We start from the raw sequence: 72,089 nt of genomic DNA, 5'->3' as shown, positions 1-72,089 counted from the left end.
GTGTATTAATCATATTTTCAATGGTTTGGTTGAGAAAATGGTAAATGACTTAGGGTCAATTTTTCTCCCCAAATATCATAATTGGGGAAAATATTGGAATTTTCATGAGAATTAAAGAAAATGCATAACATAAGTGTATAATCTTTGGGTGACAAGGGAAATAAAAAAGTGGTTTAGAATCAATTGAAATCATTCACAAAGGATAATCTTGTACACATTTGTACAATTAGTACATTTTCCTTGTACAGTTAGTGTAATACTCTTGTATAATGACACAAATTTCATATCTCTTCTAAGTTATGTGTCCACGTAGAAGTGTTTAACCATATTTCCAATGGTTTAGTTGAGAAGATGGTGGATGACTGAAGGTCAAATTTTTTTTCCCCATATATCATTATTAGGGAAAGTATTGGAATTTCCATGCGGAAATTAAATAAAGTACATGACATATGTGTACAATTCGTGAGTGATAAGAAAAATAAAAGAATGATTCATAATGGATTGTAATATTTCTCAAAGGATAATCTTGTACACCTATGTACACTTAGTACATTTCCCTTGTACAATTAGTGTAATACAATTGTATAGTGGTGCAATAAATGAATAAATGTTTTTTTTTATATTTTCATATAAAAAAATAATACTAAACAAGGTTTTCAATTTTCATTTTTAAAAATAGTTTTCATTTTTTAATTAAACATATTTTCAAAAAGAGAAAATATAGAAAATAAAAATTATTTTTAAAAATAAAAATAAAAACTAGACAAATATTTTAAAACCAAACTCAAATATAATCTATAAAATTTTTAACTACTTGTTTTCATTTAAAATAAGTAAATATATCTTTCAACCCTTTTATATAAGAAAAATTCAATCTCTACTATGTATTGATTTAATCCACTTCTAAAATTAGGTCATATGAAAACATTTTAATTGAGTACTTAAAATAAAAACTCTTCATCCATCCTCTTTCTTTCTTTCTTTCTTTTTATTTTAATAAATTTTTAATTAATTCAAATCATTAGTAAACAAATTTGTAACATTTTATATAACTTATTACTAAAAGTCATGTTCAAAAAGTTATTAAAATAAATAAGGAAGAAGGTTAAAAAAAATTAAACTTTTTATTTTATAATAGTAAAAAAAAACTTTACAAATACTTTTTAATATAAAAGAAATTAAAATAGTGAATATATTTATTTTAAACAGTGTTTTAATCATTAAATTATTTACTTCTAAAATGTAAAAGATAAAAATAAATGTAAAAGAAATTTTTTATTTATTTAAATTAATAATTTTTAGAAAGTATTTTCCAAAATAGTCTTTGGATCATTAATATAATTTTTGTTTATTTATAATTTAAAAATAAAAAATAATGTTGATTTTTCAATTATTTATAAAAGAGTTTAAACAAATAATGAAAAATCTAAAAATGGTTAAATAAGAAAGAATAGTGGCATGTAAAGAATAGTAGAATGAAGACAAAAATAAGTCAAATGGGTATTTTTGTCAATTACTATCTCATATCCTTGTAATCAATTATTGGTGGTTGGAAGACTTTACCTTAATTATCAAGCCTATATGGATTAAAAATACATTTTTTCCTAATATATTTGAGACAAATAAATCTTCATAATATTTTAATATGAATTTAGTATTCATGGTATAAAAATAAATTTAATCACAATATTAATTTTGGTAAATAGTTTTTATAAAACCTTGTCACAAATTTTTATTCATGACAAATAATTTTTAATAGATTATTAAGCATTTAAAGTATACTTTTTTAAATGAACTTATATCTCATAATTTTAAATTCAATAGTATAAAAAATAAATAATTTTATATTTATAAATTTAAATTCAATATGGTAAAAAATAAACGATTTTACTATCAATAGATAAATTTTCACTCACCTACATTAAATTTAAACACTACACTTAACAATAAAAATCTTTCAACAGATAGAAACAAGTAATAATAAACAAAACATCAAATAATAATTTTAAAAAAATTAAAATTAAATTAAATTAAATTAAAAATTAAAAAAACATTGGTGTTGAGCTCTTTCAAGTGACCTTACCCATTCACCCTTTTCTTGTATTTCACTAACAAACAAACACGAGCTGTGAGATCTTCTGCAAAATCCTAATTGCAATCTTGCTTCCTCCAGTTGGTGTTTGCTTCCGACATGGTTGTTACAACCTCACACCTCTCTCTAGCTCTCTATGTGATCGTCATGTTCATCAATGGCGATCTCGATGACTACTATTGGCGCTCTCTCGATGCCTAGTTCCTCTTTCAACTCTTTCAGTTGGAATGTTTAATTTACGACGGTTAATTATCTATTGAATCCATTTCTGGTGTTTGAATATTCATGATTGGTTGGGGATTTTCCTTTTTTGCCTTTGACTCACAGTATTTTCTTCAAATTGATAAATTGTAGTTTTTTCATTGATACTTTTATTCGTTCATGTACAAAGTATATATAGAGGGTAATCACTACTCTAAGAATGGGAAAGAATGATACAAGGAAATAATGATATAAGGAAATAACAACTAATATCCTAATATCTCAACTTTCCTAATATCTCAATATTCCTAGTATCTCAATATTCCTAATATATCAATATTCATAATATCTCAACTTTCCTAATATCTAAACATTCCTAATATCTCAACACTAAATGATATAAGGAAATAATGATATAAGGAAAGCATTCCTAATATCTCAACACTCCCCCTCAAGTTGGTGCATAGATATCACACATGCCCAACTTGTCTAAAAATTTTGAGAACACTTGACTTGATACAACTTTGGTAAGGATATCGGCCAATTGATCTTCTGATCGAATCTTAGGCAATTCCACAATCTTATCATCCAACTTTTCCTTAATGAAGAATCTATCCACCTCGACATGCTTTGTACAATCATGTTGTACTGGATTATGAGCAATATCACATGCGGCTTTATTGTCACAAAACAATCGGATTGGTTGCCTAGATAGGTAACCTAAATCCTGTAAGAGGAGTCTTAGCCATAATGTCTCACAAAGTCCTAGAGCCATACCTCTAAATTCCGCTTCTGCACTTGAACGAGCGACGACATTCTGTTTCTTACTTTTCCATGTCACAAGATTACCACCTACAAAGGTAAAGTAACTAGATGTAGATCGCCTATCATCCACTGCACCGGCCCAATCAGCATCAGTATATACTTCTATACTCTGATGATCAACATTTTTAGCGAACAAAATTCCCTTCCCAGGAGCTTTCTTCAAATACCTCAAAATACGCATGACTGCATTCATATGTTGTTCTCCAGGATTATGCATGTATTGACTCACTACACTCAATGCATAAGCAAGATTTGGTCTTGTATGAGCTAAGTACATTAATCTCCCCACAAGTCTCTGGTATCTTCCCTTATCGGTTGATACTTGATTAGGCTCAACACACAATTTCAAACCTTCTTCTATTGGTGTATTAACAGGTTGACATCCCGACATTCCAGTCTCCTGTAAAAGATCTAAGGCATACTTTCTTTGAGACAGAAAAATTCCTTCACTTGATCGAGAAACTTCAATCCCAAGAAAGTATTTCAGAGGACCTAGATCTTTCATTTCGAATTCTCTAGATAAATAATTTTGTAGAGCTTTTCTTTCTTCAGGATCATTTCCTGTAACTACCATGTCATCCACATATACGATGAGTGTCGTAATCTTACCATGTTGCTTTTTTAGGAACAAAGTGTGATCTGAATTACTTTGACGATAGCCAAAAGCTCTCATTGACTTTGTGAACCTTCCAAACCATGCTCTCGGGGATTGCTTCAACCCATACAATGACTTCTTCAATTTGCACACCTTCTGACATTGTTTTTCTGACACCATGCATCCTGGTGGAAGATCCATATATACTTCTTCAGATAACTCGCCATGCAAAAAGGCATTTTTCACATCAAATTGTTGTAATGGCCAATCTAGGTTTGCAGCTAAAGACAGTAATACTCGAATTGTGTTGATCTTAGCTACAGGTGCAAATGTCTCTGTGTAGTCAATTCCATAAGTTTGAGTGTACCCTTTTGCTACCAGTCTTGCTTTAAATCGTTCAATACTACCATCTGCCTTGTACTTCACAGTATAGATCCAACGACACCCAACTGGCTTCTTTCCTGGTGGACATTCTACGAGTTCCCATGTTTCATTCTTCTGCAATGATTTCATCTCTTCATTCATGGCTGCTTTCCACCTTGGATCAGCTAAGGCTTCCTGCACACTGTTAGGAATAGATACAGTAGATAATTGATTTACAAATGACTTATTTGATTCAGACAAACGATGGGTAGACACATAGTTGCTCATGGATATTTGACTTTAGTAGACAATTCAGGTTCATATATGGGTTTAGGAATACCTCTATTATGACGATGTGGTAATCGTTTCATGAATGGATCAGGTTCCAAACTAAGAACACCCTCAACAGACGACGATTGGTTTGGTATTTCAGTGAAGACATCTTCGGACCCAAATTGTTGACCACTCATATCCAACTCACCCACTTCTTGGTTCACTAGTTCAGATTGTCCAGATTCATCTTCCTCAGAGATATGATAATCATAATCGAGAGTCTGAATTTCCTTATGGTACTCCCCCTGAAGTTCAGACTCAGATGAAAAATACATTGAATCTTCATGAAACACTACATCCATTGTAATGTACATTTGTCGAGTTGGAGGATGGTAACATCGATATCCCTTTTTGTGCAATGCATATCCAACAAACACACATTGCAATGCATGAGAAGTTAACTTGGTGCGTTGGTGCTTGTGTAGATGCACAAATGCCACACAACCAAAAACACGAGGAGGTAGATTTGGGACGGTTGGGGCAACTACGGCATTAGTAAGAGTTTGGAGAGGTGTTTGAAAGTTAATTGAGCTAGAAGGTACCCGATTGATCAAGTATGCGACAGATGTGATTGCTTCTCCCCAATAAGATATTGGTGTTTTTGCTGCTATCAAGGAAGCACGAACAACCTCTAACAAGTGTCGATTCTTTCGTTCAGCGACTCCAATTTGCTGGGGTGTATTGGAACAAGTAGTTTGATGAATGATGCCATGTCCTTCCAAATACTTTTGAAGATCAGAACTTTGATATTCTCCACCATTATCACTACGCAGAACCCGAACCTTTGCATTGTATTGAGTTTCAATCATTTTATGAAATTTTTGAAACAACAAGTTCACTTCATCTTTGGTCTTCATTAAGCATAACCATGTCATTCTGGTACAATCATCAATAAAAGTAACAAACCAACGTGAGCCACTCAAAGTTGGGACTTTGGACGGGCTCCAAACATCAGAATGTATAACCATAAAAGGAAACGGACTTTTATTCAAAATTAACGGAAACGAAGCACGATGGCTTTTAGCTAATTCACAAATATCACAACGGAAACCAGAAATATCACTCTTTGCAAACAAACTAGGAAACAATTTTTTTAAATAACCAAAGGAAGCATGTCCCAAACGTCGATGCCACAACCAAATTTCAGACTTTTTCTTCTCCCCCTCAGATCCATCTGCCATCAAGGCTTGTTGCAACTTATTTGAATCATTTGACTGCAAGTCCAAGTAATAGAGTTTTCCCCGTTTAATACCACAACCAATCGTCTGTCTTGTTTGAATGTCCTTAATCACACAAAATTCAGGCCAAAAAATGACAATACAAGATAAGGCTGCAGTGATTTGAGAAACTGACAAAAGATTGTAATCTAAAGATGGAACAACTAAAACAGAATCCAAATTCAAAGTATCAGTAAGAGTTAAGGATCCTTCCCCAATGACTGGGGTTGTGTTACCATTGGCTGTGGAAACAATTTTTTGTGAGGAAAGTCTAAGGGGTGAAACCTGTCTAGAATCAAAAGTCATATGGTCTGTAGCACCAGAATCAATTATCCATGCACTATTAATAACAGGTGTAAAAGTATTTAAAAACTTACCACCATGATCAGTAGCGGCTACCAATGCAGAGGCTTTCTCAACAACATTAGCCTCTGTTTTTATTTCGGCAACAGTTGCAGTCGAGGTTTTCTTGGAATCCTTCTTCCGTTGATCACGATTATTATAATTAATAACAAAGTGTTGATAGCCTAAACATGATCTAAAGGTCCATGGTTCAAACCCTCGGTTCCTTATTGTTTTCCTGGTCATACCAAGAGTAGTTGCTTTGAAATTGTGGGATATCCAGACTGGTGGGACCAGTCTTATTGTAGTGAGTGCATTTGAAGGTTGACTTATCAATATTAGGGCTTGTTTTAGGATGGTTGATCGCTGTCGGACTACCATAGCGACAAAATATCCAGGATTTCAGTTCCATGGCTCTGATACCATCTTCAAATTGATAAATTGTAGTTTTTTCATTGATACTTTTATTCGTTCATGTACAAAGTATATATAGAGGGTAATCACCACTCTAAGAATGGGAAAGAATGATACAAGGAAATAATGATATAAGGAAATAACAACTAATATCCTAATATCTCAACTTTCCTAATATCTCAATATTCCTAGTATCTCAATATTCCTAATATATCAATATTCATAATATCTCAACTTTCCTAATATCTAAACATTCCTAATATCTCAACACTAAATGATATAAGGAAATAATGATATAAGGAAAGCATTCCTAATATCTCAACATATTTAACAATTAACTTTGAATTTGTGGCTTGCTTGATGTGTTGTGGAGGTATATCCTTCATCTGTACAGTTTGGAGAAGTAAAAAATTGCAATTATGATTACATCTAAAAGATAATTGATGATTTAATAGATGAATTTGAAGGTTAATTTTTACCTGCTACCAGGTTCTATTTCCTTTGGAATTATGACTTTATGGTTATAGGCCCCTGCCTATTGATTTTGGAATTACGAATTAAGACCATTAAGATCTAAGTTAGTTAAGAACCTAAGATTGCCTATTGATTTTGATATTTTCTCATGAAATTTTCACCTTGCATGCTTGTCGTTTAGATACTTCCTAGGTGTGCAATTTTGATTATCTTATTGCTGTATTTTGTGTGCTTATGAAATATTGAATTTTGAATTGCTAATTGTTACCTTTTCTAATGAATTTTCAAGGAACAGTGAATTTTGCATGATTATTCTAATCAACTGATTCAATAACTAACAATTGTTTGTCATTGAGTTTTAATGTCCAGTAACCAAGGATAAAAATATCGGTAATTACGGATATATTAGTACTTCAATTTTATAGATAAATCGATGAACCTAAAATTGATCAAAACTTATAGAAATGTAAAAAAAAAAAAAATCTTAAAATTGAAATTAGAAGTATAATAGATATTTTAAAGTTATTTTGTTCAATAAATTGATATACGTTTAATATAATTTATCATATTTTATAATAATATTGTATACGTTGATAAAAAATATAAAAATCTCATAAATATATATTTATTATTAAATTATATCAAATATTATTCGATAATAATATTGTGATATTTGATTATACTTTGTCTAATTTAAAAATATATTTAATGTTAAAATTATAATTTATTTAATATGTGTATAATTTTTAATATTTAATTAATATATTAATGATATTAAAAACATTATGAAGAAAATAAACATGATAATTTTTATATTTTTGGTAATCAATTAAATAAAAATTTTCAATTAATTATAAAATAATCATAATTAATTTGTTCATTAAAATATTATTTTAATATTATGTTTACATGATGAGTTTTAGGTTATATATGTTTGGTGCAAAGTATATTACAAGAAGCAAGTTTGGCTCAATGGTTGGCCTAGCTACCAAGTGAATGTTTTGGTTGGGGTTTGACCCCCCCTTAGCAAGTGAGTTTTAACTTTGACCGCAGTTCCCACATTGATCGATGATATTTTCCTCCCATATATCGTGTCAAGGCCCATCGAAACACGATATTTCGGTGATATATAACCAAAATTTCGTGATATTTTAATCATGCATTAAGCTTTGTAAATTGAGGTGGAAATTTGTTATCTTATATTTGAAAATTCTCATCTTCCTTAGACTACTTATAACTCATTATCTAAATTTCAAAGAATGATTCTCAAATTGTGAATTAAGACCATTAAGATCTAAGTTAGTTAAGAACCCAAGATTGCCTATTGATTTTGATATTTTCCCATGAAATTTTCATTTTGCATGCTTATCATTTAGGTACTTCGTTGTGAAGTTTTTATTATCTTATTGGTCTATTTTATGAGCTCGTGAAATATTGAATTTTGAATTGTTGATTGTTACCTTTTCTAATGAATTTTCAAGGAATAGTGATTTTGTAGGCATATTCTAATCAACTCATTCAATAACTAACATTTGTTTGCCATTGAGTTTTAATGTCCTATAACTATAGATCTCTTACAGTGAACCACTTTGATTGTCCTTGAATATGCATTAAGCTTTTAAAATTAAGGTGGAAATTTGTTGTCTCATATTTGGAAATTTTATTATCTTCTTTGGACATGTACTTATAACTCATTATCTAAATTTCAGATGTATCAAAAGTTTTAAATCCAATAAAGATTTTGAAAACAGAGGAATTGGCCCTCTCTTATTACAATCCCTCCAAAACCTCTCCCAACCCAAAATGGGGGAAAATATCATCTTGAAGATGGTGGACATCTGGTTTCCCTTTCCATTGTTGGAAGCTAGGACAATTTTGAACAATTGAAAGGCTCATCCGGTCCTTTCAAGTGTATGAGACTTGTCTTAGGTGGTGTTTGTTTTTTTGGCTTTTTACTGAAAACCATTTAGTTTTAGAATTTAGGTTGTTTGTTTTTTTTACTTTTTCATGACTTATTATAAACTTTTTACTAAATAGAAAAAGCCAAAATATGTGGCTTTTTCTAAATAGAAAAAATAACACAATGGTTTTTTTTTTTACTTTTTAATACTTAATAGAAATAAAATAATACAAAAACAAACAACCTAATATTTAATACTATTAAGTATTAAGGTTCTATTTAGAATTAAGTAAAAAAACAAACACCACCTTAGTCTCTTTCCCCATCCCTTCAGACTTCAGGTTTATTTTTCTTGAAAATTGCCTATAGAAAAAGGGAATGAACCTAAATGGAAAGTTTCTTTTCATCCACTTGAGCCTTTTGCATATCAGCAGCCTATTTGGATTAAGGTAAAAAAGGCTTCTAGCTATTTGGCATTGAAAATAGACTACAAGCAAGTTACTTCAAGTTTTCAAAATTAAAAAAGATAGGGTCTTTGCAGGAAAAAACCAATGGTACATTAGTTGAGATTGATGTCATGAGATCATTAACCTCTTCATCCCCTACTTCAACCAATCTCAACATGGTTTGTATCTATACTACATGGACCTATCTAGTCTAGGTGCCAAGAAGAAAGGGAAAGTCTCATGGCAATGATCAACATCAATCAAACCTTCATCAAGGAGCTAGCCTTGTGGACAGGTAGTAATACTTCTCATTCCACTTGCTCATTAATCTAATTGATGCTTAATTTCTTATATATTTCTTTACATTTTAGTTTAAACCATCACCTTAATAAAGCTTATTACTCACATGAATGTATACTTCTTTCCAAGTGCATGATAGCTTATTGAAACCTCCATACTATCTACCCTCCATATACTTCAACCATTTGCATCATTAAACCTACGTCTACCTGAGGCATCCATATCATCTTACTCCCCACCATATGAGACCCCCAAACCTTTGCCCTTCTCTCACTTGAGCCACTTGCATCATTGGTACTACCTCTTCTCCCCATTGATGCATCCTTATTAACTCATTCATCCTCACTTGAGACTTCCATACAATTTGCCCTCCCACCAATTGAGCCATCTACATCATTAGACCTAAAATTCCTCCTCCCTATTCATCCATACCAAGATCTTCACCCCCACCTAAAGACTACTATATCATCTACCAAGTTCATAGTACCTATATTTCTCGTTGAAGGGGCATCCCGTGCTACACAACTAGATGTATGGTTACCTAGGGGACAATGTGTTCCATGCCCACATTAAATTCTACCTCTTCCCAATTCCATCCTTACTTGACAACACATAGATTTAACATCACAATGTAGACGATTAGAGACCTTTTAGATAACATAGATGGAGCTAATAAATATGGCCATGGACTCATAGATGTTCCAAGAAAAGAGGGATACCCCATCATGTGCCATGTATCCATAAATGTTCCAAGAAAAGAGGGATATCCCATCATGTGCCATTGTAGACCCCCATTCAGGGGATTTTAGTTTTTAATATGGCATTAGAAGAGCCAAGCAACACCCTAGGCAAGTGGGGGGACCCCTTCCCGACACAGAAGAGGAGCTGCATGGGCCAGCATGGAGATGGCAGGGGGCCATGCTGGTGGAAGTCAAAGACGCCATGCTGGCTGATGGAGGGAATAGTGGAGTTGGTAGTGGCTTATAGAGGAAGATAGAAACAGGGGGAAGGAGGTTTTTCGGGCAGAAGACACAAAAACAGAGAGATAACCAGAGAGAGGAAGACGTGGGTAAGAGAAAAGGAAAAGAGGGTATAGCAGAAGGGGAGATGGGTCTGCTTGCTCATTTTTTCTGCTAGAAAGGAGCTCTCCCAAGTGCGGGCATGGTGGATTTTCAGTTCATACTTTCCTATTACATCGTTTTTCATGGTTTTTTTCTATGTGCTTAACATTGTTTTCCATGGTTTTTTTCTATGTGCTTAACATTGTTTTTCATGGTTTTCCTGTGTGTTTAATCCACATTCACTGTTTAGATTTACTTGCCCTCGTTGTCTTGGGTTTCATTTGAAGCTACCACGTACATGGATTATATGAATTGATTTAATCTTCTCTTCCATCCTACCTGTTTTGAGCCCATAGATTGATCTTGAGATGAGACTACATGAGTTCTCTATCTTTCGTGATTATGATTTTCTTCTATTTTTTTCTTTCTTCCTTCTCCTTCATTATTTGTTGTTGCTCAAAGAGATGCTCTGTTTCTTCGTAACTGTTTCATCAATACCTTGCATGAGGTGAGATTTATGAAAGGGGATACCACCTAATGCTTGGCTCATTTTGTTTGCTTTATCACGGGTACACTGTATCTCGTTGCTCTTCCTCCTCCATTTCTGGTATTTTAATATATATCTTGGCTTTTGGTTCACATTTCTGGATTTATTTTGGACTTTTGGTTTTGTAATCTGATTTGTGCTTGAGGGAAGAAGCCCTTGGGGGCATGAATGACAATGAGTGGAACATTCAAGTCCTGTAAGTTGTCGGATTCAACAATAACCCCTGGCTTCATAAAAATGGAGTTTCGAGACGCGTCTGCCATTGCTTGCCTGCTGAGAAACTACTTGAGCCAGTTTGTAGCTGCACCAGATTTTGATGAGCGTGATGTGGAGCACCTTGCTTTTCCTAGCTAAAAACACGGTGGAAAATTATATGGCTGGTGAACGGTGCACATATCCTTGCAAAGCAGAAGAATTATGATGTTTTCAATGCATTGGAGGCCATGCGAAATGAAACTTTTCTCAAGGAATTGATATTTGGACCGAAGAAAGTGACGGATATCTTCATCATTGGCTCCTATTGATGCTGGAGAGGAGATTGACGTGAGAAGTGCTCAAGCTCAGATTGATCTTGCAAGTGGAAGACTATGGTCTCAGTTGTTGCGTTTCAAACAAGAGGGATTTCTACTCGGTGTCGGGAGTCCTTCAGGCTCAGATGTGCATGTTTCTGCCAGTGGCATTGTGCGAGGGCATGCACACTCATTATTGCAGGTAAGAGAGGTAGATGGCCACAAGCCTGTTTAGGTTCGAAACCCATAGGCAAATGAAGTTGAGTGGAATAGCCCTTGGGCGGACTCATCACCTGAGTGGACTAAAAGGATGAAGCACAAGCTCAAGCATGTTCCACAGTCAAAAGACGGCATATTCTGGATGTCTTGGCAAGACTTTCAGATTCACTTCCGGTCAATATATGTTTGTTGTATCTACCCTCCAAATACCCCACTTACCCATATTCTCACATCACCACCTTTTCTCTCTCTATGGCATCACCACATACTCGTCTTTTTCTTCAAGTGCCCACTTCCATACCCATCATTCATCCCATGCAAACCTGGCCGCCCTTCCACAACCATTCTTTCACCTCCATACCCATCTTCCATGCATCCATGCAAACCCTCCACGTCCCTAAATTCAGCCCCACATGCATGGTCATCCCCCATAGTGCCTTTGTAAACACTCATTCTCCATGCCCATATGTACTATCACATCCCCATACCCATCAATCTTTTTCTTACTCGTTCTATCAATGGCATCCATATTCTCCATACCCCTTTTTTTTTAATATCTATCATACTCATTTCATCCACTCATTCATCATACCTAAAGCTATAGCTGGCTCCATAACTGAACCCACTTTTCCTTCATACCCTCCATCATGCATGTATCCCTTTAACCATACCCGTAAACCCATTTCTCTCTCTATATCATCTTACCATACTCACCACATACCAATATTCCCATTTATCTTTTCAATCTCTCTTCCATTCATATTCATTTTCTTAATCCCGTGCACGCAATCTCATAATACCCGAGGTGGTTTCCCACTTTGTGGCTTGGTCTAAAGCATGCCTGGGTGCAGAGATGAATGTTTTCACGTGATGAATAGCAACAACACTCCAGGGAAGGATGCAAGCTTTGTCACCAGGGCGCCTTTTTTTTACCACTCAAACGTCTTCTTATTCTCTCTCATGCGTAATACCCATATTTTTTTTCTTGACTTTCCCCAACTCAAATATCCTTCCATCCTCTCTCTTATGCATGCAACCATGTTTTGCTCCCAAACCTATTTAATATGTGGGGACCACATGTTTTGCTCTCAAATATCTTAGATATATGGTGGTCCCGGGTGATTTTCTTTTCCTTGCCATCTAACCACTCCTAATAACAAAGCCACAACTTATATTTTAATATTATTACTTATGTCTCCATATTTTAATATCCAACCGAAAATCTCAATTCTAAATCTAATTTTCAAAATCTCAATTTTCATTTAATTCCCAAAATTCAACTTCCACATTTATTTGTTTAATTACCATTATTATTGTAATTATTACTATTGTTACCGTTATTATCATTATTTTATCCATTTATTTATTTATTTATTATTTTTTTTTTTTAAATTCCATTCTCAAATTTTATTAATTTATTTATTTTTAAATTCCATCTTTTAAACAATTTTCATAATTGAAGTTTCAATCCCAATATTCGCATTCATTATTTAATTATTATTTTCGTTTTTATTATTATTCTTTTTATTTATTCATTTATTTATTCTTAAAAATTTTACCTTTAAACAATTCTTCAAAATTCCGATTTTTAAATTTAATTCCAATTTTCGAAATTCCAATTTTTATATCAATTTATTCAATCATTATCACTTTATTCATTTATTTATTTGTTTATTTTTAAAATTTCATCTTTAAACAATTCTTCAAAATTCCAATTTTCGAACTTAATTTCTAATTTTCAAAATTCTAATTTCTTTCAAATTTAATTTCCAAAATTCTAATTTCTTTTAAATTTAATTCCCAAAATTCCAATTTTCAAATTTAATTCCCAAAGTTCCAATTTTCAAATAAATCCCAAAAAGTCCAATTTTCACTTGAACAATTTTAATTCTACTCCGATTCTCAAACCTTATGTTTTTCTCGGTTTTACATAAGTAAGAATAATGAATTTTTGTAATTCCAATTAATGGAATTTACGAAATTAATTCATGTTAAAATAAATGGGCTTTGGTGGGGGCCCGACATATGGGATTTTATGATCGATTGATTGGTTGATTTGATTGTTATTCATGATTGATTTATCCTGTTCTATGACATGCTCGAAATTATTCCTTAATTGTGCACTAACCTCACTTCTTGATAGCGCTTCATGGATCACTGCCCAGGTACGCATCCACATCCGCTCTAGTCATTTTCGGTATGCATGTTTAGATTCTCACGTGTGCATGATCACTCTGGGTATTCATTGATTTCCTCATCAATTGTCATGATTGCTTCATTTTATTAGTAGAGACCCGACTTTAGGGACTTAAAGGGGTGCTACGGTCTATACCGTACCTTCCCGATAAGTAACCTGACCCCCGAACCCGATCCGGTTTCTCGCAGACCGCCTTTTCTAAAATAAGGAGTCACACTTAGGGTTTTTCTTTCTTATTTTGTTTACCCTCTTAAAAATGAAACAAAAATAAGTGGCGACTCCAAGTCATTTTTCCTAATCGATAAAATCAATTTTTCAAATTAAAAATCGAGCTCGCCATCGAGTGGGAAACGCATTAAGCCAAAATACGGGGTCCATAGCTATACATTAAGAATTTGTCATTTTTATAGTAATATAATAATTTATTAATTAAATGTTTGGGGTACATATAAGTTTATATAATTAATCTAGCAATTCAAATTACTAATGTTATGATGTTCACCGCATGGCAATTCAAATTAGTAAGCATGATAACATGAGACACAAGATGAGAATAGACTTAAGTAATTTATGACCACACATTGAACATGTAAACTATTAAGAAATGAAATATCCTCATATAAGACAAATGATACATTAAAATAATAATAATAATAATACATTAAACAGTTTATGGTTTAAATTTAAAAATCAAGATTTTGTTTACAGATTTAAAGTAAAAGGTTTACATTAATCGAGGATTTTGTAGGCTATTGCTAATAAATAATTATTTATTTTGTCACATCTTGTTACATGTCCATAAAATAAAATATTATAAAAAATGACAATTGTATCTACAAATACAATTAAGAGATAATTGGCATAAAATATTAAATAAAAACTTTTAAAAAACCATAATTTCCTTTTTATTTTATATAAAAAATAAATTAAATTTTGTAACTAACCAACAAATATAAACATGATAAAATAACAATCACCAACTATGGTTTATTTTAAGCAAAAACCTAAGCAGTCATTAAATGTAGTTTTGACACAAAAATACAAAAAACACATGAACACTTACATGACCCAAAAAAAACTACTTTCATGAATATTTTGGAAAAAATTCTACATATAGTAAATTATTTTCTTTAACAGAAAATATTGTTTTTGTGAGGAACTCGTAATGCAAGCCTGCACGTTCCAGCAGAACCACTTTCCTCATGAATGGAACATATCATTGAGAAGGAACCTAATGAAATTAATTATTTTTAGTATCTAATTTCCCAAAAAAAAATAAAAATTATCCAGTATTAGTGAAGTTCTAATGTAGCACAACTTTTCGTAACCCTTGATTTTTTTTTTATGGATTTGCTATATCCCTCGTTGGAAAGTTGGTTGAAAGCCCAATCAAGAAAAAGTCAAGGCATGAATACTAATGGAATAGGAACGTTAGCTGCGTCTGTACAAGAAAACGAACTTTCTCGGGTGAAGTCGTCTTGGTCCGAACTTGAAAGGAGGCTAACAAACAATCTTTCTGGGTGGAAACCACAATTCAGAGACCAATAGTCTTTTTGGTACATTCGTGGATATAATCCATCGGAGCTCGAAACTTACGGGTCCTTCAATTGACATGTGCCCAATATCGAAAACACCATACCTAACTTTATAGAAGTATAAAACCCACTCATACTACCCAACTTCTCGCATTCTACGGTCGATTTTCAACCCCAGACATGGCACCACCTGCAGCTCATGAAATGCAGCAGCTAAAGAATACGCTTAGGCCTAGCAAAAGGCTTTGTTACGTATGGCTGCATGTTCTTCTTCTCTTTGCCCTCTTTGGCCTGTCTAAGTCACAGTCAATTGTCGATACGCTTCCGGGGTTTTCCGGTGAACTTCCATTCAAACTTGAAACTGGGTGAGTAGTCTCCACATTGTTTTCACTCTTTGTCCTAGTAGTCTTAGAATCAAAATGAGGACAGAGGTGATAGTAATGGTAATATTGTTTGTTCACTCAGGTATGTGAGTGTAGGAGAATTGAATGATGTGGAGCTATTCTACTACTTCATCGAGTCGGAGCGCGACCCTGCTAGAGACCCTCTTATTCTCTGGCTCACCGGAGGCCCTGGTTGTTCTGGTTTCTCAGGACTAGTATACGAAATTGGTATTTTTCTTGTACATTCTTTAATATGCAAATTGTTCTTATTATGCCATTCCACATATGTCTATGAAATATGTAACTCTTTGGTGTTGTACCAAACAAGAATCTCTAAAACGTACAACTTGTATATTGAAAGTTAGCTAGGCAAAAGTTCAAAAAATATTATAAAGCATACTGTTGGGTATTGACAAGAATATGCAGCACAACTTTCAAAACTGACATCATAGTCAAATTAAAATATCATTTGAAGCTTAATTATGAAGGTAGGCAAAATATTTATATATTAATGCCCTTTTATATTTATTTGGGAAATATACGTCATGGGATTAATATATGGTTGACTATTGGGTTTTTATAATATATATATATATATATATATATATATATATATATATATATATATTAAGAAAGAAAATAATTTTTCTTTTATTTTTTTAATTACGTTATGAGAATCTAACATAACCTAAAAATCTAACATACATAATTTAGACTAGTGGTGTTTATTTTTTATAAAATAATTTTATATGTATAAAAGACCAATGCTATTAAAATTAAATTAGTGCACAAACCCCCTCTTTTCCCGTTGGAGGCAATGAACTCAATTTCCCATTAGAGAACTTTATATCAAAGGTGACGTCAAGACAACTAAGTAAATTAGTTGTCTTTATTGCTTATGTTACTATTTAAATAAACTAAACATAGTATTTAAAAAATATTATATTTTCTCTAAGTTTTTGACTTATCAAAAGTCGATCTAAAAAGGATTAAAAGAGCTTACTGGTGAAAATAATTATATAAGATTTAAGATGTAACCATTCAATCATTATATGCGATGGCTGGTGGTGAATTTCCATTTTGAATGGAGAATACGACATTAGCATTCAATGGGCCGTAACATCTTTTTCTGAAAGTCCACCAAAAAGAAATGCTCAAATCCTCCGAATTGACCGTTAGGTAACATCTAAAGGAAATGATTGAGTATCAGCTTTAATTACATTCCATTTTAAAATTCAACTTTGGTTGCCTTCAATGTTTTATTTATTTACTTATTTGTGATTTTTAGTGAAAAAAATATGCTACCTTCATCCTTCTTTCTAGATCATTGAAAAAAAAAATTCTATATTTTAAGGATATGTTTGTAATGCTTAAATAGAAATAGGACATAAAATTCATTTTATTTCCTATTTATTATTTAGTTTGAATTATTAATTCAAATGTGAAAAAAAAATATAAATTCAATATGATGAAGATCAAATTTCACTCCTAGGATTTTGATTTTTTTTTTTTTTTTTTGGCTAAATTGTGATCTATCCTTATTTCTGATTTCTATTTTTACTCTAATTTACATGTATTTAAATACACCCATAATTTTAATAATTTTTTATTGTATTAACAAATAAAAAAATAGATAAGAATTATATATGAGTGAATGCTAAAAATACCACACGGCATGGCCATATGCAGCTTGGATAAGCTTTTAGAGGTCCCCAATAAAGGCCCGTGACAGACGGTCAAAGAGCTAGCTGGGCTTGGGCCATCTTAATTAGACCCGGTACGACGGGTCAAGTTTTTCTCAATAAAAGCCCGTGAGACGGAACCTTACTGCTACAACGGGAAAAATGGAAAGTTTTTTCCCTTTTTTTATTTTTATTTATTTATTTATATTTTTTTTTTGCCCTTCTTCTTCTTAACAAAAATACAATGAGCGTGATCCATAGAAAAATTAGTAAGAAAGAGGGGTTGTTGGAGGTGCCTCCATTGGAAGAGTAGCCCCTAAAAGCTTTACAAAAGATGTCTTTCATCTTATTGAAATATTATAATTGTACATATTGCCTAGACCATATTTGTCATTTGTGGTTTTACCTTTAAAATCATTTCATTTAAAATCCTAGACCTTGGATTTCAGTCTTTGCCAATTTGCCGTCATTGTCAATTCTTGTCTTATTCATGTTTAGGCTTAAGTTCACCTATCGATCCCCTAAAATCATCAACCTTAAATGGAGGTTGCACCTATATGCCACTAAATTTCAAAACTTTCACTATGTATTTTTAAAAAGAATTCCTTTGAGGCTTTATAGAAATGATGGTTATTTTCATTGAGGTATGGTGAATTATTAATGGAAGATCCCATTGGTTGTGATTTCATGAATCAATAACATGCAAGAATTAGAAAATTTTAAATTTTCAAGATTAACTTGCCCTGATGCCACGTAGAAGTATATGTTCTTGATCCCTAAAACCAGCTAAAGAGGGGGGGGGGGGGGGGGGGGGGGAGGGGGGGAGGGGGGAGGAGTAGTGAATAGGTAGTCCAAAAGTTAGAGTCCAAATTTTAAATTTTTATCAATCCCTTTAAGTTCCCTATTATTCAAAGTTGATCAACATCACTTAATAATAATTAAAATAAGATAAAAGAATTGATCACTTTGAATGTACGTATGATCTAGATAGAAAACATTTCCAACACCTCTTTCAAAATCACCACAATGACAAAACCATCAATCTCAAACTTCATAGAGCAATTCCATTCATAATATAAAGTAAACACATAAATTTACTTGGACTGCCTTCTCCCAAGGGAGCTACTTTAATTATTGCCAATACTTTGCTTTTACATCTTCTACACAATACTTAGCCATTAGAAAAGGGTATGTGTCAAGCACTTGAGCACACACCAGAGACGCTTGTGCGGTCCTATAGGGCGCTTGAGTGCTACCCTTTTTTTCTTATTTTGTATGCAACCTGAAAATTTGAAATTCTTGACACCGTTCTTACATGTCAATGGTGCTCTTTTCACAACCATAAGGTAACCATAAAGTCCTCGTTGTATGCTTACCTCATCTATCTTTCGTAAAATTTTCTACAAGTCCATGGTAGATATATAACTAACTTCTACTGATACAAAATATTTAAAAAAATTTTAGAAAAATTTTAAAATATGTTTGAAAAATATTAGATAATATTGCATGTAGAAAATAATGTGCAATCGACATTCAAACTTTCAATATTTGTCAAATTTCAAATGCCATTCAGGGCTTTTCAAGGTATTTTACACAACTATTCATGGAAGTGTATGTTTCTCATACAACCTTAAATATACATATATATATATATATATATATATATATATATATATATATATATATATATATATATAAATTAGTAAACTTATTATTATTATTTTTATTATTTTAAAAGTTTCTTTTTACATTTTTTTAGTACATTTGATGGTGTTTCTACGTAAAGTGTTTTTAGTAGAAGTATTTTTTTAAGAAATGTTTTTACAAGAATTATTTATAAAGTGTTTTTTCAAAAAACATTATAAGTGATTTTTCAAATATATATTTAAACTGCTTCTTAAATTTTGTCAAACATATGATTTTTTAAAAACACTTTTTAAGTTAAAAGTGTTTTTTAAACTTTGTCAAACACCTTATGATTTTTTAAAAATACTTTTTAAACTAAAAGCACTTTCTAAAACCGTCGTCAAATAGAGTCTTCATTCCTTGGTTTTAAGATTTAACAAAATTTTTATAAGTTTTGTAGTTTATAATGCTAAAGGTTATATATGATACTAACCTTAGGAATTTAATTTCTTGAATTGGTCGAGGACTAAAAAAAGGGCTACCTATGGTATACAATGAACTTCTGAAATATTTTGATAAATAATGTATGCTCATAACATGGTAAACAAGTTATTTTCCTTGTGAAAAAAGTTGGTCATATTGAATTGTCTTTTGATAGGTCCATTAAGATTCAACTATACAGCTTTCAATGGGAGCCTCCCAAGTTTAGAGCTGAATCCGTACTCATGGACAAAGGTATTACCAAACTCTAACTACATTAACTTGATGATAAACACTACCAATAAGTTGCTTTGTAGTAATCTTGTGCTCTTACAGCTCTAATTTTTCCAGGTTGCCAGTATAATATTTTTAGACGCACCAGTAGGCACTGGGTTCTCTTATGCAACAAATCCGGATGATTACTATGCTTCTGACACAATATCAGCCAGGGACAACTACATATTTATCAGGAAGGTGTGTGAAAAATTAGACAAAAATAAGAATGAAGTTATATTCTTCAATTCTATAAAAAGTTGCATGATAAGTTACTGAGTCTATCCAAGAAATAGCAGAGAGTCTGTTTAGAAAATGAACCATTTTATGCCTTAAACAAATCTGATTATTTTATAAGTTTTGATGCAGTGGTTGATCGATCACCCCAGATTTCTATATAATCAACTTTACATTGGAGGCGATTCCTATTCGGGCATCATTGTTCCAATTCTCACTCTGGAGATAGCAAATGGTACATAACCTTATGTTCTGAGCTTAATTGAAACCAAGTTTTTCAATGGCTAGTTGAACTTTTCATCATTAAGCTGTCCCTATTATTTATGCTGGTGTTGTAGGTATACAAATGGGACTTAAGCCACTGATGACTCTCATGGTATATAGTCCAATTTATTGCATTTGAATTGTTTAATTTAGATTGATTTTTATAGTTTTACAATTGGAATGGCATTCAGGGATATATTCTTGGCAACCCAGTAACACATTTGCATAATGATGAGAATTCAAGAATTCCATTTGCTCATAGAATGGCACTTATATCAGATGAACTCTATGAGGTAATTTCACCACTCTTCTTCTAATGTTTGTCCCCTAAGCTTCCTCATAAACCATCGTCCAGAATTAAGTAACATTTATATAACTGATTTGGTACTTCTATTCTTTTTCAGTCAGCCAAAAATGCCTGTAAAGGTGAATTTATTTATCCAGATGAAAGCAATGGAGAGTGCATGGAGGTTCTGGCAGTTATTACAAAGGTTAGAGAGACCACCCCTTCTGGTTTTGATAAGGAATTGTTAGTTTGGGACCTGAAAATGATGAATGTTTAAATTTGTAGTGCACTGAGAAGCTAAACAGTGCACAAATTTTGGAACCCGTGTGTGCTCTTGATTCCCCAAAACCAAAGGAATCAAAACTAAAATGGAGCCTCAACCATATAGAAGATGTGTCCTCAGACATGATCAGCCTTCCAGTTCCTCAACGCAGCGAATTATGGTGTCGGGTAATGACCTATATCTATCCTTCACTCACACATACAGTCAGCAGTGCCCTCTTTATGGTGTACAAAGTTGGGTGAATGACTATGGTTTACTTCACAGAATTACAATTATTTGCTTTCTTACATATGGGAAAATGACGAGGCTGTTCAAGAAGCTCTTCATGTCCGAAATGTATGTCCTTAATATTTGAAGTTCTTCTTGAGGTTACCATCAAATGCAACACTATCTCACTAGGATATTTTTCATTGTACCAAGCAGGGTACAATACCATTTTGGAAGAGGTGCAATAAGACATTAGATTATGATTCTAATGTTGTAAGCACTGTTCCATATCATCGGAATCTCTCTGACCTTGGCTATCGAGCTTTGATATACAGGTGATATTCATAAATTGAAAGGCATATTTATCTTGGCATCTCATATATATAGATGTTAATTTTGGAGTCCAGGCATTCATTAATCACAAATGGCAACTGAGATTGAAGGTCATCTCTAAATAAATAAATTAGTGTAGCTTTTCTTTCTTTATATCACTTCAAAATCCTGGCGCCACAACACATCAAAGTTTTTGTATGCTTACTTTCATGCGAAATAGCCTAAAGTTGATGGTTAGCTAACGGATGCTTTTCCTTCCAGTGGTGATCATGACATGCTTATTCCTTATGTGGGTACCGAAAGATGGGTAAAATCTCTTAATATATCAGTTCTAAATGGTTGGGAACCATGGTTTGTTGATGGCCAAGTTGCAGGGTTAGTTGCCAAATCTGCAGAATTTTTTTTAAGCTTTTAATATTTTTATCTCAAAAGATTACTACTCAATGATGCTGCTATTTCTTCTGTAGATACTCGGTAGTCTATCAAGCAAACAAAACCGAGAATGACATAACCTATGCTACCGTAAAGGTAAACAAACAAACTCTTAGTTAGGTCCTTCTTGTAGTAATATTTAAGGATAATCTAACCGAATCTGAGTCTATATTTTTTGTCTTTGCAGGGAGGAGGTCACACAGCTCCTGAGTTCAGGCCTAAACAATGTCTTGCAATGATCGACAGGTGGCTTGCCTTTTATCCCTTGTAATTCATATCTCCGTGCCCAAATTTATTTACCATTTTTGAAGCAATGTAATGCATAAAATCTCCTGGTTCATCATTGAGGAATTGAGAAAATAATGAGTGATGATGAAACTGAAAATTCGGAATGAGAAATTGTATCCTAGATAGGGTAACTTTGTTTACTAAGAATATTGATTGAAGCAATATATATGAACGTTGTCTGATTTTTGTGCATGGCCTAAAGTTAAGTAACGAAAAGGAATGTATATGAGAAACTATTGTGCATCACATAAAGCAACCAACCAAAAGATATAAATTTCTGTGAGATAGGCTACTATGACTGATAATAAACCAATGAAAAAAAATTTGGCAATTTAAATCAGTTTCCTTGAGTTATACATGCACAATCATCCTAATATTAATTTGAATTTATACCCAAGTGGATATAAATTAATATATGATTCTCCAAGGAAACTTCCACTAATTAACTAACTAGAACCTCATCATGACCACAAACATCCTGCTACTCAACTTGCCGCTTTGTTCAATGACCTTAAAAGGCATATGCTATACAAGAATCATCGACAATGATTGCAAGTCCTTGTTGTAGAAATAAAGTGAAACTTTTACAATTGGACATGTATCTTCATTGGACTAATTATGGACTGGTTAAAAAATAAAAAATATATTTATATTAATTAAATTGTGATCAATTAAAACTCACGGACACCCCAAGCTAGTCCATAGACCAAAGACACCACGATCATTTCACATATCCAAGTCAAAGATCATACATGCAAAATAACAAAATAATTAAACTAACTAAAAGTAAAAAAATGCTCTTCTCCAAGTAAATTTATAGCAAGAAATGTTCTTCCAATTTGAGTAAATTTGTAGTGCTAAAGCAAGCTTTCAAGGATAGAAATTTAACAATAAGAATTATTTTGCAAAAAATCATTATTAATATTCTCATTAGTGTAATAATTATCTCTGTTAGTTAAATAGTTATTTTTGTATTTTTATATTTTCATATAAGAGGATGAGCTAGAGTTTGTTACAAATTGATTGCAACACTCTTTGTTTCCAACCTCCTAGACATGGGACCTTTATACTCACTTAACTTTCTATGATGAATGAGAATGGTGTGGGCTTCTTCTTTTATGATTGACTTCTCTTTCATAATATGGTATCAGAGCCTAATCGACTAAATTGACATAGAATGACTATTAGGAAGAGTGATCGAGGAATTTATTGGTAGGGTTGATGAAATGAAGGAAGATAAAGAGCAATAGACATGAAGAGTAGCACCGACGTCCAATACCCAAGTTGAGGAATCAAGGGAATTAGTAAAAGGGACTAAAGAAAGGGAACATATAACTGAAACTAAAAACTTATAAGTGTACATTTATTATTAAATTACATCAAACTTGTTTACATATTTACTACATCTTATTAAATACCGAAAAATATTCAAAGAAAAATATATGAAAACAAAAAGAATGAATGTATATAATTTATCAAATCATAACTTTAAATACTTTAAGTTAAAGAAATTGAAGAGAATTTGTATATACAATTTGAATAAATGTGAAGAAGAAGATAGAAACTAGAAGAATAACCAAAGAAAATGACAAAAGAACGAGAAAGTGGAAGAAAGAATAAGAAAGGTAAAGGGAGGGAAAGTTAGAAAGGGAGAGAAAATGGAAAGGGTATTTTTGTCCAAAACGAGTTATTTTTGAGGTTATGAAGAGTGAAGGTTAGATTTGTAATTTTATAATGATTTAATCTTTAATAAGTTATCGGGAAAAAGAATTGGGTGGTTGGAATTGTAATTAAGCATTTCTGGATCCCTTCTAATCAACCTTCTAATCAAATATATCTTTTTAGATGCGAGAACCACCACCTTAGTCACGGAGTACTTTTCGAAAATGAGAAAGAAAAAGAGCAGGGAAAAAGGGCAACTACGCCCAAACAGAAAGGGCAAGGAGCAGTAGCAGTGTGAGAGTGGTGTGAGGCATGATGAGGAACCCTCCTTCCATTCCATCCAAGTCGGGTCTCGCCCCGCCCGAAGAAGACCCTGATCCGGCTCGACCCAACGGCTCAGTCGGCGTAGGGGGTGCTGCCGGAATCCGAAAGAAGGGAGTGGGACTCCGAGCGTGGCTCCTCCTGGACACCACCGGCCAAGCCCAGGTGGTGGAAGCTGGCAAGCACGCGATCATGCGGCGGACTGGTCTGCCCGCCCGAGACCTTCGGATCCTCGACCCTCTTCTCTCGTACCCGTCGACGGTGCTGGGTCGAGAGCGAGCAATAGTGATAAATCTGGAGCACATAAAGGCCATAATCACATGCCAAGAGGTTCTCTTGCTCAATTCCAAAGATCCCTCTGTTACTCCCTTTGTTGAAGAGCTTCAGAGACGGCTCTTGCGTCTCCACCACGCCACTAAGTCACATGTACTCTCTCCACCTCAATGTATATATATTTGTTTGTGTGTCCTTTGATTCGGTTCTTTCTGAATTTTGGTAATGGGTTTTGATTTTTGTTTTTGTTTTTTGGGGTGTGATTGGGACTATAGATTTGGGTTGATTGGGGTTTGTTTCTGTTGTTTTTGCCAGTGATATAGAGTCAAGGTTGAGAAGCTTGCTTTAAGATTATTTATTTATTTATTTTTATTTGCTTTTATGGGATGTTTGTTATCTGACATGTCTGTATTGCGCTCCTTCAACTTCAAGGTCAAGAATTGTCCTTTCTTGCATCAGTGTATTGCTTTGATTGTTCTCTACAAATTGATTTTACATTTTATCATCCTAGTGGGCTTGTTCTTAGTTAGCTTTTCAGCTTTGTGGATGTTGAATTTGAAGATTGAAATGTTGTTGTTAAAAAATAATTGACCTTTTGCTTATGGGTTTTTGTTGTTGTTGAATTGGGTGTAAAGGAGGGTGGAGTGCATGCTACTAATACAGACTGGACAAATCTATATGATCTGGGAGAGCCACAATCAAGGGTGGTTAGCCCGCAAAATTTTTCTGGAGACTTTTCACAGTTTCAGGACCAAGACGAGGGAGCTAAAGCTGATGGGAGACCAGGTCTTGAGAATCAAGATGGATTGAAAGTTCTTCCATTTGAGTTTATTGCTCTGGAGGCCTGCCTTGAGGCTGCTTGCAGTTGCTTAGAAAATGAAGTATAGTACTTTACCTGTTTAGTCTGATATTATTTTCTTTCCTCTTTTATGCTGGTGTTTATTTATTTATTTATTATGTTCACTTTTCCCTCTAAATCCAAATCAGGCAAGGACATTAGAGCAAGAAGCTCATCCAGCTTTAGATAAGCTTACTTCAAAGATCAGTACGCTCAATTTGGAACGTGTCCGTCAAATTAAAAGTCGCTTGGTTGCAATAACTGGGCGTGTTCAAAAGGTTGGGTGGTTCTAAGCTTGTCAATTTTACTTACTTTAAATAGAATTGGGCGGCTTAACTTTATTACCAGCATGCTTTATATAACTTTAAGTTTAAGCATTTGAAATTTTATTTGTCTTCTTGATCTATGCTATTATAGAATAGGGAAACAATCTCCCTTAAAATCATTACTGAACCATGACTGTCCATCATCTTGGCAAATAAACATATTACTGAGCTTAATTTAAACAATGAGGGTTTAGATCAAGGAGTACTACAATGGTGCTAATGGCAGTGGGTCCCCTGTGGGTAATGAAAACCTTAGAAAATGAAGGCCATTTCTTTGAATCCCACTGTAGTAATGCCAATAAAATAGAAAATGAGAAACCAAGAGTAATGAGAAAATGACTTGTAACTGTGAACACCCTAAGGATTATGAAATAGCAAAATAAGTAAAAAATGATCAGGATATGAGGAAAAAACTTTTGGTTTAACATTTCCGGAAAGACCATATATTTGGTCACTTACCGGGGTCACAACAGGATCATGATTAAGCTCTTCCAAGGATTGTGGGGAATGTGGTGAGAGGTATTTCATTCATTGCTGTCCAAATGTTTAAACAGAGGAATTCTGCTGAGTGAGTATAGAATAAACTAGCTGAAGATAGAAGAGTGAATGTTGTGGAGCCTAAAACCTGGGAAGTTCTAAAGGTAAGTTGAAGATGCAAATGTAATGGATGTTCTGAAGCTTAGGATAGGGGACAGTTTTGAAGTCGTTAGATTGTGCAGCAAGGTTAGCAGAAAGGAGAAGAAGTAAGGATGTATTCTGAATTTCAGAATTGGCCAGTGCCATGATGATTTTAGATGCAAGGAATTTGCTTCTGCAAGTTTGTCTTTTTTTCTTGTACTACTTACAATACAACAACCTTATAAAATTGAAACAAGAACGGTAGGTGCTATGCAAACACATGTTTTGATGTTAAGTTCACATTTTGAGATCACACATAACTGCATGAGTGCATAAACATTTAATATGTGATTCACACTTTGAGATGTGAACTTAAGTTTGCATTATAAAGGTTATTGATGCCAGCCCACTAGGGTAGTCCAATTAGTTAGGACAAATGCTGAGAGGTGTGGTCCTAGTAAGGGGCACATAGTCTCAGGTTCGAATCCTGCCATTATTGATACCTTTTGTTTAATGAAAACTGGGTGTGGCAAAATCCATAGAGACACCAATAATTTTTACTCATAAAGACTATGGTTGTTTTTTGTTTAATGGAAACTGGGTGTGGGGAAATACACAATCTATATGCATACTAAACAACAAGAAATATCTTCAAAAAGAAGCAAAGTGTGTGAAGTTTTGAAAAGTTGGGGAACATTGTATAAGGGCGGTCAAGGAGTTGAAAGAGTGAGAGCGAGTGATCATAGGATGGTGATAGGTGGTTATGTGGGGAGTTAAACAAGAATTTTTTTTTATATTTGGAGTTTGAAGATAGATAAGGTAACAAGTATGATGTGAAGATACACACACACACACCCCCCCCAAAAAATCAGGAAAAAGAAGGTGCGGTTTTAGATGATCATTTGGGGGGTCTAATAAAGTAGCTTTGATTGTTTAAGTTTTACACTCTAACAAGAGAATGTTCTTGCTTGCTTAATGTGGGTTAATTTCATTCACCCCCTCTAAGGTTTTGGCTAAATACACTTGACCCTCATTGGTTTGAAATATCATCAAATGCCTCCCTTATTTTGAGTGAGAGAGAAGGTGGGTGAAATAACAAATGAAAAGGACAGAGCATGTATTTGATGAAATTTCAAATCTATGGGCCTAGGTGTATTTAGCCAAAACCTGATGGGAGGTGAATGAAATTAATCTTGCTTGATATTAGTATTAAAGATATTTTCTTAGCATTAGTCTATTCACCACATTGAAATAAAGTAGATCCACTTTTCATAAGTGATGCTTGAACTGAGGTTTTTTTTTTTTTTCTTTTCTTAACCTCTTGTGGCATTTGAAAGGAGCCAATTTCTTTTGAAGTGTAGAATCATTTGTAGTATTCTAAGCAATGATGCAATATCAGGTATGCAAACTTATTTACTTATTTTTTATTTATCTTGTTATCTATACTCAATGATTATCTTCTAAAAGCAAGATTAACTCTCCTTTTAACATATTAACTTCCTCAAGTGTATGCTTAACTGATTTTCTTATTAAGGCTTTGATCAATTCTCATCTAAAGCGGTTATTCAGTTGCCTAAGCTTTTTTTGTTAATTTTAAAATTCTTAATTTTTTTTTTGAAGTAGTTCTGGTGTTTCAATACTACATGGATTAGCGTGAAGCCATTACATTCCATTTTAATTAAATTAAAACGATTTCAAATAGGACCGCCGATGTGCTTTATAAATGAAATGCCATTTTACCAGCAAACAGCATGTCATAAGATTTATGAGTGCATTTTTTGAAAATGTTGAAATATAACCAATAACTGGTGGAGCTGTAGATTAAGATGGATTAATACTTTATGTGGAATGAGCAATGCCTATAGGTTCAATATGCTGGCTTAGTTTGAAGCTGGCCCATGGGCACTCCCAGCAAGAGGAGACCCCTTTATAGGAAAAGATCATCAGATGCAGACACTGCCTTCTACTGGCATATTTGCTAGTGTCTAGCATGTCAAAATGCGAGAATGAAGCTTGTTCTTTGAGATAATATTTATGGATGAAGTTACGTTGGAAATATTCGCAAAATGAACCCAATGATAAAAACCTGTTGTAGACTACACTATTTTGTTAAAGAAACTAGGGGAAGGGAGAGGTCTAAGCTACAAATTATTGAGGCAGGGTCAAAATGTTTTGAATAAGGAGCAAAAACATATGGACCAATGTAATGTGGTGGATCTTGGAGTAGAAAATTGTAAGAACATTTAAAAAATGATGTATCTGAGAATTCAGATGTCATTGCTAGTAAGTTATTTTGGAATTATACCCTTGAGGTCTGGATCAAGTGGGATGGATTGGGGTGGGGATTTGGGAGGTTCCAAGTTCAAATTTTTGAAAGGGCAATAAGAAATTTTACTTATCAAAAACAAAAAAGGGAAGGATATATGAAGTGAGAAGGGTGCTTATTTGCCCTTTTAGCTTTGTGCAGGATAACTCTCCTAAACCAGACAGATTTTTTTTTTTTTTGATAAGTAAGCATAATTTGTATTAAAGGGCAAACCGCCAAAAAGCATACAGGGAGTATACAAACGCAGCCACACCCCCAAAAAACAACAAAAACAAGCAGCCCCAAACGGCCTTTAACAAGCCGCTAGCCACTCCAAAAAGGTTAAAAGCGAAGAGGACTCCTCTCCCATGTACAATCTAGCCCAACTCCACAAATTACAAACAAAATAATTTTTGAGTTTCTGTATGTCTAACGAGCCCCCCTAAAGGCTAACCTATTTCTCTCCTTCCAAACCGTCCAAAAAATACACACCGGTATGGAATTCCAGATTTTTTTTCCTCTTTTTCCCCACAAAGGAGCCCCTCCAACTAAATAAAAACTGTAAGACCGTCTCTGGGAACACCCAATGAACACCAAACAAGGCAAGGATGATATCCCAAAGAACCCTAGCCACTATACAATGTAAAAGAATGTGATTTACACTTTCCTCTTCACAACCGCACAAAAAACAGCAATTAGGAAGCTGCCACCCTCGTCTTTGGAGCCTATCCAAAGTAAGGATCTTCCCCCATGTAGCTTCCCAAGCAAAAAAGGCAGCTTTAGTAGGGACCATGTTCACCCAAATGCATTTAACCGGGAAGGCAAGGGTATTAGGAGCAGCCAGCAGCTTGTAAGCGTGTCTAACTCCAAAAATACCTTTACCTCCGCCTCTCCAAACCACCAAATCCTCTTCTTGGGAGATCTTGACGTCCCTCAACATGTGAAACAAAGCTCCTATTAAATCCAGCTCCCAATCATTTGCGTCCCTAGCAAATCTGATGTTCCAGCCCCCTTGACCAAGGCTAGAGTCCCAAACCTCGTTGATTGTTGCATTTTTATTCACCGCCAAAGTGTATAATTGGGGGAAAATTCTGGACAGCACCTCCTCACCACACCAGAGATCCGTCCAAAATTTTACCTTAGTCCCCTTGCCCACCTTAAAACTTATGTTATCCCAACACCAATTTGCCTCCTTCAATATCTCCTTCCAAACCCCGACCCCAAACGCCCCACGAGCTTCATTTGTCCTCCACCCAAGGCCCTCTTGACCATATTTCACCCCAATCACTTTCTTCCACAGCATATCCTCATCAAAGGCAAACCTCCAAATCCATTTACTCAACAAGGCTCTATTAAAGAGATCAATTTTCCGTAAACCAAGCCCTCCATTCTCCTTTTGGGTACACACCACCTCCCAATTAATAAGATGTACTTTCCTTTCCATTCGCCCCCCTCCCCAAAGAAAGTCTCTTTGCATTTTTTCAAGCCTTTTCACTACTACCTTGGGCATCCGGAAAAGGGACAATTGATAAATAGGAATGCTGGCCAAGGTGCTCTTGATAAGGGTGATTCTCCCACCCTTAGAGATGTATTGTCTTTTCCAAAGAGCTAATCTTCTCCTCATTCTTTCTTCTACCCCATCCCACATTGATATAGCCTTGTGATGGGCTCCAAGGGGCAGCCCCAAATAAACTGAGGGAAGAGCTCCCACTTTGCACCCAAGCTCCACTGCCATCTCCTCAATTTCTTCAACCTCTCCAATAGGGATTAACTCGCTTTTAGCTAGATTTATTCTTAGCCCAGACGCTGCCTCAAACCAAGCCAAGATCCAGCTTAAAGCGGTTAGATACTCTTTCTTAGCTTCACAAAATATGATTGTATCATCCGCAAAGAGTAAATGGGAAACCTCCAAATCCGGCCTCCCTCTACCCCTAAGGCTGCACCCTGAGACGAACCCCCCCCCCAACAGCCCTTCTTAAGAGTGCACTCAACACCTCCATACCCAAGACAAAGAGATAGGGGGAAAGGGGGTCACCCTGACGCAGCCCCTTGGAGCTCGAAAAAAAACCTGCTGGAACCCCATTAACCAAGATAGAAAACTTGGCAGTGGAGATGCACCACCACATCCACTCCATCCACCGAGTCCCAAATCCCATCTTTTTTAAGACCTTCATAAGGAAATCCCAATTGATGTTGTCGTAGGCCTTTTCAATGTCCAATTTGCAGATCAGCCCCTTCTCCTTGCGCTTGTACCAGAAGTCGATCACCTCATCAGCTATAAGGGATGCATCCAAAATCTGCCGCCCCCTCACAAACGCGTTCTGATCCAAAGAGACTACCTTTCCTAAGACCTTTTTCAATTTGTTAGCCAACACCTTGGCCATGAGTTTGTACAGCCCCCCTAGCAAGCTAATTGGCCGAAAATCCCCAAGATCCTCCGCTCCCCCTTTCTTAGGAATGAGGACCAAGAAGGTGGTGTTGAGACTCTTTGCAAAAGATTTTTGCACAAAAAACTCCATAAACAGCTCCAAGATCTCCTCCTTCACAAATTCCCAACACGTTTGCCAAAAAGCCCCTGTAAACCCGTCTGGCCCAGGAGCTTTGTCTCCATTCATGTCCATCAAGGCAGAGTGAATCTCATCCACAGTGAAGGGCACCTCCAGTCCTTCAGCTTCACAGGGGTTTAGTCTTGGGAGATGCAGCCCCTCAATATCCGCCTTCCAACTTGGCACTTCAGTGAGAAGTTGCTGAAAATTTTGCACAATCCCTCCCTTATCTCCTGCTCCTCAACCCTCCATACCCATTGATTTTGATTCTGTCCATGGAATTGTTTCTACGATGGGCATTGGCCATCCGATGGAAGAATCCTGTGTTTTTGTCCCCTTCCTTCAACCACAACTCCCTCGACGCTTGTCTCCAGTGGGTTTCCTCCAAAAGAACCCACTTCTTGAAGGTTTCCTTAGCTTCCTTTTTCAATTCCGTTTCACTTACTGACAGGCACCTTTCGCCTTCCACCCTGTCCCAGAACTCAACCTGCTGGAGAGCCAAATTCTTGTTAACTTCTAGCCTGCCAAACACCTCCCTATTCCACTCTTTGATTTTCTGCTTCATCACCTTCAGCTTAGAGGCCAATCTAAAACTGGCCTTCCCCCTCACCACAGTGCCTTGCCACCACTCCCGGAGAAGGTCCTTAAAGCCGTCTACTTTCAGCCACATGTTTTCAAACCTAAACGGCGATGGACCTCGTCTTAACCCTCCACCCTTCAGCATAATAGGAAAGTGATCAGATATGGGCCTCGGCAATCTGCATTGAACAACCCCACAAAATTTATCCAGCCAGTCCTGGGTTACAAGATATCTATCTAATCTAGCCCACGCTTGGTTATTTCTACCCCCACTCCACGAGAACACCCCACCTTGCAACGGAAGGTCAATAAGCTCTAAATCATCTACAATCTGGGCGAATCTTCTCATTACACCACTTATCCTTCCCTGACTGCTCCTATCTCTTTGTGAGAGGGTGACATTAAAATCGCCCCCTATACACCACGGGTCACTCCAGATGCCTCTAATTGCCCCTAACTCTCCCCAAAATGCCTCCCTATCCTCCCTAGAGAACGGCCCATAAACACCTGTGAAAAGCCAGACGAACCCATCCTCCACTTTCCTAATCCTACAGGAAATAGAGAACTGACCCACCTCCATCTCACTCACTTCCAAGGTTCTTTTATCCCAACAAATCAGCACACCACCCGCAGAGCCATTAGCATCCAACGCACCCCAGTCCAGGAACCTCCCAGAGCCAAGACTCCTAACCACTCCCTCAGACATCGACTGAATTTTTGTTTCTTGAAGACAAAACAGGTCCACCCTTTGACTCCTAATCATTGCCTTAATCACCTTCCTCTTAGAGCTATCATTAGCTCCCCGCACATTCCAAATTAGCAGCTTTAACTTCATTAAACTTCCAACATCTGATCCCCTTTTTCTTGCATATCACTCTTCAGCTTATTCCCCCTTTCATAGTTAATGGAACATTCTAATCTTTTTAGCTCCCTTTCAAATTTTGATTTGTCCAGAAGAATTTTACTGTGGACTTTTTCCCTCCTTTTTCTGATCTTAACCAGAAAGTCCAATATTTCCTTCTCCAAGCCTTTTGTCGAAAACCCCAGGAATTTACTGAATCTGGCCAGTTCACTGTCTTCCCAATCCACCTCCTCCCATCCTTTGTCTTCCTGTGGCACTGAACGGATCAGACATAGCTCCCCTCCACCTTCTCCATTGCTGCCATTGCTGACCTCCATCAACTCCCAGTTGGGAGCTGCCCCATGCTCCATAGACCCTAGCCCATTGACAATGCGGCACTGAGAGTCTCTCTGGGCTACCTCCCAACCAGCCCCAGAGAAGTCGTAATACTCCCCCAAAGGAGTCCGACCAGAAAAAAGAGGGGAAGAAGACAAGGCAGCCGGAACCAATAATTCACCAAGGCTAGATGAGTTTCCATACCTCTGAGCTTCTTCCAATAAGGCTCCGTCAGTCTTTGGACTTTCCACGGGACATGGTTCCTCCATATCCTCCTTGCTCTTCAACCAAAAAGAAGAAATTCCTGCATCTGGCCCTTTCAGCAGACTTGGGCCGGTCCAAACCCCAGTGCGGGCCTCACTAGCCGGGCCTAAATCCAGCCCAGGCTCAAATGATGGCGAAATGACCTTGGCCCGCTCCAGATCCTTTCTATTTAACGGCCCAGAAGAAGGTGACCCAGAATAAGACAGCCTAGCCGACCCAGCCCGCGACGGCCCAGCCTCCAGATCCGGTGGATCAGGCCCAGGAGATTCCCAGTCATGGCGCCCAGGGGATTTGGCGGGGCCCCTCTGGTTCGGCCCACCCAGGCGAGGATCCACAGGTTGCCCCGACCCGCAAGACTGCCCCAACGTCCCATCTACCAGCTTCTGCAGTGCCTCGATCCTAGTGCCACCCCCTTCTCCATCACGCGCTTATTCGCGCGTGCACTAGCCTCGCCCCCAACCTCGACTGCTGCTGCAATCTTCACTCCTCTCAACCCCGCCGGTCCTACCTTCAACACCGGCCTGACCTCCCACTAGAGAGTTAGCACATAGCACAACTCTTCAATCCATACTTCCACCGTATTGGGTAATTCTTCCCCATTCATCTTAACCAAGATCCGCGCCCACTGTAGCTCTTCTAGCTTCTCTGTTTGAGTATCAACTGCAAGGAACCCCCCACACTCCTCCCCTATCCTTCTCAGGATGGTCTGGTCCCAAAGGGAGACCGGGAGGCCCACGATTCTTACCCAAGCCTCACGCCTTTTTTCCTTTTCCGGCATGCATCCCGTCTCGGGCCTCCATTCTTCCAGACTGATAGAAACCCCCCTTACCATAATGCTTCTGAGACTTAGGACCCTCTTCAATTCTTCCACTCTTTCAAATTCTAGCAGAATCTTTCCCCTCTCCAGTTTTGCAATACCCAAATTACCCTTCAACTCCCAAGCTCTCGCCAAGAGAGTCCCCCAGGTCTTCAGGTCTTCCCCTCTCCCTGATTTAGGGTTCCAGGACCCAACCAAACAGTGCCTCAGTTTGTCCAAATTTCTGCTAATCTCCTTCTCTCTAACCGCCACCTTGATCACTGCTCGGTCTTTCCTCATCGGCTGTTTGATTACCTCCGCAAAGGTTTTCGTCGTGATAGGCTTCAGCAGCAACGCCTCCTTTTTCTGACTCTCATCCCCTTTCCTCTCAAAGCCCAGACTCCTTAGCGACTCTACCATTGAAGTCCATCCCCCCACTGCTCCTCTCCCTTTGGGGATGAAAATACTGGCATTTTTGCCCTCCAGATCCACCACTCCTAACCTTATGAAGCATCCGCCTCTGTTTTCGTCACGCGTCATGGAATACGCCCTTCCATTTTCCTTCCAGCTTCTACGCCATTTCCCCACACTCGTGTCCTTACAGCACTGGACCAGCCCTTCAAGAAAAAACCCTAGACTCTCTATTCCCATCCGTACCCACGACGAGATCCCTTTTTTTCTCTCCACCACCACAACTTGAGTTTTGCCCTTCTTTTCTTCAACCTCGACCTCAAAAGATTTCGATTCCACTCTGAAGATGCTCTTCCTAGAGTTATCCCGGTGCCCCGAGCAGGACGCTCCCTCTGGGCTTTCATTTCGACTCGAGCGCCCTCAATCTTCTCCCCCGCTCCCGTTCAGGCGTCGAACCCCTCTTTCTCCTCCGTCGGCTTCCTTCAGACGCGAAGACCCTCGCTCTTTTCCTTCGCTTTCCTGAAATCGCAGACACCCTCGCTCGCCTCCATCGCACTCAGACTCCCTTTCTCTAGTGGTCTCGTTCCCCTTCAGTCGCAGAAGCCCTCCCTCTCCTCCGTCAGTTTCCTTCGGACGAGAGGACCCTCGCTCTTCTCCTTCGCCTTCTTTTGGTCGCAGACACCCTCGCTCGCCTCCATCGCACTCAGACTCCCTCGATCTAGCTGTCTCGCTCTCTTTCTCTCTCTCTCTCTCTCTCTCTCTCTCGCTCTTCCATTTGTTTTTCAATTTCCTAAACCAGACAGATTTAATATGGCATTTTGGTAGCACTATTAGGACTTCATGGAGAGTTAAGTGTTAGGATGTTTTGGGGAATTCTTTGAGGAAGGTTTTTTTTCTTAAAAAAAGAAGAAGTTTAAAAGCCACTTTCTTGGTCTTAATCCCTAAAAGTGGAGTGAATATTTAAAGGATTTTAGGCCTATTTGTTTGGTGGGAAGCTTGTTTAAGTAATTAGCAAAGGTGTTAGTGAATAGGCTTGAGAAAGTGATGAGTAGAGTGGTTTCCAATTTTTAGAACACCTTTTTAGAGAGGAGGCAAATTTTGGATGTCGTATTTATCACAAGTAAAGCCATTGATTCATGGTTGAAGAGTTCCTTTAATGGTGTTTTATGCAAACTCGACATTGAAAAGGTCTATGATCATGTAAATTTGGTCTTCTTGCTTAGAGTTATGGGAAAAATGGGTTTTGGTCAGAAGTAGATTAGTTCGATCAAGTGGTGTATCTTTATAGCTAGGTTCTTAGTGCTCATTAATGGTACTCCCATGGCTTCTTTCAATGTTTATAGGGGTTGAGGCTAGATGATCCTCTTTTTATTTGCTTACTTATTTTGGTGGTGGAGGCTCTTAGTTGTTTTTAAAAGAGAGCTAGGAAGGAGCGAAGGGAAAGGGGGGACGAGTTTGTTGGTGTGTGGTTAATCTTAGGTTTTAAGGTGAGAGGTAGAGATAATGAGGGGGTGGAAGTAGGGGTGACAGTTCATGTTAGTGGATCGTGTTTGTGTTGTGTCAAAGCCTTAGGTATTTTACTACATAGCTCAACCCAAACCCGACACAAATAATAATCGTGTCAAAAACATAAATCCAAATATTGCCTAATTATTAAATAGGTAACAGGTTGTGTCACCCATTTAACCCATTTAATAATTAGGTCCTCCTATTTAATAATCATGTCGAGTTAGGTCTTGTATATGTATATATGATTAATGTCTCAACCAAACATGTTTATGACTTAATTGAGCTATTTATTTAAAAATAAATTTAAAATGAATCAAATATGGGTTAAATGGTTTAAAAATATAATTAGGTTAATAGAGAGATTATTAAATGGGTTAATTCGGGTCAAATTCATGTTATGTAGGTTGACCAAAAAATGACCTATTTATTAAACGGGTATGCAGATCGACGCAAATTTGACTTAAACCCATTTATACTAAACCCAAATTGGGAAAAACGTGTTGGGTTCGTATCGCGTTGGTGAATCATATCAAACTTTGCCACCCCTAGGTGGAAGTCTCTCACTTGTTGTTTGCTGATTACTCTTATTTTTTATGAGGCATACAAAGATTGAATGTTGTGTCTCAATTGTACTTTAATGTGGTTTGAGGCAACTTTTGGGCTGAGCTGTGATTTTCGAAAATGAAGAAACCGATAGGTTAATTTTACCTAGCAGTATATTTCATTCATAAGAATAAGAGGAGAAAAACGCCCTCTAAGAAGGAATACTTAGAGCCTTTTGAATTAACTTTGGACTATCTACAATGGAAAGGTTAGTGACTAAGGCATAATCGGGGGGTGAGAGATTGTTGTAGCACATGTATTTCGAGATATGATGAGGTGTATAAGTTCATTTTTCTTTTCGATTTTTTGAGATTGGATTGGACTACCTGAATCTTGTGAGGGAATTAGACTTTAAATAGGATGTTGTTCAAGAAAGACAGTCGGTTCTGATGGTTGATCATGCCCTGAGAGTGTGAATTTCTTCATTCCCTTGTTTCTTTCCCCTCGAGTAGACATGCAGTTTTAGGCTCTTAGTTTGCATTTCTTCCCCTGCATTGAAAACTCATTAGAGCAACTAAGTTTAGACATAATAGGTTCAACTGGACTTGGAAGAGTGACATTTTGAGGGCTTGACTAAGGTGTTGAACTTGAAGGGACAAAACTTGGTGCCGATATGGGCAATGATGTAGGCAATGAGGATGACAATGAGATAGTTTCCCATAAATCACTCTCCCCTTGGAGTGAATTTTTGGTGAAATAAGGCTGATTTTCAAAGAAAGTGACATCCTTGGTGACAAACACTTCTCTAGACTTAGGATCAAAACATTTATACCCTTTTTTTTTGTCGAAGAATAGCCAAGAAAAAAGCTCTTGATGCCTCTAGGATCAAGCTTACCTTGATTGTGAGTATGGACATGGACAAAGGGAGAACATCTAAAGGTTCGAAGTGATGGGTTAGTTATCAATCATTTTTTGTGGATAAAAGGCTCGGAAGGTATCCAAGGGTGTCTTGTATCCTAACACACTCGGGTAGGAATGCTACTGATCAGAAATGAGGCTATAAGAATAACATCACCCCATAAATATTTTGGAACATTGGTAGTGAACATTAGAGATCCAACAACTTCTAGCAAGTGTTTGTTTTTTCTTTGGGTTACCCCATTTTGTCATGGTGAATCAATGTAAATAGTTTGGTGAACAATACCCTTAGCTTTAAGGAACTTCCTAAGAATATCTTGAAGTACTCTTTTCCATTGTCAGTTTGGAATATTTGAATTTAAATGTGGAATTGAGTTTTGACCATTGACAAGAAGTTTTTAAAAGTTTGCTCAACATTGGATTTGTTCTTAAGAAGGTACATGTAACATTATCTAGTGTGATCATCAATAAAAGTAATGAACCATCTAGTACCTGAAAGATTTTGAACTCTAAAGGGACCTCATATATCACTATGAATAATCGAAAAAGGCTTTGATGCTTTGTATGATTGTAATGGATATGAAACACGATGATACTGCTTTTTGTAGCCAGAGTAGTGTTGAGTGTAGAAGTCTCGGATTTTTTTGGGCTCAATGAAATTTCCTTGCCCATCATCATGTTTGTGTGACTTTCTTCTCTTCAAACTTCTGAGAAGACTTCATGGGTTGATGGTAGAATTTCACGACCAAGAATTCTGCTCCAAACCTCATTTAATTCATTATTCAGCTCCACTAAGAATGCAAAGACTGGATCTTTCCCAACCATCTTTATGAACATTGCATTGTCTTGTGCACGATGCCATTCATAGTCATGGAACAAACCTAGTTCTTGCCAAAGAGTTTTGAGTGTATTATTGTACGGAATTACACTCGTATTACCTTGCTTGGTATTTCTGATCTGTGTGGCTATTTCATAGACCTAAGCTGAGTTATTAAGGTTGGAGTAGGTTTTGTTGGCAGCCTCCCAAATCTCTCTAGTAGTGGGCACAAACATGTATGTCTTGATAATCTTGGGATCCATGAAGTTGATCAGCCACGACATAATCATGGCATTCTCTGCTTCCCATGTCTTGATGAGAATTGCTTCTTCCTGTTGTCTCGATGTTGCTCCAATCAAGTACATGATTTTTCCACGCCCACAAATGAAGAGTTTAACAGATTGAGACCATTGAAGATAATTTTCCTCATTGAGTTTGTGAGAGGTAATTAGCTGAGAAGAGTGATCTAACCTTTGATCATGATATTTTGATGAGAGACATTTATTTCCTTCTGTCTCCTTCAAATTGTTGCCGCTGTTGGAAGCCATTATTCCCAGTGATCAAAGGTCTGCTATGATACCATGAAGAAACCTGTAGGTTAATTTTACCTAGCTGTATGTTTCATTCATTAGAAAAAGAAGAGAAAAATGTTCTCTATGTATACAACTCTAAGAAACCTTACAAAACAAGGAAAGTAGAAAAAAATAGGAAACTACCTAACAAATCATGACCAAGTATTTGATTACTATTTAGTTACAAATAAAATAAACTCCTAACCAATTTTCTAAAATTATTGATCCTATCTCCATTAGAGATTCCGATTCTAAAAAAAAAAAGAGTTAATTCCAATTTTAGGAGAGAGAGAAGGGAGGAGGGAGAAGAAGGTGGGGGGGCGTGTTGGTTTGTAGTGAGGGTTAATACTATTGTGGAAGAGTTGGTAGTATTAGGGTGTAAAGTGGGCAAGCTCCCTGCTGCATATTGTGTCTCCTTTTGGGAGCTTCCTACAAATTGGAGATGATTTGAAATGAGTGGAAGAGAGGTTTCAAAGAAGCTTGCAATGTGGAAGCATCAATACCTTTCAAAAGGGAGAAGGTTTACTCTAATCAAAGTTATCTTATCTAGCCTCCTAATTTATTTCATAGTCTCCCAATTCATTTATAGCCTTTCAATTTATTTCATATCCTTATTTGTTGTCCTAGGAAGGTTAGTAAAAATTCAAAGGGATTTACTACGAGAAGGGGTGCACTTGAGAAAAAGCCTTGGTTAAGTGGTCAACGCTTTGTCTAGAAAAAAAGAGAGGGGGTTTGAGTATTTGTGATCTAAGTGTTCTCTACAAGGATTTTCTTGGCAAGTTGAATCGGAGGATTGCATCAAAAAGGTTATTATTAGGAAATTTGAGGAACAAGAGAGGGGAGGGGGATGGTGTTCTTTGAAGGTAAGGGAGGGGTTTGTGATAGGGTAATGGAAGGCAATTAAGAGAGAGTAAAAAGTTTTCAATGAAAAATCTATTTTAATGTGGAAAATTAGAGTAATTTATTTATTTATTTTATATGCGGGCAACAAAAGGAGAGTAAAATTTTGGAAGGATATGTGAAGTTGTGATTCACCTTTGAGTACTTCTTTTCCTTGTTGTATGTTGTAGTTATCTCAAAGATGCTTGGGTAGCAGATGTGTGGGAGCATGCTGGTGAGGGGGCATTAGACTCCTTGTTTCTCAAGACAACTCCATGATTCGGAGTTGGATGCTGTTGAAGCATTTCCAATTGAGATTGCAAGGTAGGTTAATAAAGAGGGGTGACGATAGGGTGGTATGAATGGTTTCCAAGAGCGACAACTTCCTAGTTTAATCTTATTACTCTTGGATGGTGTAAGGGAAATCAAAACCTTTTTCTATAGATGTTATCTAAAATCAATGGGCTTGACAAAAATGAGTTGCTTTTTTTAGTGTTTATTTTGTTTTGTTTTCTTTCTTGTTTTTGTTTTTTTTTTCTTGCCCTGGAAGCAAGAACTTTAACCATTGATCAGTTAAAAAGGAGGGAATGAACTTTGGTGAATGGATATTTTTGTGTAAAGGTGAAGATCAATTTGTTGAGCACATCCTCCTTCATTATGCCAAAGCAAGAATCCTATGGCAGCTAGTCTTGTCCTTGTTTGGGATCATGAGTTTGCAATTCTTCAGTAAGAATGAACCTTCTAAGCTGGCATGGATCCTTCATTAGGAAAGTGTAAGAAAGCATGGAAAGTTGATCCTTTTTGTGTGTGTGTGTTTTGGAGTGGGTTAGAGGGGGTTTTGAGGAGGTGTCTATGTCTATGGTAGACTATTTTTTATCAGTTTGGTTGCAAGTAAGGGGAGGGAGTGGTTTTTTGTTTCCCTCTTCTTGTTCTTTGCCTTTTGGCATCCTTGTATCCATCTTGTGTACCTTGGTGTGCCCTTTTGCAAGATGGTCTTAATATATTTCTTTGCTTGCCTATAAAAAGGGTGCTTATGGGGTGAATAAGCATAGCTGAAAGATGTTAGGAAGGATGCATGGCCACAAGGAAAGACATAAAAATGGACACTTGCGATATGATTTTGTTTTTGACCGCTTCAACTGAGGGTAGAAAGTGCTTTCGTTTGCAAACTAATTATTTTCTTTCTCCTTTTCATCTGATTTTAGCTGTCCTCATCCATTTTTTTTACTCAATATGCTGGTATGACATGAATTCCATTGTAATTGCAGATTTCTGATTTATGACATTGTCCAACTAAATCATCCTTCTGAATTCCGTTTCTAGTTTTATGTCTTAATTTGTTGAAACATGATTCTCACTAGGTTAGGGATGAATTAGAACATCTGCTAGATGATGATGAAGATATGGCTGAGATGTATCTGACTGACAAGATGATCCAACAACACCTTGAAAATTCTTCTGTTTCCTCTATTCATGAGAGAGATGGCATGGATGATGGAGTTCTTCATGCGGACATGGATGATGGGTACTTGACATCCTTATTATTTGATTGCAGATCTCCCTCTTTTCCTTTGTGTACATCACTCTCTGGTGTGCTTAATGATTTCCATTGCAATATCAGGATTCCTGATGAAATCTCATTGGAAGCCAATGGTGTTTCTGCTACTTATGAAGGTGATCTTCAAAACATTGATAACCCTCAGGAACATTTGTTTGGCACACCTCATGCCCTTGGAAGAGACAGCCATGGGACCCATACTAGTACCACACACAGTGCTATAAGCAAGCACCTTGATGTGGAGGAGCTTGAAATGCTCTTGGAGGCATATTTTGTGCAAATTGATGGTACACTGAACAAACTATCCACGGTATGCAACTCCAACATTGGTTCTGAATTCTTCCATTTCTAGGTGTCTGTCGTATCGATTTAATCTTGACATGGTGTTAGTTTAAATATTCTCTGTGACTGTATGGGAAGTAATCAAGGAGAATTTCCTGGTCAAATATTGCATTATTGAATTGATCCTACTCTGAGCAATTTAATGAGACAATGATCGCTTCATCTTCCTCACAAAGGAATGCTAAGGCTGCCCTTATCACTTCTAATACCATAATCAGTATTAATGGCTTTGCGAGCTAATGTATCGTATTTGCTTCTTTTGTGAGAGTTCATGATATCCTGTTTTGGTCTTTTCACTTGAATAGGTAGATGGACATCTTATTTGCATCATGGTGTGTGTGTCTGTGCGCAAATAACAGGCAAAGCATTTATTACTGATAAATTGCAAATAATAGGTTATGATGTCCTTTTTGGATTGGCAAGTTAAGATATTTCTAAAAACAAATACTAGGATATGGTTTCTGTAGCTCTAGATTTTGACTTCAGACATCTACCATTACAGCAATGATCCAAGCAAAACAGACCCTTCTGCTTTGTAAACATTGGTTTTTAATGCATGCATACCAAATAGCAGGAAACATTTCATTTATCTGGTAATTGATTTAAACCCGAGAATAACTCAAGTTTCTGAAACTGTTATCATGTACTTGATGGATGTTATTAATATACTTGCTGTGCTGGTGGTTTTTACTCACAAGCTGAGGGAGTACGTGGATGACACGGAGGACTACATCAACATAATGCTGGATGACAAGCAGAACCATCTCTTGCAAATGGGTGTCATGTTGACAACAGCAACTCTAGTTGTTAGTGCATTTGTGGTGGTGGCTGGCATCTTTGGCATGAATATCCATATCGAGCTGTTTGATGATAAAAAATCAGGAGTGCAAGAGTTCCTGTGGACTGTTGGTGGTGGTGCCACCGGGAGCATCTTCCTCTATGTCATTGCTATTGCTTGGTGTAGGCACAAGCGCTTGCTGGAGTAATTAGATCCTGGCTGTACTTGTTGACACGGCCTATTGCTCTTGTAAGTGGTGTTGTGCGCTCAGTTTGAACATGGTTCATATGTAGTAGACGCCAAGACCAGTTTCTATACATCTTTTAACTTAAAACAGTTCTTGCTTATGTGTGTAAATTTGTCATTGTTCGATAATCCATTGGTTCCTTGTTTGGAAAGGAATTGGAAAAGTCTCTTGTATGAAATACTTAATCTCATCTCCTGCGTGAAAATTTTAAGGTAGAAGGTCATGTCTCACTCTACACGTGGGAGGGACCACTCCCAACAATTTATGTTTTTGTATTTAACAATGGTCTCCTCTTCTGTTGTTGGAACCCTTCACTGGAGATAGGAAGAATCTTCTATCACCGATATCACATTCAAGAAATTAGTCACAAATGGGCTCCTCTTGCTTGGCTTCAGAAATCAGTGTCCTTTCTTATCTCTCATATCTATATTAAACTCTTGAAATAGCAAAATCTATGTTATAACTCTTGCCTTCGCATTTTCCTTATTGAGTATATCCTTTAGAGTTGAGTGGTCAGTGCAAACCATTATAGAAGTAGCCACCAATATGCTCTAAATTACTTGAATCACATAAGCTCAAAGGGTAGACCCCTTGGTGGTCTCACTATAGGTGTGAAAGTAAGTAGATCAAATGTCAATTGGAAATCAGCATTCCAATCGCACTCGTCCTCTTTTTAGTAAGACACACAAAGGTTGGGCTATTTTCAAGAAATCTTTAATTAAATGTATGTAAAAATCAGCGTAGCCTAGGAATTGCCTCGGTTTTTTTTATTGATGGGCGATTAGGCAGCTTCAAAATCAGCTCTACCTTGGCTTGATCAACCTCGATTACCTTGTCATATATAATAGAGTCAAGGACAATACCTTTGCTAACCATCAAGTGACATTTTTCCCTGTTTAAAACTAGGCCCTTTGCAATACACCTTTGTAGTACTTTATATAAATTCTCCAAGCATGATTCAAAGAGTCTCCCCATAGATGGTAATGCCATCCATGAATACCTCCATTATCTTCTCCACAAGGTCAAAAAATATGTTGATCATACACCTCTTGAAAAGTTGTTGACGCATTACACAACCCAAAAGGCATTCTCCTATAAGCATGAATAACGAATAGACATGTAAACATTGTCTTCTCTTGATCCTTAGGTGCTATAGCAATATAATATCCATCAATCAATGAACTAGTAGAATGGATAAACAACCCTATGGTAGTCAATGCATACCTTTCGACCAATAGTCAACCTTGTTGGTATGCATTCCTTCTTATCATTGGTTACATGGTTAACCGACTCTTCTTTATTTGGAACTACTTTGGTTGGGCCAACTTAATTACTATAAAAAAAAATTAGTTATGTGATTCGAACATCAAGAAATTTCATCACCTTAACTCTCACCATCTTCTACATACGTGGATTAAGTCTCCTACATGGTTGCCTTACTAGTTTAGCTCCCTCCTCAAATGAAATATGATGTGCGGGGACTAGGGGAAGCAAATACAAATCTCCCTCCTTGATTGTTAATATTAAAGTGAAAGTTGACATAACAAAATAAACTACACAATATCATCAGAAGTGAAACAATATTGAGAATTATTATAGATGTGGTAAGAAAAAGTATTAGTCTCATATTTGTCTTCCACTAAAATATTTAGTCAATTTTTATCAAGTTACGTTAAAAGTAAAAAGGGAAGAGATGAAAATGAATTTTACTAATAGTAATAGATTAGATTTGTCTTACTTTTATATATATTGATTTCTTTGAATGCCCTAATAAAAAATAAAAAATAAAAATTGGTCTTCTAGTGAATGATGCCCTAATAATGACAATACATTGTATATTGTCATTATATTTATTATTTTAATTTTTCAAATTTTTTTTTCTCAAAGATTATTCATATATAAAATTGCATATGTTATGTTAAGATGAATGAGGAAGATGTGTGACTTAAAGACTATGCAGCCACTCACATTATAGATAAAATATACTTTTTTAATTTGACATCAGCAAAGGCTAATCTTACTACTATATCAAATATTGTAAACTTGATTAAAGGTTCCAATAGAGAAAATACTATGATACCAAATGGAACTATATTTCATATAAATGACGTTTTATATTCTATCAAATGTAGAAGAAATTTGTTCAATTTTGAAGATAACCATAGAAATAAGTATCCTATTGAAAATATAAATGAAAGTAATATATCTCTTTATTACTTGTATTATTTCTAGCTAAAAGCTTACAATGGAAAAACTCCTAGCTTTATCCTATGGATTGTATCATTCAACCATAAAGTTTATTGAGTAAATGTTGACAAAAACCAAAAGTTCAACAACAAAAACATTTGTTGTTGAATTATCTCACATATCAAATGGTACTTCCTCTCAATGTGCTTACTCTTCTAGTGGTTTCTTAGTTCTTTAGATTATACCACCACCATCCCTTTGTTGTCATAAAATATTGTTATGGACTATATAGCTAAGAGTACTACATGGAGTCCCATACAAAACTTCTTAAGGCAAATGACTTTGTTCGTTGCTTCAAAAGTTGTAATGTACTCGACTTTTATAATGGAGTCAACAATGCAAGATTGCTTCACATTCCACTAACTAACCGTTGCACTACTAAAGGTAAATACAAAGTTAGAGGTAGCACTATAAGGAAAAAAGGAGATGATGACAGGGAAAACAAGTCATCTTTGTTAATGATGGTTGTTTTAAAAAGAGTCATCTTTTTCACAAACATCAATTGGGGGTCAATTGTTTGTTTCTTCAACTCATCTTTTATTGATGTTTATTTCTTTCAATCATCTTCTCTTAATGATGTCTATTCCTACTAGTCATTTTCTCTTAATTACGTCTATTCATTTTGGTCATCTTCTATTAATGATGCCCATTTTAAACAATCATTATATCATTTATTGACCGTTTATTCTAATCATATTTTCTTAATGATGTTTATTTCTTCCGATTATCTTTTCCTTAATAATGTCCATTTTAACTTGTCATTATTATTCAATTATGACTATTTTTCATACTCACTAAATATTTTTTTTTTCAATCATTATATTTGTACAATGACTATTTTGAAAATTTATGTTTTATGCATTTGCTAATGATTATGAAAAATCATGATAAAAAATAATTCTAAATAAAAAAATGTTATTAGGACATATTGCCATGTTGTTAGGGATCTTTTACAATTTTATTGGTGATTTGTTTACTTTCAACTATAACATATTAGGGATGACAATGAGGCAGGTTTTTTCGGGTACTCGCCTCACCCTGCCCTATGTGATGGTTTCAATTTTAACTAAATGGGTTTGAGAATTTTTTTAAAACCTGGGGCAAGTTCAGTTATTGCCTTGTCTCATCCCGCCTCGCCCCTATTATATATAAAATTAAAAATTAAAAATAATTTAATTTAATTTTTATTTTACTATTTTTAATATATAGATAATAATAAAATATTTTTAATAAAATAAGTTATATAAAATATATAGTTATTTAATTATTTATAAAATATATTTATTTTAATGTAATTAAAAAATTTAAAAGTAATTTTTTTAAAAAATTTTAAAAATTCAAAAAAAAGTTAAACGGTGGACGGGGATGATAATTATTTTGAATAAGTGGGGCAGGGTTGGGATGGGGGCGACCTGTCCCAAACTTGCCTCATTGCCATCCCTATAGCGGATCACTCATATTTTACATTTAACAAAATATAATATGATGATGAGTGGGGAAAAAATTGAACTTTGAAAAACTTAATTTAAAAGCAACAATATATATATATATATATATATATATATATATATATATATATATATATATATATAAGTAATTAATAATAAATTTATAAAACTTGTAGTGCGCTGTTATAATATTTTGAACATGTACAAAACAAATCTATATATATTAAAAAATTGATCCATAAACCAAAAAACTTAATCTCTTGCAACCTATGATTTTACTAGATAGATAATCTGCTTAGCATAACATATGAGACCTGAGACCTGAGACCTGTGACTTTCAATGACACCAAGAATTTACTAGGTAATTTTTTAGATTATTAATGAAGTAGTTCAATTTGAAACAATAATAAAGTAAAAAAAGAAAAAAAAAAATAGCATTATCAATTATATAATAACAAGAAATAAAAAACTCACCAAACTTTTTTGAAATGAGGATAGAACTTTCATTATAGTCTTCAATATGTTATATATAATAATTTAAAACACAAATTAAAGTTTCATGTTTTAGTTGTTTAGCACAACTTTTCATTTCTCTTCACATCAAATTCAGGTAACAACAACAGTACAAATCTAGAAGAGCCAAAATATGATATATCATTTCTCATTTCCCATTTCCCATTTTGAAGAAAGCCACCGATTTTGACATTTTTTTTTTCTTATTTCACAAAATAACATTTTAATTTGTAAAAAAATGTCAATCAAACAGGAAACCTCAATTACAAAAGAGGTATGCAAGATAAATGATATAGATGTAATCCTCTAGGATAATTCATGTATACCTCATAACAAAGTACCCATATTCTATAACACCTTCTTGTTTTGGACACTAGCATAAATATAATAATATATTATTTAAACTAATGTCATTTACCTAATCATACATGTGTTTAGAAAACAATCTAACTTATTAGCACAAGTCTCCATTCAGGTTCCCTCTTAGATGGTTTTTGGCTCCTCACAACAACTCTAAGGAAGAGGGAGTTTAAGATATGATCAACAAAGTATACCATATGCTAGATCAACACCACTAAATGCTTCCCATCGAACTTATTATTTTATTTTTCTGTTTTGCTTGTTTATTTACCGATTTTCCATCTATTAGTCTTTTATTTAGGGAAAGATTAAGATTAGTTTAGACGAAATCCCACCCAAAATTTTCACTAATTTGCTTATATCTATATTTAATTTCATAGTGCTTTTAAATAGACTTGTCAATGTTCACATGAAAATTGATTTCCACTTTCGTTGTTTCTTAACTACTACTTAATCATTGTTAGGATGATAATGAATTCTTATCTAGTTAGTAAGGCCAGGAAAAAAAATTCTTGAAGCAAAGAGCATACCACAACTTAATATAAATTTAATACCATTAACATGGACAGCTTTGTCTTCTAATCTAGATGCCACCATGTCTAGAATTCAATATTTTCTTGGGCTACTGCATGAAAAGTTGTGGTACTCGTCTTGACTAACACGTATTTTGATTTTGATAGAAAGTTAAGATGCAAACGCCTCTTGAGAGATAAAGTAATAGATAGATTGATTAGAATTTAGAGAGGATGAGGACAAGGTAGCTTATTTGGATCCCATTCAACCCCTCTTTCTCCGGTTTTTGATAATTGTACAGGTGTTGAAAAAAATAATTGGGAAAATACTATTTTTTTTAAAAAATATTTATAATATTACCCTAGTTTTGGTCACATAATTTTTACTTAGATAAAGTCTATTATTCAAATAATTTTAAAACAAGACAATTTAAAAATGAAATTTTACAAAGAAATGTTTTCTTACCCAAAGTTGTCCCTTAAAAAGATATTTTCTTCCTAAAGTTTACTTACCCAAATAATTTTTTCAAGAGCCTTTTCCCTCATTTTTTTTAAGAAAATAAAATTCATATTGTTACAACTAATAATATATTGTTTATAATAATAGAATTATTTGAAATATATATATATATATATATATATATATATATATATATATATATATATATATATATATATATATATATATATATATATATATGTATCATTAAATTAATAATTTAATGTATAACAATTAATATATTATTTATAAATAATATTATAAATTAATTATTTTATATATTTATACATTCTTGTAGGTGGAAATGTTTGTATCATATAAAAATAAATATTATTATATATATAATTATACATCAATTTTTTTTTAAAATATTTTATATTATTTCATCTTATTTTTCTTCAAATTGATAAATGATAGTTTTTTCATTCATACTTTCATTCGTTCATGTACAGAGTATATATAGAGGGTAATCACCATTCTAAGAATAGGAAAGAATGATATAAGGAAATAACAACTAATATCCTAATATCTCAACTTTCCTAATATCTCAATATTCCTAATATCTTAATATTCATAATATCTCAACTTTCCTAATATCTAAACATTCCTAATATCTCAACACTAAATGATATAAGGAAAGCATTCCTAATATCTCAACACTCCCCCTCAAGTTGGTGCATAGATGTCACACATGCCCAACTTGTCTAAAATTTTTTAGAACACTTGATTTGAGACAACTTTGGTAAGGATATCGGCCAATTGATCTTCTGATCGAATCTTAGGCAATTCCACAATCTTGTCATCCAACTTTTCCTTAATGAAGAATCTATCTACCTCGACATGCTTTGTACGATCATGTTGTACTGGATTATGAGCAATGTCACATGCGACTTTATTGTCACAAAACAATCGGATTGGTTGCCTAGATAGGTAACCTAAATCCTGTAAGAGGAGTCTTAGCCATAATGCCTCACAAAGTCCTAGAGCCATACCTCTAAATTCCGCTTCTGCACTTGAACGAGCGACGACATTTTGCTTCTTACTTTTCCATGTCACAAGATTACCACCTACAAAGGTAAAGTAACCAGATGTAGATCGCCTATCATCCACTGCACCGGCCCAATCAGCATCAGTATATACTTCTATACTCTGATGATCAACATTTTTAGCGAACAAAATTCCCTTCCCAGGAGCATTCTTCAAATACCTCAAAATATGCATGACTGCATTCATATGTTGCTCTCCAGGATTATGCATGTATTGACTCACTACACTCAATGCATAAGCAAGATCTGGTCTTGTATGAGCTAAGTACATTAATCTCCCCACAAGTCTCTGGTATCTTCTCTTATCGATTGATACTTGATTAGCTTCAACACACAATTTCAGACCTTCTTCTATTGGTGTATTAACAGGTTGACATCCCGACATTCCAGTCTCCTGTAAAAGATCTAAGGCATACTTTCTTTGAGACAGAAAAATTCCTTCACTTGATCGAGAAACTTCAATCCCAAGAAAGTATTTCAGAGGACCTAGATCTTTCATTTCGAATTCTCTAGATAGATAATTTTGCAGAGCTTTACTTTCTTCAGGATCATTTCCTATAACTACCATGTCATCCACATATACGATGAGTGCCGTAATCTTACCATGTTGCTTTTTCAGGAACAAAGTGTGATCTGAATTACTTTGACGATAGCCAAAAGCTCTCATTGACTTTGTGAACCTTCCAAACCATGCTCTCGGGGATTGCTTCAACCCATACAATGACTTCTTCAATTTGCACACCTTTTGACATTGCTTTTCTGACACCATGCATCCTGGTGGAAGATCCATATATACTTCTTCAAATAACTCGCCATGCAGAAAGGCATTTTTCACATCGAATTGTTGTAATGACCAATCTAGGTTTGCGGCTAAAGACAGTAATACTCGAATTGTGTTGATCTTAGCTACAAGTGCAAATGTCTCTGTGTAGTCAATTCCATAAGTTTGAGTGTACCCTTTTGCTACCAGTCTTACTTTAAATCATTCAATACTACCATCTGCCTCGTACTTCACAGTATAGATCCAACGACACCCAACTGGCTTCTTTTCTGGTGGACATTCTACGAGTTCCCATGTTTCATTCTTCTGCAATGATTTCATCTCTTCATTCATGGTTGCTTTCCACCTTGGATCAACTAAGGCTTCTTGCACACTATTAGGAATAGCTACAGTAAATAATTGATTTACAAATGACTTATTTGATTCAGACAAACGATGGTTAGACACATAGTTGCTCATGGGATATTTGACTTTGGTAGACAATTCAGGTTCCTATGTGGGTTTAGGAATACCTCTATTATGACGGTGTGGTAACCGTTTCATGAAGGGATCAGGTTCCAAATTAAGAACACCCTCAACAGACGATGATTGGTTTGGTATTTCAGTGAAGACATCTTCGGACCCAAATTGTTGACCACTCATATCCAACTCACCCGCTTCCTGGTTCACTAGTTCAGATTGTCTAGATTCATCTTCCTCAGAGATATAATAATCATAATCGAGAGTTTGAATTTCCTTATGGTACTCCCCCTGAAGTTCAGACTCAGATGAAAAATACATCGAATCTTCATGAAACACCACATCCATTGTAATATACATTTGTCGAGTTGGAGGATGGTAACATCGATATCCCTTTTTGTGCAATGCATATCCAATAAACACACATTGCAATGCATGAGAAGTTAACTTGGTGCGTTGGTGCTTGTGTAGATGCACAAATGCCACGCAACCAAAAACACGAGGAGGTAGATTTGGGACGGTTGGGGCAACTACGACATTAGTAAGAGCTTGGAGAGGTGTTTGAAAGTTAATTGAGCTAGAAGGTACCCGATTGATCAAGTATGCGGCAGATGTGATTGCTTCTCCCCAATAAGATATTGGTGTCTTTGCTGCTATCAAGGGAGCACGAACAACCTCTAACAAGTGCTGATTTTTTCGTTCAGTGACTCCATTTTGCTGAGGTGTATTAGAACAAGTAGTTTGATGAATGATGCCATGTCCTTCCAAATACTTTTGAAGATCAGAACTTTGATATTCTCCACCATTATCACTATGCAGAACCCAAACCTTTGCATTGTACTGAGTTTCAATCATTTTATGAAAATTTTGAAACAACAAGTTCACTTCATCTTTGGTCTTCATCAAGCATAACCATGTCATTCTGGTACAATCATCAATAAAAGTAACAAACCAACGTGAGCCACTCAAAGTTGGGACTTTGGATGGGCCCCAAACATCAAAATGTATAACCATAAAAGGAAACGAACTTTTATTCAAAATTAACAGAAACGAAGCACGATGACTTTTAGCCAATTCACAAATATCACAACGGAAACCAGAAATATCACTCTTTGCAAACAAACTAGGAAATAATTTTTTTAAATAACCAAAGGAAACATGTCCCAGACATCGATGCCACAACCAAATTTCAGACTTTTTCTTCTCCCCCTCAGATCCATCTGCCATCAAGGCTTGTTGCAACTTATTTGAATCCTTTGACTGCAAGTCCAAGTAATAGAGTTTTCCCCGCTTAATACCACAACCAATCGTCTGTCTTGTTTGGATGTCCTTAATCACACAAAATTCAGGCCAAAAAATGACAATACAAGATAAGGCTGCAGTGATTTGAGAAACTGACAAAAGATTGTAATCTAAAGATGGAACAACTAAAACAGAATCCAAATTCAAAGTATCAGTAAGAGTTAAGGATCCTTCTCCAATGACTGGGGTTGTGTTACCATTAGCTGTGGAAACAATTTTTTGTGAGGAAGGTCTAAGGGGTGAAACCTGTCTAGAATCAAAAGTCATATGATCTGTAGCACCAGAATCAATTATCCATGCACTATTAATAACAGGTGTAAAAGTATTTAAAAACTTACCACCATGATCAGTAGCGGCTACCAATGCAGAGGCTTTCTCAGCAACATTAGCCTCTGTTTTTATTTCGGCAACAGTTGCAATCGAGGTTTTATTGGAATCCTTCTTCCGTTGATCATGATTATTATCATTAATAACAAAGTGTTGATAGCCTAAACAAGATCTAAAGGTTCATGGTTCAAACCCTCGGATCCTCATTGTTTTCCTGGTCATACCAAGAGTCGTTGCTTTGAAATTATGGGATATCCAAACTAGTGGGACCAGTCTTACTGTAGTGAGTACATTTGAAGGTTGATTTATCAATATTAGGGCTTGTCTTAGGATGGTTGATCGCTGTCGGACTACCACAGCGACAAAATATCCAGGATTTCAGTTCCATGGCTCTAATACCATCTTCAAATTGATAAATGATAGTTTTTTCATTCATACTTTCATTCGTTCATGTACAGAGTATATATAGAGGGTAATCACCATTCTAAGAATGGGAAAGAATGATATAAGGAAATAACAACTAATATCCTAATATCTCAACTTTCCTAATATCTCAATATTCATAATATCTCAACTTTCCTAATATCTAAACATTCCTAATATCTCAACACTAAATGATATAAGGAAAGAATGATATAAGGAAAGCATTCCTAATATCTCAACAATTTTTTCCTAAATTAAATATATTGTATTTAACTTGTTGGTGAACCTTGACCAAATTTTTAATTTTTTATTAAATTAAATTACTTTTTATTTTTTTACTTAATTAACATAAATTAATTTTCAAGATAAAATTCAAAATTAATTAAAAGAAACAATATCAATATATGTGTTATGCCTTTGGGATGTTTTTGGTTTGAACCAATGACTAATGTTATAATTTTTCACATTTGAGGATCAGGAGAAATAACAATGTCTTACGTAAATGTCTAATTTGTATCAGACTAATACTCTCATGTTAACGAAGGATAATCATAAAGATGAATCATCCAGTGTTAAAAGAAGACATTCAACATATGGTAACTCTCTCACGAGGATTTAAATCTTTGAACTACTTGAGATTGCTAGTGACAATTAAATTGTCAAGGTTTTCATTTTTTTTTCTTTTTTGTAATAGTAGGAGTTTTATATAATTAGAAATTAATTAGAAGCCAAGAACAAATGTCAGATCATCATCAAGTTATATCAAAATTGGCAAATGGTGATTGAGGGAAGGATATACCTTCAAATTCCCTAGGTCTTTCAAGAATTCTAACTTATCAGAATGGATCATCACCACTAATGGAGGCTACGAACGAGTGTAGAAGATGGCCATGAAGGTTTATTTACATGAGGAAATCTGCAATGATACATTGGAACTAAAGTGAAAATCTGGAAAACGAAGAATAAAAAATATTCCTTCATTACGTTAACCAAATACTAAAATAAATAAAAATCTATAAAATAGAGAACAAAGTATCATCCTTAGTTTTCCCATCAATCAAAGACCTAACCTAGAATTCTAGAAAGCTGATAAAAATTGGACCAACAAGTTCTTAGCAACCAAAAAAATGGAAACTTAAACTAAAAAATGAAAATGGGTGAATAAAAATTTGAAGAAGACAAAAACATTGAAAATTTAGATCAAGAAAAAAAGGTTATAGATCATCTCTTTCTTTCTGTATAAGATCGTTGGATATAGATCATCTATTTCTTTCTGTATAAGCTCGTTGGATAAGGTCACCAATGTCAAGAGGGTACCAAGATGAACAAACTAGAGTTTGATCTCACCACGTTTGAGAGCACATCTTCAAGGGAAATAAAAAAATTTTGTAGAATTTTTTTATTTATTATTTATTATTTATTTTATAATAGGATAAGATGACCTTTTAAAAAAGTCATCTTCACTAGATAAAGATGTCTATTTAAAAGAGTAATCTTCCCCTTAAAAATAGATATTTAATTTACAAAGTCGTTATTTATCTTATTAATTAAAAGAGTACCCACATTCTATTTAAAAGAGTACCCACATTCTATAACACCTTGTTTTGGACACTAGCATAAATATAATAATATATTATTTAAACTAATGTCATTTACCTAATCATAAATGTGTTTAGAAAACAATCTAACTTATTAGCACAAGTCTCCATTCAGGTTCCCTCTTAGATGGATTTTGGCTCCTCACAACAACTCTAAGGAAGAGGGAGTTTAAGATATGATCAACAAAGGATACCATATGCTAGATCAACACCACTAAATGCTTCCTATCGAACTTACTATTTTATTTTGCTGTTTTGCTTGTTTATTTACTGATTTCCCATCTATTAGTCTTTTATTTAGGGAAAGATTAAGATTAGTTTAGACGAAATCCCACCCAAAATTTTAACTAGTTGGTCATATTTATATTTAATTTCATAGTGCTTTCAAATAGACTTGTCAATGTTCACATGAAAATTGATTTCCACTTTTGTTGTTTCTTCACTACTACTTAATCATTGTTAGGATGATAATGAATTCTTATCTAGTTAATAAGGCCAGGAAAAAAAATTCTTGAAGCAAAGAGCATACTACAACTTAATATAAATTTAATACCATTAACATGGACACCTTTGTCTTCTAATCTAGAATTCAATATTTTCTTGGGCTACTGCATGAAAAGTTGTGGTACTCGTCTTGACTAACACGTATATTGATATTGATAGAAAGTTAAGATGCAAACGCCTCTTGAGAGATAAAGTAATAGATAGATAGATTAGAACTTAGAGAGGATGAGGATAGGAATGGCAATTTCGCGGGTTTTCCGGGTCACCCGCCCCGCCCCGCCCCGATTAGAACGGGTATGGGAGCACAGCAATTGGGGATGGGACGGGTTCAGGTTTTTTTTAAAAACCCGAATCGGGTTCGGGGCGGGATCTGGTTTAGTAACAATATACCCCGCCCCGCCCCGAATATGGAATTACAATTTTACCCCCATATATAAATATTTACTTCCTATCCTTTCTGGTCTTCCTCTCCCGTTTCCTCTCCCGTTTTAGGTTTTTTTCTCTCGTTTTAGGGTTCTCGTCCCTGGGGTTGTTGATGAGAACACAAGCGATGATGGAGGCGGAGCTATCTCGAATCACCTGAGACGACCTCATCATACTAGATTGCCTTGACCCCTTTCTGTACCAGTCTCCAATGTGAAGAAATGGCTTCCGCAAATCCCTCCCATCCTCGTTCTCGTCCCTGAAACTCATCCCTAATATGCAATCAGCAACTCAAGTGTTCGTCAAAATGCTAAAAGATGGTGTGTTTGGGACAGTTGGAGTACTTAATGCAGAAATCATCCGAAACTGCCATTTTCTCTATGGGAATCGTTTTAGGTATTTTTTTTTTTTTGAATGTTGATTTTTTGGTTTGGGGTTTTTTTTTGTAGTTTTTGGGCAAACGATGAGAGATTTGAATGTTGATTTGTTTGGTTTGGGGTGTTTTTTTGTCAATTTCTGGGCAAAAGATGAGAAATTTGTTGGTGATATTTGGGATTGTCCAGATTTGTAATCTGATAGCAACAAGGTGGTTTTTTTTGCTAATTTATTCTCCTCATTTCAGCAGTCTGTAACTCATTTCTTTTCACCTGTTTTTGGGCAACTCGGGTTGGAACGGCCGGGGATGGGATTTTGATTATTATTTCAAAACGGGGATGAGATTACATACCCCGCCCCGCCCCGGGTTTGGGACGGGGATGGGATTTATTTTGAATAAACGGGACGGGGTTGGGATGAGGGCGACCCGTCCCGAACCCGCCCCGTTGCCATTCCTAGATGAGGACTAGGTAGCTTATTGGGATCCCATTCACAACCCCTCTTTCACCGGTTTTTGATACTTGTACAGCGGTTGAAAAAAATAATTGGGAAAATACCATTTTTTTAAAAAATATTTATTATATTACCCTAGTTTTGGTCACATAATTTTTTCTTAGATAAAGTCTATTATTCAAATAATTTTAAAACAAGACAATTTTAAAATGAAATTTTACAAAGAAATGTTTTCTTACCCAAAGTTGTCCCTTAAAAAGATATTTTCTTCCTAAAGTTTACTTACCCAAATATGAAAAAAAAAAAGGCTTTTCCCTCAATTTTTTTTTTAAGAAAATAAAATTCATATTGTTACAACTAATAATATATTGTTTATAATAATAGAATTATTTGAAATATATATATATATATATATATATATATATATATATGTATATATATAATTAATAATTTTATGTAATAAATTTAATTAATGTATAACAATAATTAATTTATTATGTATAAATAATATTATAAATTAATTATTTTATATATTTATACATTCTTGTAGGTGGAAATGTTTGTATCATATAAAAATAAATATTATTATATATATAATTATACATCATTTTTTTGAATTATATAGAATTATTTGAAATATATATATATATATATATATATATATATATATATATATATGTGTGTGTGTGTGTGTGTGTGTGTGTGTGTGTATATAATTAATAATTTTATGTAATAAATTTAATTAATGTATAACAATAATTAATTTATTATGTATAAATAATATTATAAATTAATTATTTTATATATTTATACATTCTTGTAGGTGGAAATGTTTGTATCATATAAAAATAAATATTATTATATATATAATTATACATCATTTTTTTTTAAAAAATATTTTATATTATTTTATCTTATTTTTTTCTAAATTAAATATACTGTATTTAACTTGTTGGAGAATCTTGACCAAATTTTTAATTTTTTATTAAATTAAATTACTTTTTATTTTATACTTAATTAATATAAATTAATTTTCAAGATAAAATTCAAAATTAATTAAAAGAAACAATATCAATATATGTGTTATGCCTTTGGGAAGTTTTTGATTTGAACCAATGACTAATGTTATAGCTTTTCACATTTGAGGATCAGAAGAAATAACAGTGTCTTACATAAATGTCTAATTTGTATCAGACTAGTACTCTCATTGTTAATGAAGGATAATCATAAAGATGAATCATCCAGTTGTAGGGACCCCCCCGATGACACACGACACGCATCGTTGTCCGGATCAACTCTATCCATACCCCCCGATGACACGTGGCACGCACCGTTGTCGAATCAACTCTATCCGTACCCCCTAAGAGGACACGTGACGCGCACCTCTATCCGGGTCCCCCAGGGGGGGCACACGACACTCTCAAATATCATACCGTGGCGATGCTTTATCCTATCCGGACCTATTGTCCGGATCATTGACTGCAACGAGCAAGCCTTGCTGAGTCATCCCCGACAGCCTGTCACAGCCCACGTTCTGCCGCCTGTAGAGCGAAAGGATAGGAGCGATGACAAGTCACCTCCCACGATCTCTGACAGCCGCCTGCAGGGTAATGATGACTCTGCCACCACCTTGAGGACATCATGACAAGCCAAAAAGTCTTCCCACCATTAAAGAGGGGAACAGAGCTTCTGACATTATATAAAAAGGGCCTTCACACAAGGAAGAAGGTAAGCCTGAGACCCCAGAAAAAAAGCCAGTAGCTTGATTTTTTAAGCCATGACTAACAAAACCATCGGAGGGTGTGTCTGGACATCTTTTGCAGGATCGACTGAGCCAGAACTCATCCTTGGTTGAAAGCGCGCGTCCACCTGGCAGCGTCTCACAGGCAAGCTCGTCGCGCTAGGACACTTTATAGCCCACTTCACTGATGAATTGCAACCCTTCTTCCTGGCAATACGAAAAGCCGGCGCGAACGGGTGGACGGATATGCCAAAGCGCTTTCGAAAAAATCAAACACTACCTCATGCAACCACCCATTCTAACCAACCCCCTCCCTGGAGAAAAATTGTATATGTATCTGGCTGTATCAGAGTGGGCAATCAGCGCTGTTATATTCCGTTGCCCCTCGCACAAGGAGCAAAAACCTATTTACTACGTCAGCAGAGCGTTGGCAGACGTAGAAACAAGGTACTCAAAGATGGAGCTAACGGCTTTGGCCCTTCGCAGTGCCGCCCAGAAGCTCTACCCTTATTTCCAAGCCCACCCGGTGGTCGTGCTGACCGACCAACCCCTTCGCAACATCCTGCATAAGTCGGACCTGACCGGAAGAATGCTTCAATGGGCCATAGAGTTGAGCGAGTATGGAATTGAATTCCAACCCAGGTTCCCCATGAAAGGGCAGGTAATAGCTGACTTTGTGCTGGAATACTCCCAAAGACCTGGCTAACACAAGGAACCACGCGGAGAAGAGTGGTGGACTTTGCAGGTTGATGCAGCCTCTCGGTCATCAAGATCCGGAATAGGGCTCCTGTTGCAATCCCCAACAGGAGAACAGCTAGAACAGGCTATCTGACTGGGATTCCCCCGTCTAACAATGAAGCAGAGTATGAGGCCATCCTATTCGAGTTGGACCTCGCCCTGGCCCTGTCTGTCTCTAGGCTCCGAATTTACAGTGATTCCCAACTTGTTGTAAGGCACGTCCAGAAAGAATACGAAGCTAAGGATGAGCGCATGACGCAATATTTGACTAAAGTAAGAGACACCCTACAACGGTTCGCCGAATGGACGATCGAAAAAATTAAACGAACTAAAAATGGACGTGCCGATGCCCTGGCAGGCATAGCCGCTTCCCTCCCCATCAAAGAAGCCATATTATTGCCCATACATGTACAAACCAACCCCTCCGTCGCAGAAGCCTCCACTTGCAATACCATTGAGGCAAACCAAACAGACGGCCAAGAGTGGACAGAAGTCGTAATAAGGTATCTCCGGACAGGCACTTTGCCTGAAGAGCCCAAGCAGACACATAAGACCTGGGTACAAGCCGCCCGTTTCACCCTGATCGGGGGGCACCTGTACAAGCGATCCTTTACAGGCCCCTACCTCAGGTGCCTAGACCACTCAGAAGCCCTGTATGTATTAGCTGAGTTACATGAGGGGTGTGTGGAAATCATTCCGGAGGTCGATCTCTAGTGCACCAGGCCCACTCGCAACGATATTATTGGCCCACGATGAAAAAAGATGTTGCAGCTTATGTCAAAAAGTGTGACAAATGTCAAAGGCATGCCCCCATACTGCATGCGCCGTCGGAGACGTTAAAACCAATTTCTGGCCCCTAGCCCTTCGCGTAGTGGGGCATGGACATAGTAGGACCCCTACCAGCCGCAGTTGCCCAGAAGAAATTCCTGCTTGTTGCCACGGATTACTTCAGTAAATGGGTGGAAATTGAAGCATACTCTCATAGGATGCTTCAAATGACCCTCCCCATGGGCTTATATAGGAAGAGGGAAGCTTCTGGAGACTTCTGGAGCCATCTACACTAAGCCATTGGTGGGAAGAGTGTGGAAGGTTCTAGAAATGCCTAGAGATGTCCACACATCTCTACACTATGGTGGAAGGCATGAGAGGAGTACAGGGCTTTCTAGAGAATTCTAGAGATTTCTTGTACATAAGGATGTACATAGATTAGTGTAGGGAGTTCTAGAATATTCTTGATTTTTAAGGAACCCTCTAAGGTTCCAGAGAGTTCCCTTGGTGTTTATAAGTAGGTGAGGGCCTCATTTGGCCAAGGCACCACTCAAATCACTTCCTAACCAAGCAAGTGAGCATCCAAGCACTTGTAAAGGCTTTCTTGAGTTAATAAGAGCTTCCATTCTTTAAGGAGTTGCCTACCAAGCTTCTTAAGCTTTTGAGTCGCGAGTGTCTTAGCCGAGCGAGCTAAGTATTGGGAGCAAGGCTGACTTAGTAAGATCAAGCGTTTTGGCTTGTCTAAGTGCCGCACGAGCTAAGTAAACAACTAAGTCCGTGACAAGTGGTATCAGAGCGCGGTTACGAGGTGGGCATAGCAAAGGAAGAATGTCGGGCTCTAACATGGAGGAGAGTAGCGAGCAAACCCGTGGGAGGGAGACCAAGCCTACTGCACGGGGCAGGGACAAGAAGGATAAATCTTGTGATGCCGTTGCCAACATGGAGGCAAGGTTAGCCAAGGTGGAGCTAGCCATGGCGGACACTCGGGAGGGGTTGGACTTGATCGAGCAAAGCATGGAGAAGGGCTTAGAGGATCAAAGGGAGCAGATCCAAGACCTTCGTGAGAGGGTGCTAGTCTCACAGGTTTAGCCTGTGTCACATGAGGAGTTTGTGTCCTTCCAAGGAAAGGTCTTGAGCATGTTTGCTAGCATGGAGTCAAGGATAGATGCTTTGGCCACTCGAATGGAGTCTCGAGACCATGAGGTTAGGCAGGAGTTGGCCATCTACAAGGCTGCTGTGTCGGCAAGGGTCATGGCCACACAGGAGGCATCTAGGGTGGAGGTGTCGAAGCCACAAGGGTTTAGTGGCAAGAGGGATGCCAAAGAGTTGGACAACTTCTTATGGCATATGGAGCGATACTTTGAGGCTATCGCATTGACGGATGAGGCGGCTAAAGTAAGAACTGCGACCCTCTACCTTACTGACATAGCTACTCCATGGTGGAATCGAAGGTTTGCCGATATGGAGAAAGACATTTGCACCATAGAGACATGGGAGGACTTCAAGGGGGAGATCAAGAGGCAGTTCTACCCCGAGGACGTGGCTTACCTGGCTAGGAAAAACATGAGGCGTCTCAAGCACATAGGCTCAATACGCGACTATGTCAAGGAATTCTCTTCGCTCATGCTTGAGATTCCTAACATGACTGAGAAGGAGTTGTTATTCAACTTCATGGATAACCTGCAAGGGTGGACCGAGCAGGAATTAAGGCACCGAGGCGTTCAAGACTTAGCCACCGCTATGGTAGTAGTAGAGTCTTTAACGAATTATAGGAGGGGAGACTCATCCAAGATTGAGTCTTTAGAGGATAGCCACGCCATGGGTGGGGGAAACGAGGTTCCAAGGGACCACAATGCTCCTAAAAATGGATAAGGCAAGACGCCTAACGTTCGAGAAGGAAGGAGTAAGGCGGAAAGGAAGAAGTTCACGCCTAAAATCAAATGCTTCCTATGTGATGGTCCACATTGGGCACGAGATTGTCCAAAGAGGAAGGCGCTTAGTGCCATGATCGAGGAGAGGGAGCAGGAGGACGAAGCACATATGGGCTCAATGCAACTACTAGGTGCCCTCCAATTCAACCAGAAGCCTAGTACGCCTAAAACCTCCTTACTAGTAGGGGTGCAAGTAAAGGAGGAAAAATGGGAGCGAGCCGAGGTAGCTTGCACACACATGGAAGAGTCACCAAGGGAAAGGTGAACTCAATGGGTAAGAGGAAGCAGCACTCTAAGCATCGAAAGTGCACGGGTCTGCATCCATCTGGAGCCTCATGGGAGAAGGAGGTGAAGAATATCCTAGCTGAACGGGTCACCAGGAGACAAGGGGTCCCTCCTGTGATAGAGTATCTAGTCCGATGGAAAGACTACCTAAGAGGCAGGTAAGCTGGGAACATGCGGATGCCTTGAGAAAGTTCTGGAAACATATCGAGAGGTTTCAGAACGAGTCAACGACGAGGACGTTGACGGCATCAGTGGGGGAGAGTGTCATAGGATGCTTCAAATGACCCTCCCCATGGGCTTATATAGGAGGAGGGAAGCTTCTGGAGACTCCTGGAGCCATCTACACTAAGCCATTGGTGGGAAGAGTGTGGAAGGTTCTAGAAATGCCTAGAGATGTCCACACATCTCTACACTATGGTGGAAGGCATGAGAGGAGTATAGGGTTTTCTAGAGAATTCTAGAGATTTCTTGTACATAAGGATGTACATAGATTAGTGTAGGGAGTTCTAGAATATTCTTGATTTGTAAGGAACCCTCCAAGGTTCCAGAGAGTTCCCTTGGTGCCTATAAGTAGGTGAGGGCCTCATTTGGCCAAGGCACCACCCAAATCACATCCTAACCAAGCAAGTGAGCATCCAAGCACTTGTAAAGGCTTTCTTGAGTTAATAAGAGCTTCCATTCTTTAAGGAGTTGCCTACCAAGCTTCTTAAGCTTTTGAGTCGTGAGTGTCTTAGCCGAGCGAGCTAAGTGTTGGGAGCAAGGCTGATTTAGCAAGATCAAGCGTCTTGGCTTGTCTAAGTGTCGCACGAGCTTAGTAAACGACTAAGTCCATGACAATACGCTAGCATCAAGGGCAAAGATGTCACCAAGTTCATATGGAAGAACATCATCTGCCGCTTTGGAATCCCTCAAACCATTATAGCTGACAACGACCCACAGTTTGACAGCATTACTTTCCGGAATTTCTGTTTGGAACTCAACATCCGAAATTTATACTCCACACTGCGTTATCCTCAAAGAAATGGACAAGTAAAAGCCACAAACAGAACCCTAGTAACTGCCTTAAAGAAGAGGCTCGAGCAAGCCAAAGGGAAGTGGTAGAGGAGCTACCCGACGTCCTGTGGGCTTATCGAACCACACCCGGACCACCGACAGGAAATACTCCCTTCGCCCTCACATATGGTATGGATACGGTCATTCTTACAAAAATAGGGCTGCCCACTATCCAGATCGAGGCAGAAAGACAAAGTGATGCAAATGCGGAACTATGAAGAAATATGGACTGGGCGAACGAAGTAAGAGAGAGCGCATCCATCCGGATGGCCGACTATCAACAAAGGGCAGCCGCTCACTATAACCGTAAAGCAAGACCCAGGAGCTTCAAAGTGGAACGTTGGTCCTCAGGAAGGTTTTCGAAAACACTGCTGAAGCGAGAGCAGGAAAATTCCAAGCCAATTGGGAAGGCCCCTACATAGTATCCAAGATAAGTGAAAACGGAGCCTATCATCTACAGAAGCTAGACGAAACCCCGATGCTCCGTCCATGGAATATGTCCAATCTTAAGCAGTATTATCAATGAAAGGAAATGAAGAGTAAGCAAAAGAGATACATAAAATGTAATGTATTTGTAAAATAAGGAACAAAGTGTCTTTACAAAAATAGTTGCCTTATACGCAGCAAAACAAAGGAAAATTATAAAGTTTGCACAAAAGGAAATATCAGCTGGACGGACCCCCAGGTGCCAAATCCTCCTCATTAGAAGGGAAAGAAGGAATATCATGCATAATTCTGTGCTTCTTCATACAGCAGCGGTAGCCGAAGAAGTACATCTCGTCCGCCTGCTGCTGGTATTCTTCCTCCATCTCCTTCTTCTGTGCGGCGAACCTAGCCTTCATCTCCTCATTTTGAGCCTCCAGACCCGCCCGCAAATCCTCTGACTCCTTCTTCTAGGTGGTGAGGCTAGCCCAGAGTTCTTTCGTCTCTCTTTTTAACCGAAGGTTCTCCTGTCCAGCTTCACTGACTTGGCCCTCCAAGGCTTCTTTTTCTTTCTTTAAGATATCAGCCTCAACCCGGATAGCCTTCTTCTCCCCCTCAACCAGGCACAGCCGCTCCGTCCCATCTGACACCGCTTTCCGGGCAGTGGCCAGCTCAGCCTCAACCTTCTCCAACTGGGCGCGCAGCTCCTCGACGCCACTCGGATGCTGGGAGATAAAGGCATGCATGGCCTCCGCCACCTTCAGCCGCTCGAAAAGCTGCTCGCGTGTGCGCATCATGTAGCGGATGCCGGCTATAACCTGGGCAAAGCCACAACAAAACAACAAACAATGTTACATGGAAAAGTGGTAACTGCTAAAGAACAAGAGACAAACAGTAAAGAAGTATTTACCACTTCTGCAGTCTCTAGCATCGATCATTCCTACAGGTGCCGAACGCGGGACACGGTGGACTCAGAAGTGCCAAGAGGGTGTCGGGCTTCTGAGTCTGTGAAGTATGGCACCCCCTTCAGCATATCCATCAATTTCTCCCAGCTTGGAGGAACTACTGCAGCATGACTGCCCTTCTCGACCAGAGTCTCCTCACCGTTCGATGCCTCCGGAACCCCCTCTGGCATAGGGGTCTCCACCACAGCAGGGGAGCTACGCCCCGGAGTGTCGGCCTGAACCGTGGCTGCCGCGCTTGACCCTGCAGCATCCGGCGGGGCCGTGTCACTTGTGCTAGCACCATTCCCGCCCGGACGAGTAGCAGCTGACGCTGACACCTCTCGCGCCGGGTTCTCCCCACCCCGATCCGGGCAGACTTTCTTAGCTGGGGGAGGCCCAAGGTCAATTGGGACATGCAGCTGTTTGCCATGTTTGTGCAAAAGCCTCGCCCTAAGGTCACTTGTGCTTCTCATTTCCTCTGGCTTGTCCACGACCTGCAAGCCAGCAGACTCTGCTTCAGGCTGGGGAGAGCTAGGCCCCGGGTGAAAGATTACAAGCTAAAGGGAACTGGAGGTGGCCTCAAGTTCCTCAGCCTCCTCAGACTCCGGAATAGTGTGGTCTGACCGACTGGACCCGGACCTACAAGACGAAGACGAAGCCTCAGGAGTGGGGGCCGCTATTTGGAGCACCTGCGCAAGTGTCTTCTTCGTCTTCTTCTTTTTCTTCTTTTCCTTTGTGACCGGGGGAGGACCGTTGGGGGAGAGTCGCGCCCCTTCTCACCAGGTGCTTTCCTTAACGTCCCCTCCTGCCTTTTCTCCTTTCGCTGGTCAAGGCGCTCTTGGCGCGCCTTTGCGTCAGCCTCGCGAGCCCTCCCGTAAAAAGACAAGTCTTTCAATATAAAATGCTCCCCAGGCACCACCCGTTTTGGCAACCGCCTAGGGAAAATGTTGGTGACGTACGACTGAGGCTCCCGGACAACCGCCAACAAGTTCCGGGCAATGAGCGGCGTCTGATAATGCCTCTCAGTTGCAGTGATCTTGAATAACTTGTTCAAGCAGTTGAAAGACGCTTTTTCCACCCACTCGACCAGGCGACCCCTCTTGGTCGTACCTGCATTGTCAACAACCAAAGATGTTAGCCATCTGGTAACACTAAGCTAAGAGAACAACAAGCGAACACCGGACAAACTCCACAAGCTACCCTACCCGGGAGCGCCAACGAATGGTTTGAGGAAAACGCTATCTCCGAATGCTCCGACAGTCTAGCCCAGACACCCTTAACTAATACATGCCCCTTGGCTCCCCCCTTGGAGATGAGTCACCAATTGGAGGGACGACATATAGGCAGCTAGGCTGAAGAGGTCAGTCTTCCCCTTCTTGATGGAGTAGATGAAAAGGACCTCCAGCAGCCAAAGGTCCAAGTTAAACAGCATGCTCAGAATGCTGCACCCCATCAGCACTCGGACTATGTTGGGATGGATGTAGGCCGGAGGGATCTGGGTGAAGTGAAAAAACTCTTTGAACAAGGACGGGAGAGGGAACCGGAGCCCCGCATTGAATTGTTCCTTGGAGAAGTAGATAGCGTTGTCCGCGGATTTCTCGGTGGATACAACCTCTCCATCCACAAGCTGAACGAACACGCCATTCGGAATGCAGAAGCGTTCACAGAACTGCCTCACGTTCAGCTTGTCAACAGACTTTTCCGCATAGACCACCCCGGACGCATTCTTGCCGCTCTGCCCAGCCGCACTAGACGAGGCAACGTCCTTTTTCGCAGGCATTTTAAAGCGTGGGGCCGAAACGGAACCTGCATGGCGAGATGCTAACAGTAAAAAACAAGGACCTGACCCCACATCTCTAATAGCAAAAACGCCCAGAAAACCTAAAATACCCAACATCCCCATCCTAACCCTTGGCTCTACCCCAAAGCGGGATCGATCACCCACAAAAGGTACAGAGAGGCAACAGGAACCCTAACGCACCCAAAACGAAAACAAAACCCCTCGAAAAATCTCTGAACACCAGTACCGACCCCTAGTCACAAGTAGCTTACCCAACAAGCCAAAAACAATTAAAAAACAAGCACAACGGGGAGAAGGCAGGAATAGAGAACGTACTTAGTGCAAACTGGCAAAACAGAAATGAAGCCCGCGATGCAGACACCCTCACAACACGAATGTCGCTAGTAGAAGCCCTAGAACTTCACTTACAACCGAAGATACGTAGAAAGTCGAAGAGAGAGCACTACCAGCAGAAATGCAGAAGGAAGAAATGCAGGCATAGGGGGCTCGATCTGCTATTTAAAGAGAGACAACCCCTCGGTATTCCAAACGCCCAACCGTGGCGTTATTCAAAAGACATGCTGCCTGGGAATTCCTAAGGATGGCGGCTCGTCATAAATGCCCTTCTTCCTTTTCGCCTCTGCACCGCCACGTGGCCCAATAAGCGAAAAAAGTAACCTAAGTTTCAAAACCATCATTTTTTAACCCGCCCATTTTGCTCGGGCAAAATCGCCAAGTTAAAAGGGGGGCATTGTAGGGACCCCCCCCCCAATGACACGTGGCACGCACCGCTGTCCGCATCAACTCTATCCATACCCCCCGATGACATGTGGCACGCACCGTTGTCCGGATCAACTTTATCCGTACCCCCCAAGAGGACACATGGCGTGTACCTCTATTAGGGTCTCCTAGGGGGGGCACACGACACTCTCAAATATCATAACCGGGCAATACTCTATCCTATCCAGACCTATTGTCTGGATCATTGACTGCAACGATCAAGCCTTGCTGAGTCATCCTCGACAGCCTGTCACAGCCCACGTTCCGCCGCCTGCAGAGCGAAATGACAGGAGCGATGGCAAGTCACCTCCCACGATCTCTGACAGCCGCCTGCAGGGTGATGATGACTCTGCCACCATCTTGAGGACATCATGACAAGCCAAAAAGTCTTCCCACCATTAAAGAGGGGAGCAGAGCTTCTGACATAAAAAGGGCCTTCACACAAGGAAGAAGGTAAGCCGGAGACCCCAGAAAAAAAAAGCCAGTAGCTTGATCTCTTAAGCCATGACTAACAAAACCATCGGAGGGTGTGTTTGGACATCCTGTTCGGACATCTTTTGCAGGATCGACTGACCCAGAACTCATCCTTGGTTGAAAACGCGCGTCCACCTAGCAGTAACGTGGATCCCTGGGATGCGAGGCATCAACACCAGTGTTAAAAGAAGACATTCAACATATGGTAGCTCTCTCACGAGGATTTAAATCTTTGAACTGCTTGAGATTGCTAGTGACAATTAAATTGTCAATGTTTTCAATTTTTTTGTTCTTTTTTGTAATAGTATGAGTTTTATATAATTAGAAATTAATTAGAAGCCAATAACAAATGTCAGATCATCATTACATCAAAATTGGCAAATGGTGATTGAGGGAAGGATATACCTTCAAATTCCCTAGGTCTTTCAAGAATTCTAACTTATCAGAATAGATCATCACCACTAATGGAGGCTACGAACGAGTGTAGAAGATGGCCATGAAGGTTTCTTCATATGTGGAAATCTGCAATGATACATTGGAACTAAAGTGAAAATCTGGAAAAGAAAGAATAAAAAATATTCTTTTATTATATCAACAACCAAATACTAAAATAAATAAAAATCTATAAAATAGAAAACAAAGTACCATCCTTAGTTTTCCCATCAATCAAAAACCTAACCTAGAATTCTAGAAAGCTGATAAAAATTGGACCAACAAGTTCTTAGCAACCAAAAAAATGGAAACTTAAACTAAAAAATGAAAATGGATGAATAAAAATCTGAAGAAGACAAAAACATTGAAAATTTAGATCAAGAAAGAAAGGTTATAGATCATCTATTTGTTTTTGTATAAGCTCGTTGGATAAGGTCACCAATGTCAAGAGAGTTCTAACATGAACAAACTAGAGTTTAATCTCACCACGTTTGAGAGCACATCTTCAAGGGAAATAAAAAAAATTTGTAGATTTTTTTTTTATTTTTTATTTTTTATTTATTTTATAATAGGATAAGATGACCTTTTAAAAGAGTCATCTTCACTAGATAAAGATGTCTATTTAAAAGAGTTATCTTCCCCTTAAAAATAGATATTTAATTTACAAAGTCATTATTTATCTTATTAATTAAAGATAATAACAATGGTGAGGACACACATCGGGAAAATTAGACAGTTTCATATATATATATATAAGGATAAAATGACCTTTTAAAAAACTCATATTCACTTAATAAAGATGACTATTTAAAAGAGTTATCTTCTCCTTTATAAAATAAATATTTAATTCACAAAGTCATTATTTATCCTATTAACTAAAAATAATGGTAGTTTTTTAAAAAAGTCATCAAAACAATGGTCATTGCCTCCTAGTGTAGATTGATGCGAGTCTTTATTAGACTGAAAGTTTAAATATATGTACTCTCTAGGTATTAACTCGCCATTTTGGAATATAAGTATATAATTTCTCGTTTTCCTAAAATACTTCAGTATATTCTTGATAGTTATCCAATGTTTTGGGCTCATATTTGATTGATATCTACTCATTGTACCTAGTGTAAAATAAATATTTAGTCTAGTACATGACATCACATACATAAAGCTACCCATTACTGATGCATAAGGTATTGCTTGCATGTGTTCTTTTTCCTCAAGTGTCTTAGGACATTGATCATGAGAAAAATATACTCCATGCCTGAAGGGTAGGAAACCCTTATTGGAATCCTACATCACATACTTGACCAAAAGCTTGTTAACATAGGTGGCTTGAGACATGGCTAGTTTCCTATTCTTACTATCTTGTAAGACCTTAATCCTAAGAGCACACCACACTTCTCCTAGATCCTTCATCTGAGTAGACCACTAGATCTTGACCAATGACACAACCTTACATTATTACTAATGAGTAGAATGTCATCAACATACTAGATCACGAAGACCACCATGCTTCCTTGGACCTTCTTGTACACATAAGGTTCATATTTGTTTTGATCAATGTCAAATATCTTAACTACATGATCAAATCATTTATTCCGTAAGTGGAATTCTTGCTTTAATCCATAAATGGATTTATGCAACTTGCATACTGTATGCTCTTGACCCTTTGCTATGAAATCATTTGGTTGCATCATATAGATGCTGTCTTTAAGCTTGCCACTCAAGAATGTAGTCTTGACAACCATTTTTCATATCTCATAATCAAGATGTGCCACAATGGATAAGAGTATCTTGATGGACTCATGGCTATCAGTGAGAAGTTCTCCTCATAGTCGAAACCAGGATTCTAACTATAGTTTTTCACTAAAAGCCTAACCTTACATGTCTTAACTTTTCCATCTGCTCTTCTCCTTCTTTTGTAGGCCCATTTGTACCTTATGGATTTTATCCCTTGACGTGCTTCTACAACTTAGACTTTGTTCAAATACATAGATTATGTCTTTGTAACTCTTTGCCAGAAATATGCATCCACATTACTTATTGCTTCAACATAATCTACGAGATCGATCTCATATTCCTTTAGAATTGTCTCAAAAGACTCTTTTAAATACATGAATCAATCTAGTTATATAACAACCCTCCCACTACAATGAGGCACCTGTGTACTAGAAATGAGAATAACCAATATTGGAACCATAGTGCTTCGTGCTTTTGTGAGAGTCTCATCTAGTGCTCTCTAATCGACCTTGCTTCTAGACTTATCATAGGATCATCTTCAAAAATATTTTGCATTTTTACTAACAAACACCTTTTGGATGACATAACTATAAAAGTAATAAACTCTTATATCATTTCGATAACCTACAAATTGGGAAACTTTTGACCTCAGTTCAACTTATCTACCTTTGTTTCAACATGTGTGTTAGACACCCCTATTTGTGAACATGGGTGTAGACCCTCAATTTTGTCCCTTTAGCACATGTCTTTAAATTCACTTCTAGTGCTCCACGGTAGTTCCTTGGTGGCCTATTACTACTCGTACGACTTACCCTTTTCTGAGTCACCTCGGAGACTTTGGTTAAGGGATTATCTGACCCTTTATTGTGATCCTTGGTAGTCTTGATTTAGACTAGACTTCACTTAGGCACCCTTGACCCATTTAGGCACCCTAAGCCTATTTAGATACACTTGGCCCACTTAGGCTCACTTAGGCCCACTTAGATCACCTTTTAAGTATTTTTTTTGCATGTTTGCATGATTGCATTTTTTTTGTATGGCCTGCATGACTTGCATGGCTCGTTTATTTTAAAGTTGCATGACTTGACTTTTTATTATTTTATTTTTATTTATTATATTTATTATCTTGTCTATTTCTTCATCTATTTTATTTCCTTATTATTTTGTCACTTTTTCCATAATAATTGCCCTTACTTATCTATTTCAATTTAAGAATTTTATTTAAATTTTTTATTTTTATTTTACAACTATTATTATTATTATTACTTTTACTCATTTTTTATCATTATTATTATTATTATTTTATTTAATCTATTAACTTTGAAATTTTGTAGGAAAAGTATGGAAGGTGTGCACAATCACATTGAGATTGAATATTTGGAGGATTTCCTTGGATGCATGGTGGGATGGATACATTGAAAGGTAGGTGTGAACGTTTTGGGAAGAGTCCTCATTAAGGGAAGTGAGATCATGGCTTCAAATAGGAATCCGGGCTGCATATAGAAAGAGGAGATCACAGCTGAATGGAGGGTGGAAAAAGAGATTTATATTGTTGAAAATAAAAAGGAAGGAAGTGGCCACTTTGTGCATAGCTGTAAGAGAGATTTCTTTATTATTTTTAAGAAAGAAAAGTCAACATGCTTGATCACTTACCAAATAGGACACGGCTGCATCTTAGGGAAGTCTCCAATGTGAGCCACATGCATGCACTTTCTATATCCATGTGCATTAAAAAAAAAAAGAAAGAGGATATTCCATAAAAAAAAAAAAAAAAGTGGGCTGTCATATAAAATAGGAGAACAGAGGAACGAGCAGGAGGATTTTTTTTTTTTGGAGAGAACACGCAAGAGAGAATTTTCGGAGCAAAGGGTCATGATATTCTTTTTGAAATAGAGAGGAACAGAGGATTTTCTAGGAGGAGCTACTTTAACGCATCAAACACGGATTTTTTTCCATAACACAGGTTAGTTTTTGAAAGAGTTTTCATTTTTTTTATTAGATATCTTTTTTTTTCTTTTTTCTTTTTTTAATTCCAATTTAATTTAGTATTAATTTATTTGTTAGTTTGGCTTGAATGAGCTTGTGTGTTTTAATTTTGATTCATTATATTAGAAAAAAAGAATGATTTGATCCCTATTTAATTTTGATTGATTGCATTAGATTGAAAACATTTGAGTTTTATTTATTCATTTATTCATGCATTTGCTACTCTTTTAATTACTTGTATTTCATTTATTTATTTATTGATAAAGTTGATCCCATATTTGAAAGTTCATATTTTTAGTATTCTTTGATTTAATGTGATTCATTTTAATTAGTTTAGATACTTTTATAATTTTAGTTCGTTAATAAAATTGATTCTATATTAAAAGTTCATGTCTTTAGTTTACTTTTGATTTAGTTTAATTCATCTATTTAATTCAAATACATTTATAGTTTTAGTTCACTGACAAAATTGATTTTATGTTTGAAAGTTTGCGTTTTTAGGTTGCTTTAATTTAATTTGATTCATTATAGTTAGTTTAGATATTTTTTTATAGTTTAGTTCATTAATAGAATTGTTCCCATGTTTGAAAGTTTCAGTTTTTTTTTTAGTTTGCTTTGATTTAATAATTTGTATTCATTATTTTAGGTGTTTTTATAGTTTTAGTTTATTGATAAAGTTGATCCCATATTTGAAAGTTCATATTTTTAGTATTCTTTGATTTAATGTGATTCATTTTAATTAGTTTAGATACTTTTATAATTTTAGTTCGTTAATAAAATTGATTCTATATTAAAAGTTCATGTCTTTAGTTTACTTTTGATTTAGTTTAATTCATCTATTTAATTCAAATACATTTATAGTTTTAGTTCATTGACAAAATTGATTTTATGTTTGAAAGTTTGCATTTTTAGGTTGCTTTAATTTAATTTGATTCATTATAGTTAGTTTAGATATTTTTTATAGTTTAGTTCATTAATAGAATTGTTCCCATGTTTGAAAGTTTCAGTTTTTTATTTAGTTTGCTTTGATTTAATAATTTATATTCATTATTTTAGGTGTTTTCATAGTTTTAGTTTATTAATAAGATTGATCCCATGTTTGGAAGTTCATATTTTTAGTATTCTTT

General features: G+C 36.7%; 2 protein-coding genes across 2 annotated transcripts; both read left to right on the top strand.

Moving 5' to 3' along the window:
* The first annotated feature begins 15,700 nt into the window (after positions 1–15,700).
* On the top strand, positions 15,701–22,528 carry LOC117909490 (serine carboxypeptidase-like 18). Its single transcript, XM_034823534.1, has 14 exons — positions 15,701–15,935; positions 16,036–16,181; positions 19,920–19,996; positions 20,093–20,215; positions 20,384–20,486; positions 20,590–20,627; positions 20,707–20,808; positions 20,920–21,006; positions 21,087–21,251; positions 21,349–21,420; positions 21,508–21,626; positions 21,886–21,999; positions 22,092–22,152; positions 22,244–22,528. Exons 1-14 carry the CDS (start codon positions 15,751–15,753, stop codon positions 22,325–22,327), a joined length of 1,476 nt encoding a protein of 491 aa, XP_034679425.1. The 5' UTR covers positions 15,701–15,750; the 3' UTR covers positions 22,328–22,528.
* Positions 22,529–24,233: 1,705 nt separating this feature from the next.
* On the top strand, positions 24,234–42,898 carry LOC117908923 (magnesium transporter MRS2-3). The gene is made up of 6 exons (XM_034822780.1): positions 24,234–24,753; positions 25,236–25,481; positions 25,588–25,716; positions 41,060–41,223; positions 41,320–41,566; positions 42,297–42,898. The coding sequence occupies exons 1-6, from the start codon at positions 24,319–24,321 to the stop codon at positions 42,582–42,584; spliced, it is 1,509 nt and encodes a 502-aa protein (XP_034678671.1). The 5' UTR covers positions 24,234–24,318; the 3' UTR covers positions 42,585–42,898.
* The last annotated feature ends 29,191 nt before the right edge of the window (positions 42,899–72,089 follow it).

This window comes from Vitis riparia, chromosome 3 (assembly GCF_004353265.1).
Source record: "Vitis riparia cultivar Riparia Gloire de Montpellier isolate 1030 chromosome 3, EGFV_Vit.rip_1.0, whole genome shotgun sequence".
Lineage (NCBI taxonomy): Eukaryota > Viridiplantae > Streptophyta > Magnoliopsida > Vitales > Vitaceae > Vitis > Vitis riparia.
Note: the sequence above shows the minus strand (reverse complement) of the source record. Positions and strands in the feature narration are given on the sequence as shown.

Excerpts from the sequence above, each read along its gene's own strand:
- LOC117909490 (XM_034823534.1), top strand. The coding sequence starts at position 15,751 with ATGGCACCACCTGCAGCTCATGAAATGCAGCAGCTAAAGAATACGCTT. Across the intron at positions 21,007-21,086 it reads TTCTGGCAGTTATTACAAAG|TGCACTGAGAAGCTAAACAG; the intron begins GTTAGAGAGACC and ends TTAAATTTGTAG. Across the intron at positions 21,252-21,348 it reads GCAGCGAATTATGGTGTCGG|AATTACAATTATTTGCTTTC; the intron begins GTAATGACCTAT and ends TTTACTTCACAG.
- LOC117908923 (XM_034822780.1), top strand. The coding sequence starts at position 24,319 with ATGATGAGGAACCCTCCTTCCATTCCATCCAAGTCGGGTCTCGCCCCG. Across the intron at positions 25,482-25,587 it reads GCAGTTGCTTAGAAAATGAA|GCAAGGACATTAGAGCAAGA; the intron begins GTATAGTACTTT and ends AATCCAAATCAG. Across the intron at positions 41,224-41,319 it reads CATGCGGACATGGATGATGG|GATTCCTGATGAAATCTCAT; the intron begins GTACTTGACATC and ends TTGCAATATCAG.